The 72089-nt window shown below is 44.7% G+C and overlaps 1 long non-coding RNA gene across 1 annotated transcript; it reads left to right on the forward strand.

The window, feature by feature from the left end:
- Nucleotides 1–14914: 14914 nt before the first annotated feature.
- On the forward strand, nt 14915–55332 carry LOC128348101 (uncharacterized). The gene is made up of 4 exons (XR_008317923.1): nt 14915–14968; nt 16359–16591; nt 52186–52249; nt 55189–55332. It is a non-coding gene; the product is annotated as an uncharacterized LOC128348101 (long non-coding RNA).
- Nucleotides 55333–72089: the final 16757 nt, after the last annotated feature.

The raw sequence follows: 72089 nt of genomic DNA on the forward strand, positions 1-72089 counted from the left end.
CCAGCCCATAACCGCCTCCAGGCAGGTATTTAGGGAGGTTATGCCTTCTCCTGGTGATGCTGACATGGAGAAAAAGATTTGGGTGTCATCAGCATACTGATAACACCCTGCACCAAATCTCCTGATGATCTCTCCCAGTTATTTCATGTAGATGTTAAACAACATCGGAGACAATATGGAGCTCTGAGGGACACCATACTGAAGTTCAGATTTTGAAGAACAATAGTCCCCGAGAGACACCATAAGGAATCTACCCAAGAGGTAAGAGTGGAACCACAGCAAAGCAGTGCCTCCCACCCCCAATCCCCTCAGACGCTCCAGAAGGATACTATGGTCAATAGTATTGAAAGCTGCCGAGAGGTCCAAAAGGGCCAACAGAGTCACAATTCCTCTATCAATTCCCAAATGGGGATCATCCATCAGGCTGACCAAGGCAGTCTCCACCCTATAGCCTGCCTGAAAGCGAGTCTGAAATGGGTCTAGATCAGGCTTCCGCAACCTGCGGCCCTCCAGATGTTGTTGAACTACAACAACTTCCAGCATAAATTGTGGCTAGGGATGCTGGAAGTTGTAGTTCAGCAACATCTGGAGGGCCACAGGTTGAGGAAGCCTGGTCTAGATAATCAGTTTCCTCCAAGACTGCCTGGAGTTGGGAGGCCACCACCATCTCAATTACCTTGCTCAACCACGGAAGGTTGGAGACAGGCCTGTAGTTGCTCAACTCTGAGGGATCCAAGACAGGCTTTTTCAGAAGTGGTCTAATAATTGCCTCCTTAAGTCAGGGAGGCATCCCGCCCTCCCTCAGAGAAGCATTTGTGATCTCTACTACGCCTTCTACAACAATTTCCCTGCCAAATAATATAAGCCATGTCAGGCAAGGGTCAAGAGAACCAGTGGTAGGTCGCACCACTCCAAGCAGGTTGTCCACATCCTCATGAGTCACAAACTGGAACTGATCGAGCCTGACCACATAAGAGGAGTCACTGGACACCTCCGATTCAGATACTGCAGTAATTGTGGGGTCTAAGTCAGCCCAAATATGAGATATTTTATCTTCAAAAACTCATTAAACACATCACAGCAGATAATAGATGGTTACACATTCTGATTCAAGGGAGGTGGGGCACTCACTAGCCCTCTCACAACCCTGGACAACTCCACTAGACGTGAACTTGCAGCCTCAATATGGGCTAGTCCACATTGCCCAGTATTATTTCCTTTTGCCACAGCTCTCCAAAGGCCTCTCACTAAGACCAGATGTCCATCAGCAGATATTGAGCAGCAGACATCAGCTTGAAATCACATGGTACCCCTGCACAGATGAAAGATAGTGAGGGAGGGTGTATTTTGCAGGGGAGAAATAGAATAGTGCTTAAACTTTTCCCCACCTGTGCTTTCCCCCTGAAGCTGCTGCATCCTCCAATTGCTTTTACTCCAGCCGGAGTTCCCAGATGTGTTTGCCATGCTACAGGAGTCCCATTCACATGTTATGTTCAACACCCATACAAGTGTACAGTGTACGCAGGTACAGATCTGTACATAAGTACAATCATTCACACTAGCCAACCTCGCACAGAGCATCTGTGCACTCTTTGGGGCCAGAGGTTACCTCCCCCCACCCCACCTTCTGCCCCAGTCTCTACTTCTGGGCCCAGCCACCTCTCCTCCCCACTGCCACTTCTGCCCCCGGAATTTCTCCCCCCCCCCCCTCCTGGGCCTTGCCTCCATGGGCGGGTCAGGCCCGCCACCAGCTCTGGCCTCCGCGACCAGGCCCGCTGCTGCAAAGACCAATCCTCCTGGGTGCACCGTGCACCTCAGCCAATCAGGCACGTCCGCTGCCTAGCCAATCAGCTGGGCACCGGGACGCACATTCTAAGGCTCACCCAGGATAATTAAATATATAGATGTTATGCTGAGTGCACGTATAGAAGTACCGTTCCTATCTGTATCATGCATTTGAAAGGCCTGTATCCAGGTTCACTTTTAAAATGAACACAAGTACAGTCATTCACACAAACACGTGTACGAGTATACAGACATCTGTACACTCATACAGCATAATGTCTGAAGCAGGCTAAGATCTCTGCTGTGACTGGAGAGGTGTTGGGAATTCTCTCTGGTAAGAGATATCCTTCTATTACAGCAGAGTGCACAGAGGCAAAAAACAGCGGAGTCTGCCCAGGCATGCATGTCTGCTAAGAGCCAAAAGAAACTTGGAGCCAGTTCAAAGTTTCAAGTTAATATGAGGAGTCTTTATTGGAGAACTCCATTCTAGATATGAAAGTGGAGAGATAGTATCTCTAATCTAGATAGCTAGCTGGATGCAGAGAGATGCTGTCTGCATCTCTGCACACATTTTATTTATTTGTTTGTTTATTAAATTTATACCCCGCCCAAACTTATGTCTCTGGGCGGCTAATACAGTGCAGAGAGAGAGGTGAGCGTGTGTGTTTGGGAGAAGAGAAGGAAGAAAGGGAGGGAGGCAGGCAGGAAGGAAGTCTCTAAGAATAGCAATCTACATATCAAAGTTATAGTGTCAGAGCAGTAGAGAGGAGGAATGACCAATGTCTTGACCCCTCTAGCCCTCTGACTCACTCGTCTGTCCCCCTCTGTCATTGAGGCATGAGATAGCGCAGAATCCTTCACTTCCAACAAGAGGGAGTTAGTGGAAAGTTTAGACACACACATACATACTTTATACTGCTTCTATTGTACAAATTCCATGCACACTCACTGCTCTGCAGCTATCTGGCAGTAAGGACTTAAAATTGCCAGAGCCACCAAATGTCTAGTTGACCCTTGAGCAGAGGTCTTTCTCAGCTGTGCATCCTGAGATGATAGGAGGATTGAACCTGGAACTTTCTACATGCCATGCAAGTGTTCTTCCTCTGAGCTAAAGCCCCTCCCCATAGGTCATTGTTTGGCAGAGCATCCCACTGTACAGCTGTGTAAGTGAAGCATTCTGCTGGTGCATCAATGCAGCCACACCAGCATAGTGGCAACAGCAGAGGTGTTCTGAACAGAAGAGATGCTTCTGTCAAAGGGGGGGGGGCTTCTGTCAAATCCTGTGCCCTGGAGATGGGCACAGCTGGAGACTAGACTTGCACGCTCAGTGCGTTGATGGCATTACATGGGGAAAGTGGACTTGGGTTATTTTCCTATCATACCTGTTTTGAATTTCATGTTCTCAACCCCCTCTCCTTATGGGGTTGTATCTACCTACAGACGTGTATCCATCCCAGCTGGGATTTCCTTTACAAAATGGGAAGATGAGGGGCTTGCTGCTGCAAGTGTGTTGGCAGCAGAACTAAATAGGGGAGGTGACTCCACCCATTGGGGGCTAGCTGGGATGAAAGAATTGGGATGGAGGTGCGATAAGGGCAAAAAAGTGCAGGATCTGACTAGAAGCAGGTGCTTCAGGATGAGCTTGAGACAGCTTGGCAGAGCTGTGGAGTTTGGAGTGGGCGGGGGGAGCTAAAAGAGCAGGCAGGGCTGCAGGGCAACACTGATGAACCCTGGCAGATTTGGGCTATGCAAGTGGAATTTGAATAACAAGGGGTACTGCAAGCCAGGCTCAGAGTGCGTTAGGGAAGCAGAGTGAGGGGGTTTCACATGAGAGCTGTCTCACACACTGCCTGCCTCTCTGTGTGATCTTTGGGAACCGGTACAGTCACCACCTACTTCTCATGAGCCGTCTGTTTTCTATCCCCTTCCCAAACGTCAATGTGCTTTTTCTCCAAAAACAGTCCCCAGAGAGAATGGGAGAGGGAGATGTTGCTCCATTACTTTGCATGCAAAACAATTCTGCAAAAAGGAGGGAGGGGAGCCCTGGCACTTCCAGCTGCTAGCATCAGGAGCTTAGAAGCATAGAGGAATTCAGCAAGAACATTTTTCTTTGGCTTAATTACTGAAATAGACAAATTGGAAATTGGCCCATCATGAAGACAAATAGCAATAAAAATGCAGTTGAGAAAACTGTTTCTTCTAAATTATAATTAACCACCCATCAAGAGCTACCTGACAGAGGTGAAATGGGGTTCCATTAGCAATCCTACTGATTGGCTGGCAGCATGTCCCATGATGCTCCTTGTTACAACAACCTCCAGTGCTCCTAATGCCCCAGTTTGCTTTTCAGAGAAATTATAAAAGGCCACTTATCGTGCCAACCCCCTCTTCTTTGCTTGGCCACCCCAAGATACGTAATAGTCCAAATTATCAGCAAATTGCCTATTTGATAAGGGCAAGCCATTTTGCATTGAGAGCTGAACTATTTCCCACTTCTGGGGGATAATATTAGGCAAATAACAAGCATCTTTCTTTTGACATGTACAATTATTTGCCAAGTGTATGTTTGAATAGCCTGTTTCTTTGTGTGACAGGGTCCGTTCTCCATTAGCATACTTGACAGATGAATATGCTGGGCCATTGCAGGAAAACCTGGCAGTAACCATGGTGATTGGGAGACAATGTTTTGAGTGAGAGATATATTATCAGTTTCAACTATAGGTCCCCCCCGCACTCTGTTAAACGTATATCACTAACAAGCCATTCTGCAACAAGGGAATATATATGGTACCTGGATAATTAAACTATTATAGTTGTTAGCTTTTAAAACTGTATAAATTAGGGATGTGGGCATATGTATTCAATGTTTACTTATTTCCCTTCCTTAAAAAAAAAAAAAAGGCTCTCTTTGATGGATTGGATGAAGGCCCTGTTTGAATTTTTCCCTCTGAAAATTCAGGGTCTTGTATTGTCCTTAGTGCTTTGTTCTCAAGGCTTAGATAGGCCTGTCTGTAGCAGCCAACTCACGTTGCAAGGGGAAAATGAAGAGGGAGGAGTAATTGCATGATGTAGCCATAGAGAAAGAGAGAGACCTAGAACTTAACGTTTAAAACAACAGCTGTGGTGAGGGGAACAACAATAGGAGAATAAAATGGTCTGGAGAGATCCCCCTTATTAAAGCCCCCCAAGTAAAGCTGCACATCCAGAAAGTCACTTACGACTCATTTTAATGGTCTTGGAAAACCTAGTAAGTATTATAATTATAACACAATTATAATAATTACAAAAACCTACTCACTATTATCTTTTTGTTGTTGTTCTTGAGCACCACCTCCTGACATATTGACCATTAAGCTGTCCCTTAAGTTACTACATTCATTTTGTCAGGGACTCCAGGACTTGCCCCAAATATATCCAGATCAGAGGCTGTAACCTAGCCAAGGGGAGATGATTATACAGAGTCCTCAGAACCCTTATTAACAGGGCCTTTTTGAGACTGCAAGAGGCCTGGGATGAAGAACGTTCATTTGAACTTATCCCTTAAGACTTTCTTCTCTCTGGCTGACATACTGCACAATGTTATGCATGTGGTGGGATGTAACGGGTCCAAGAGCCCTGTTGGGCAAGTGCAAAAACTGTGCAGAGTTGCATGACATGACAGTGTGGCCATTATATAATAGCTGCACTGTTATGCAACTCCATTTGTGCAATATTTGCACTTGTGCAACAGTGCTTGTGCACAAGTTGGCAAACATGATGTTCCATGGCCTGCATAATATTGTGCAGTATGTTAGCCACTGCATCCTGTATCAATGTAATAATCCAAAATACTGAAATAACTCTTGATTCGGGGTTTTTATTCTCATGGTTTAGTTTTACTGCCTTGAATGAAAAAGATCAGTCTGATCATCTCAAATGCAAAACCATGCTCTGGATGGAGGCCTCCATGTTCAGGGCCCTGGGCAACTGTCCCCTTGGATCTCTACTTATAAGCAGTAGGGATGTGCACAAAACAAAAAAACCCGGTTTGGCTCAAATCGAACTGGATGAGCCAAACCGGGTCCAGTTCTGTTTTGTGCCCAGTCGAGCCAGGCCCGGTTCACTTCTAATCCGAGCCAGTTCGGGCCCAGCTTGAAGGGGGCGGGGGGCTATATATATATATATATATATATATATATAGAGAGAGAGAGAGAGAGAGAGAGAGAGAGAGAGAGAGAGACTTACCACCACCGAGGGCTTTGGCAGCGCATGTGCACCCGGGTCATAAAAATGGCCATTGTGCACGGAGAGCTGAAACGGCCCCAGAAAAGGCCAAACCAGCCTGGTGAGACTCATGGGGAGGCCAGCAGCTCTCTCTCTCTCTCTCTCTCTCTCTCTCTCTCTCTCTCTCTCTCTCACTCACACACACACACACACACAGCAGTCACCACAGCACCCTCCATCTGTAAGGCTGATGGCTGTAAGTCTATCATATTTTACAATTAATTTACTGCCCCCTGCCCTCCTCAAGCCAGGCCCAAACTGGCATAGCTGGTCTCTCTGAAAGGTCGAGCCTTTCAGCCAAGCTGGTTTGAGGTCAAACCAGCTCAACTGTGAACCAGCTTGAACACCCCTAATAAGCATGAGAGCTGCTGATACCGAGTCCCTCAAAGGGATAGCTACAGGTTATAGGAAAGCCACATGGCTTTGGTGGGCCCTATCCTTCTCCTCACCCCAGGCAGCCCAGTCCTTCCTATCATGCTGCCGAAGCATGATAGAAAGGACCATGTCCCAGTGAATAAGTGGGCAGGGAGGATGTGTAAATGGGCAGACCTAGCATCATGTGCACACTCTCACTGGGTGACATGATGGGGAGAACAGTTCATAGCACTGCCTTGAGAGGGAGAATGCAAGCTGCTTCTTCAAACGCTTGCTTACTTCCTCCCACAGGGCAGAGCAGCAGGGAGAATTGGGCCCACTAAGCCCAAGCCCCTCCCCTGCACAGAGGGAGCACACAGATGAGTAAGTTGGTTGTGCAAGAAGCAGCCCCCTCATCCTTTCACTCGGTCGCCTGTGTTCTCTATCTAGGTGGCATAATAGTGGGGATTCTGCCACACCACCCAGAGGGAATGCGTCAGAGAACAAAGAAGGAGGGAGCCTCTGCTCTCTTCATATGATTGTTCTGCTCCCTCTTTCTTCCTGCAGCTTGGTAGGGAGGATTGGGAAAGTGAAAGGTTCAAGGAGCAGCCACTGTAGCTTCGAGTAATGGGGCAGCCCTCTCCCTCTCCACAGTTCTACCTGATCACTTGCAGACTGAGCAAGTGACTGCGTGATCAGAAGCCATGGCTGGGCACCCCATGAGGGTGGAGACTGCACCCAGCAGACCCAATCCTCCCTGCTGCATTGTCCAGAGAAAGAGGAGGCAAGCGAGTAGTCAGACTCTCAGTTTCTCGGGGCAGTGCAATGGTGCCAAATCCTCCCTGCTGCACCACGCAAGAGAAGGTGAGCAATCAAGAGTGGGCAGCGGCTTTTCTTTCAAAGATCAGCTGCTCCTTCCTCTGGTTCACATAAGGCAGCCTCAGAGGCATATCTAGGGAAAATAGCGCCTAGGGCAAGCACTGAAATTGCGCCCCCTGTCCAAACATCTGACACCCATCTTTCAGATAACTTTACCATAATATCAGCTCGAAAATACAAGTCAAGCTCATTAATCTTTTAATATTTCAAAAACTATTTAGCAGTGGATGTAGCCAGACCAAAAAATGCTGGAAAACTACAAATTTCAGTATGCTGGGGCTCATGAAATACCCAAATACTATGTGGAGATGTACTTGGAAAACAAAACAGAAGTGCCTGTCTAATTCCCTACTATGCATTGTAGCATCACCATTACATAAGTTTTAAAAATAAATGGAGAATTTGACTTTTCCCAGATACTCTGAAAATAATTAAAGAATATGCAGAGTAAACTGTGTCACTGCTTGGAATATATTCTAGTATTTCAGAAAGATAGTTAAAATGAGAGAAAGAGAGCAAGAAACTCCCAGTGGGCCTTAATACTAAGGATTTCACACTGATTCAAAGACAAACTCACCATAATAGCCATATTATTAAGACATCACATTTAATTCACTTATCACAAGAAGCAAAGTTAGAGCAAATGAATACAATCCTAGCTCATAAACTTCAGCTCAGTATTCACAAGCCCTGATTCTCTGTACATAGTGCCAGACTGACTATGTGTACAGTGACTTATATTAATTTTTTTTAAAAAAAATTACCTGTAGCCCCTTCGGGGGGCTTCCTAAAGGCCATGGGGGGGTCTGCAAAGGTTCCCCCTCCCCCTGCTGGCCTCTTAATTCACCGCTACAGCCCGTCCCGGCCTAAGGGCCTCACAGGGATCATTTGAGCATGTGCGGTGGTGCGGCAAAAATGTTGTTTTTTTTTAATGGCCGCCAGAAACAAAATGGCCACTGCTCATGCTCAATTGGCCTCTGTGAGGCCTGGCATGACCTAGGGCCTCACAGAGGCCATCTGAGCATGCACAGTGGCCATTTTGTTTTTGGTGGCCGTTTTTTTCATTTTAAAAAATGGCGCCCCCTTCAAGTGGCACCCGGGGCACGTGCCCTGCCTGCCCTACCCTAGATACACCCCTGGGCAGCCTACTCCTGCTAGGCCAATTCTCCTTACCATGACAGGGAGAACAGAAAGAGGTGGAAGCAGCCGCTGCCTCTTCTTGTTCACTTGTTCACCTCTACTCTCCCTCCAGGAGGTGCTCAGCAGGCCATTGCTGCTGAGTGATGGCCATTCCTTGCAACCCTCACTCACTTGTCTGCTTTTGTGACCAAGTGAGCAGCACCTGCCATTTGAATAGAGGTGTGCAGCAACACCTCCTGCAATTGGTAGGTGATGTGAAGATTGGCCGTGCCTGTCATAAATATTAGGATCCTGGCCTTCGGCTTTGCTTGGTCAATGGAACCCCTGCTAACTGGGCAAAGAGGCACCTTTTACCATGGTGATTCTCTTTATTTAGCAGGGGGAGAGTAACTGGCCCTTTCTGCCCCAAGCACAGTACTTCCAGTGACTGTTGCTGGTGTCTATCTTATGTTTTGTTTTAGAATGTGAGCCCTTTGGGGACAGGGATCCATCTTATTTATTTGTTGTTTCTCTTTGTAAACCACCCTGAGCTATTTTTGGAAGGGCAGTGTAGAAATCGAAATGATGATGATGATGATGATGATGATGATGATGATGATGATGGTGATGATGGAGCTGTGCTTTCTTCCCTGTTGCATTTCCAACTCCAACAACTGAACTCAGGAGACCTAGCCTAGAAGACATGCTTTCCAGGTCTAGGTGCCGTTTGCACAGTCCTGGCCTTGCCTGGAACATTTTAGTGCCAGAAATTCCACTCCAATTTTCATCAGTACCTCAACATTTTGAAGGTGCAGGGGGTCACAGGTGGGGGCTTACTAAATGATGCATCCTTGCTTCACAAAGTCATGGGTTGGCTGGAGTGCTTCAAGAGCTGCTGCTCTATGCAGTGACTGGTTCCTGCCAGCCATTATTAAAAATGCATTGACTGGTAAGCCCATCACACCCACTCACACCTCAAACATTTCAAGGTACTTTTGTAGATTCCCCATGAGAGTAATTAGTTTTCAGCCATTTTTATTTTCCCCCCTAAACTTTTAATTTATCTTTTCTTACTTCTTACATGAGTAATAGATGCACATATCTGATAACTTTTTACAAAATACAACCTACAAACCCCACAACTTCCCTCTCCCTCCCTTCTGCCCAACAACTGTCAAACAACTGTTTCCAAATATATGTATATGCACTTCACAGAGTATTCATTACAAAATAAACATGCATTTGAATCTTTCTGGCTTGTCAACACATTTTTTTCTTCAGATCTACATAATTCAGAAAGGGCAACCATCTTCCAAAGAAATAATTTTTGCATGACTTGCATAACTCCGATTTAATTTGTGAAGAGATTTTGTCTTGAACCAAAATTTTCCATATTTTATTGAACCATAATGCAAGGCTAGGGGCTTTTAAAAACCTTTCCTGTGCTTCACTATAACACTTTTTTGATTGCTATCAAGAGCAATACTATAAATTCTTTAGTTTTCAGCCACTTTTAATTCCCTCAAACACCTCACACGATTTGAGCATTCACCAAATATTTTATTTGTTGAATATTCATGGCCATTACTTGCCAGATTTTCCTCCAACAAAGCCGGGCACTTCACACTAAAGGAAACATAGCACCTATTCAGACCTCTCTAACTCTCCCTTTTCTGGCTTTGAAAATTTCCTGGATGCAGAGTATACTACAGTACTTCTGTAACAAGAGCTTGCGCTTGTCCTCCATTTGATTTTTGGAAGCTTGTGCATCCACCAACCATACAGAGAGAGAGAGAGAGAGAGAGAGAGAGAATCAGGAAACACGACTTAGTCTTACTTTCTCTCCTCACATGTAAAAATGCTTTCAACTTTGCCATATAGCAGCTTTTATTTTAGGGCTGTCAACTGATTAAATAATTTTAGTTGATTAATCATATGCCTTTAACCAATTAATTGGTTAATTAACTGATTAAATTTAAATATATTTCCATATTACTAAAGCCTTAATATAGATGTGTTTTTGAGATATTGAAGGAAGTGTGAGATAACTTACAGTTTAATAAACAAAAGCTTACCACTCAGTGTGTGGAGGAATGGAGATCCTTTTCTTCTCCACTTCTTATTAGAAGGGCACATCAGAACCAAAACAACCTCAGAAATAAACACGTTTCAATGCACTTTTAACTCACAACCTCACCAATTAACATTTTCCCTAGCAGATTAAAATTGTGAGGAAAGCTACCTATTAATCAACTAAAGTTTTTTTCATTCATTAGTCTACCAATTAAACCGATTAACACTTATAGCCCTTATATAGTTATTTTGCTTTGAACACCTGCATCTAAAGAAGAGTTCAGGGTATCTTCAGTGCTCAGTTTTAGCAGTTCAGTAAAGATCAGGATGGAGACAGTTGTATATTGTATGTCTGGTGGAAGTTTGAGCATATATCCCCAGCTCTGAAAACAAATGCCTTAGAATGCAGCAAGTGTGTGTGTGTCAGAACCATTTCCAACACACTTTAGAATGTCTGATTTCATGTTATGGGCCAAACCAGATGTTTTTTTAGTCACTCAATTGATCTTTGTTAACTTGTTTGGGGTTTTTGTTTTTTGTGTTTGTTAAATATCAGCTTCAGACAGTATATGAAGCTACCTTATACTGAGGCCATTCATTTGACCAGACCTACGGGGGTAGGACAGGGCTACCCCAGGTAGGGCTGGTCATGTGAAGCACTGAGATTGCTCCCAATCCTACTGTTCTTCTCTTGGGTAGCCCTACTGCTAAACCCAGGCATACAGTGAAGCAGGAGGACAAGCATGTTAGGGATATGCACAAAATGTGATTCAGATGCCAAACTGAAGAACATCCCTTTAATTATATATCCCCTTTAACATGGAAGAGAGCAGGTCCATACCTGCTCCTCTGCTGCTTGCCACCACTTCCTTAATCGCGGTGCCCCAACAAGCTATCATTGTGTGCCAGCACTGCTCTCCTTCAGCTGCCCCTGCACAATACCAACATACATAAGGCCTCTGAATCACATTTTGTGCACATCCCTAAGGCATGAATCTCCTATCTCACTTGCCAGTCATGTGGGCACTCACATGACTGGCTGCCAGCAGCCATCTTGGCCATAGAAGCTGGGTGGTATCCCAATACTCGCACGGTGCATTGTGGGATATCTGGTAGCTTGGCTTCCTTCCCCCCAGCCTCTTGATCACCATGCTGCTTGTCTGGGCATGCAAGTGACAGAGCTCTGTTCAGGCTTGGATCGTGTGGCGGGAGGAAGGTAGGTTCCCACTCCCACCCCAGCCCTCCCCAAGCCCAGCCACTTTGGTCATGTGAATGACCTTACCGAATCAGATCATTGGTCCATCTATGTTGATATGGTCTATACTGATAGGCAAAAGCTCTCCCGCATTTCAGACTGGTCTTTCCTGACCCTACCTGAAGATACCAGTGCTTGAACCTGCGACATGCTGCGTGCAAATCATGTGCTCTACCACTGAATTATGACCTATCCAGATTCAGACTGTGACAGGGACAAAGGGTTAAAACCCCTTCCTCCCAATCTTGTTGAAAGAAAGAAAGAAAGAAAGAAAGAAAGAAAGAAAGAAAGAAAGAAAGAAAGAAAGAAAGAAACACTCAAGGGGCAAATGTATGGATATCTCATTTGGCCCTAAGATTCCAGTCCTTATGGATTGCAAGAAGTTTGCTAGTGAGTTTACAGGTGGTATAAGCAATGATATGAAACTATTGCCAATAGCTGTTATTATATGTGTCACACTGAGTTAAGGTTGCTAAAGGTAAAGTGTGCCGCTGAATCGGTGTCGACTCCTGGTGACCACAGAGCCCTGTGGTTGTTTTTAGTAGACTACAGGAGGGGTTTCCCATTGCCATCTCCTGCACAGAATGAGATGATGCCTTTCAGCATCTTCCTATATCACTGCTGCAAAATGTAGGTGTTTCCCATAGTCTGGAAAGCATACCAGCAGGGATTTGAACCAGCAACCTCTGGCTTGCTAGTCAAGTCATTTCCCCACTGCACCATTAGGTGGCACTAAGGTTGCTAAGTGTGACAATATGTTCAGTTGCTGCACAGTAAGCACCCAGAAACTTAGCATGGGCTCTTCTCAACTCCTGTTCAAAAAGATTATATGGTTACTCAGGACCGATGGTACACAAACATGTGCTATATGAAGCCAACACAAGTTGTGGTGTTTTGAATGTTAAATCAGTTTCCGTGAATGTTTACAGATGTGTCCATATTCTGATCCACTATTTCCTGGTGCAGCCCACCAGCAAGATGCAATGGGCATGGCCAGTCAAAATCCAGGCACATGTGTTACCTAGAAAATAAACTGAGCACATCAAAATCAGTGGGAGGAAATCAACTCATGTTGTCTGCACTACCTAAAAATGGTTACAAAATCCTCTTCAAAGTTAACCTCTTCATTCTTCTGTCACAATTCTGCGATGACTGCTGCTGTCACAAAATGAATGCAATAACTGGAACTTCTCTCCTTGAACTAACTTTTCCTCTCCTCTTGTCATCAGCACATGAAGGCGGGAGCTCATCCTAAAGACCATGGGTTCTCAGACTTTGGATCCCCAGATGTTGTTGGGCCACAACTTCCATAATCCCAGCCACAATGGACAACTTCTGGAAACTCAAGTTTGAGAACCCCTGCTATGGACCAGTCAGTATCAGTAGCACAGCAAAGAACAAGCCTAGCATCTTGACTGATGCTGGTGTTTCTTCTTCCATCATCCTTCATCTGCTCCCAAACTCTGGCTTGCCTATTCCTACCCATTCCAGCAGTCTCCATCCATTTTTCATGTCATACCCTCTCCCTTTTGGATGGATTCCCAGATTTGATCCCAAGCAGAGCAATATTCAGACAACATTGCCTCGTCATCAGAAAAATGCATGTGGGGGGTGGAGTGTGTGTGCATGCCCTAGCCATCCCCTCCCAATGCTGATGCATCTGCTGGCTACTGGCAGGCACAGAAGGTTCACTGCAGTCCCCCGTACTCTCCCATCTGCCCCCCCTTGCACATGCACACAAACAGTCCTCCGACAGAGAGCTGCACATGTAGCAGGGCTACATATATTCAATAGCATTTCCAAGGGACCAATTGGATCAGCCCCCTAATACCTGCACTGAATAGCCTGGACCACTGCCCTTTACCTTGCCTCATCATGCAATTATTGAATCCATCGTTGGTGGGAAAATAAAGGGGGGAATTGGCTCTCTTTCCCCTGCTCCCTCCCACCACCACATCCAGCAGTGTTTTCCACTTGTACAAAACAGCACAAGAAAGAACAGGATAAAAGCTACATTTCCCCCTCTCTCTTGGCTACTGAAACCAGCCATGTTTTAAGCAATTGCTTATTCCTCTACAAAAGAAAGACACCTTGAAACATATCATTTTAATTCTTTTAATACATCCCTGTTTTGCTGTAGTAGGGATTATAGGGGGAAATGGAAGTCTTATTAAGGGCTTGCTTAGAAACATGTTCGCAATAGTTCCTCATTATCTGGGATGTCCCTGCTTTTCTGAACACAAATTTGCCCTCATTTCACACACACCTGGTGTTCTCTCGCTTTTATCATTGTAAAAGATTGATGCAGAAAATGCTGACACAGGACTTCAGGGGGCAGAGAGGAGGTTAATTTTCCCCCTACTGAAGTAATGAATCCCACTGTGAGCATGGAGCTACAACACAGCTATTTTTCTTGCTTCAGACCTTTACTGCACCTTCTGACTGGTTTGAACCTTGCCAGGTTGAGCAGTATAGTTAGAAAGCATCTTTATGGGGAAGGCCATATGGCTCACAATCCAAAAGAACAGCTGCATGCAAATTTAGCAACTGCCCCTGCTCCAAGTCACTGCCGATGGGAGAATGAGACCACCCAGGTGGTAAACAGGAACGTGGACTTTGTCAGTCTCTAATGGAACATCACATACAAAGTGCCTCCTATGTGAACTCACATCAGGACAACTGTGAAATACATCACTAGACAACAGCTTAGTCAAGTAGTTAAACCTTTGGCTGACTGGAATCTGTTGAAATATTGGAGGCCTTTCTTGGACCCTCTTTCCATTCATGGTCAGTTACTGCTCTAGAAATAAGAAAACTCATTCAGGTTATTTTAAAAAAATTCTTAACAATCTTGTCGGTGGTGGGGGTGTGTGGTTTAAATGAAATTAAAAGAACATTCTAAAGGTTATGGTCCACATATCTATTGTGGTACTGTGGAGCAACATAAGCATGAAGAAATAACTGAGCAATTCCACTGGGAGAAACCAGAAGGCCACAGGCCCTGAAATACTGTTAAAACTGATGAGGGTCACCATTTCAGATTAGCTTGAGCAGTAGTCCCAGATGTAGAAGCTAGAAGCAATAGTAGGAATGCTAGTGTCTCTAGCATTCTAGAACTAGTGTCTCTAGAACTCTAGTACAGGGGGAAGGGCCACAAGAACTAGATGAAGGCAACATAGAAGAGGAGGAAGAGGAGGAGTGGGGCTGCCTCCTTACAAACAAGAGTTCTCAAGAGCATGAGTGAGAGTGCTACATATCTTTCCTTGTCCCTGCCCTACCCTGCCCTGTGCTCTCTCCCACTCTCTCTGAATCGTGTTACTCTTTCCTGATTGTCCCATTGTCCTGGAGGTGAGCCGCTGAATATCCAAAGACCATGAGGAGGGAAAAGGTTTCACCAGCTATTGCTTCCTTATTCCAACTAGATTGTTCCATGCAGCTCAGTTTCTGTTTTGCTGATTCCTGAACATGACAACAGGAACAAAAAACATGGAAGCATCTCACATTTGTGTATTCCTGAAAGAAGTGGTGATAGTGTTTGGGCCCTAGCTGAGGACTCATGGCTGGCCCCCAAGGCCCCAGGGCCCATATGAAGATGCTGGGAGGAGGCAGTGATGCAGGAACTCTCGTACTGCCCCGGCTTTGTCCCACCTGCCTCCCCAAATGGGAGCATCTTTGGAGAGGCAGATAGGAAGATGGTGGGGAGAAGGCAGCAGCAGCAGCAGCCTGAGAAGTTCACAATACTCTTACCTCCTCTTGCCCTCTCCTTCGGCAAAGGGACTTCCTCCCCCTTGTGAATCTGCAGGGATTTCTGGGCATGAATACTCATTGCAACATAGCTCACTAAAGGTGCAGGATTGTAACTGTTATGAGAATTCACAGCCTCAGGATAGAATTCAGAAGATGTATAACCATTCATGTTCAGAAAGAATTTTTGCCATGTGAAGAAACGGGCAGGGTGGTATATATGCCGGAATTCCACAGTAAACCTACAGAATCTTTATTGGGTGCAGAAAAGGTGATGCTGTCATGGGGAGTGCATTTATGTCACTATCTTAATTTGCAGCTGGGTGGACAATACAGGGTGGTCTCTATAACTGGGTGGTCTATATTTTTCTCACCCTAGGAAAAACTGGAATTGGACTTGACCTCTTGCTAATCTTGTATTCCTTCTGAACGTATTGGTGGAGGGCAGGGGGAGGTTGTTGAGCATTACCTTGTTTTGTAAAAATGAAAAATATTTCCCATAAAATGTCAGTAACAACAAAGAGAGAAAGAGAAATCCTTGCCTTTTTAGTTGCAAAGATAGCCCTGGAAGTGTGCAGGCAAATGTCAGAAGCCAAAGAGCTGGCTGAACATGACTTCCAGTGGAACGGTGAAGACCTGAAGAGCTCCTTGATTACCAGTACTGGAATACTGAAAACAAAAACAATTTGATACAATTGCAGAATTACTGAATGATTGTGGAAGATAACAGAAATTCTGTGTGTTTACCCAATTTATTCTATTTGCAAAACTGAGCTTTTCTTGGCAGAGCATTTAATTAGCTTGATGCAGAACATTATTTATTTTTACCACACAGTACACAGCACTGGCTATAAGTGATTTCTTCAATCCAATCTTCGTTCTGCAGGCATGCTCCTGCTGTGCCTTGCCCCTCGGAGGTCTGCTTCAGTGCACCGACAAACCCAGGGGTTTGACCTGTCAGACTGCCAAAGTGCAAGGTTGGAACACGCTAGCATCACTCTGGACTAATCCCCAAACTGCATTCTCCAGTATAGCTGCAGAAAAGCTTTCCCTGTATATGGACATGCACAAATGCTTCTGCTGTGCCAGAGCGCCCCTCTACAGTATAGAGCATTCTCTGTAAGTAATTCATTGTCAAGCTGTTTTGGGGAGGGAGAGTGGAAAGGGTTGTTACTACGAGACACAGGCCTAAAGACACATTAAAGCATAATGAAATGTCTTAATCATCCTTACAAGTTGCATTTATCACTGGGAACCACATTAAAGGGAAAGGGAAGCAGCAGTTCTATGAGCAACATTTACCCAAGAAAGAAATTATTTGTTTTTAATGAATGGCAAATTCACTATTGTCCTTGTCTCTATAAATGAAATATATGAAGCTACAGAAGAGGAGCTCTGGGCTACATGAGAGCTCGTTTACAATCGGTCCACCACAGCACTGGGTTTGGAACAGCTAGGAAACTGTACTGTACTACTGTTGCCCAAGCAAAAAGACAGTCTCTTACTAATTTAAAGTTTTACAACTTTCCCCTCCCCATTTCCAATTGCCTTAGTAGGCAGCATTCTCCTTTGCAGAAACCATAGGGATATTGTGGCACTTTCTTCATCTGCTTTATGCTGAAGTTGTGTATCTCTTGGGCAATGCAACCATTCAGCTTGTATCATTAAATATTTGACAGCTGCTAAATGGCCCTGGAATGGAACAGGTGGCAGCTGCAGCCTTGCTGGCATGGACCAGGTGTATTTCAGCAGCAAAAAGGTGTCTGAATGTACCAAGAGCATCATGCAAGTGACATACTTGCTGTGACCCTCTGCGCATACTAGATAATATGTCCAAGGGAAAACATCCGTTCTCTTCTGCCAAATGCATCAGAAACATTCCAATTATTTAAGGGTGCAGACATTTTTTTGGGCAGACGGCTAGATCATGTTTGTTCAACAGGTAGGCACATTTTACTTGTTTGACAGAGTGTATGCCAAGCCTCTTTGCAGGGCTGAACAGACATGGAACAAGCCTTGGTCACCAGCACTCCCATTTCAGCACTGTAGTAGCACATCATCAGGAGCCCGACATGTTACTTCCCCACCCCTGCCCCACAGACATCTTCCCCCGCCCCACAGACAGCCTACCAAACTTACACAGAATCCACAATATCGCAATTTGTCTGGTGAATGACTAGCATCATCATCATCATCATCATCATCATCATCATTATTAATTCAATTTCTTCCAAAAGTGGCTCAGGGCGATTTACAGAGAGAGATAACATATACATAAGATGGAACCCTGTCCCCAAAGGGCTCACAGTCTAAAAAGAAACATAAGATAGACACCAGCAACAGTCACTGGAGGCACTGTCCTGGGGGTGGATAGGGCCAGTTACTCTCCCCCTGCTAAATAAAGAGAATCACCATGTTAAAAGGTGCCTCTTTGCCAAGTTAGCAGGGGTGCACCAAGTTAGCAGAAGCCCCTGAATGTGGGGTTGGGACAATATGAATGCACACAGCTGGTTCTCAAGGTTAATCCTTTCCAAACATGTGCTGTGCAATGATGGGGGTCTAGTTAGCAGTTGTTTTTGTTGGAGCTAGGACCCTGGCAGCATCAGCTTTCAGGTACAATGTCTCATAGTGACCACTGGCGGGGGTTAGGGTCATGGATAAAAGTGCTGGACTCCTCCCCTCTTTGTTCTTCCAGTCTTAGTCTCCATTTTGTCTCTCCAGAGATGGCTGTTTGTTTTGGTCTCTCTCTTCAGCCATGAGCTATGACTGGCTTTTTCCCATTTGTTTGTAACCTTTTTCTTTAAATAAATCCTTGTAGTTCTTCAGTACTAAAAAAAACCTGTCTCAAGACCTCTTGCTTTCAGAAGCGTATCTAGGGAAAATAGCACCTAGGGCAAGCATTGAAATTGCGCCCCCTGTCCAAACATCTGACACCCATCTTTCAGATAACTTTTTACCATAATATCAGCTGAAAAATACAAGTCTGAAGGTCACATACAAGTCATATATCTGAATATGTGTACAGCGACTTATATTAATTTTAAAAAAATTACCTGTAGCCCCTTCAGGGGGCTTCATAAAGGCCATGGGGGGGTCTGCAAAGGTTCCCCCTCCCCCCTGCTGGCCTCTAGGGCCACACAGGGACCATTTGAGCATGTGAAGTGGCCATTTTAAAAAAATAAATAAATGGCAGCTGAAAACAAAATGGCCACCACACAAGCTTAAATGGCCTCTGTGAGGCCTGGTATGGCCTAGGGCCTCACAGAGGCCATTTGAGCATGCAAGGTGGCCATTTTGTTTTCAGCAGCGTTTAAAAAAATTTTAAGAAATTTTTAAGAAATGGTGCCCCCCTTCAAGTGGCGCCCGGGGCACGTGCCCTGCCTGCCCCACCCTAGATACGCCCCTGCTTGCTTTGCTGCTTTCTTACCAAACTGGTTTTGCTCTGCTATTTGGGGACTGAACTGCTGTTCTTCCCCTACAATTTTTTAAAATTCTACAGATTGGTTTCCAAGATCCTTGGCTGGCATTCTCCACAGGGCTACAAGGATAGAATTAGCCCTGCAGAGATGCAAAAATACACAAGCTTAACTGCTTTATAGTCTTTCCCCGTAGCCTCAATGGGCCTGGAGTGTGGGAGGTCATGGTTTTTGCTGCTCTCTCCTCCTTCCAGGAATTTTTCACTCCAGGAATCTGTCTCTGAGAGGTTGCACAGCCCTCAGGGAGAGATTCATGGAGTTTAAAACTCCATGTGGAGGGAGGAAAGAGCAATGAAGACCACACCCTCCCCCTGCCCCAAGCCCACTAGAGCTGCAGGGAAAGATGGAAGCACAATTAAGCTTGCGTCTTTTTGCATCTCCACAGGGCTACTTCCATTTTCGTAGCCCTGCAGAGAATGTCTGCCAATGCTTTCAAGTGCCTTGCATATATTTCAAAATCTTTTGATTCCTAGACACTGTTGCTTTGCAGTTTCATGGCATGTTCTGACTCTTAATCATGCTTATAACCATTATGGCCTAACAGCCCATTTGAAGAGGGAGGAAACCAGAGTACAGCACCAATGAGTAGAAGTAGAGGCCCTCAACAGATGCTTGGAAACAGTTTATTACTTCCGATGAATTAGAAACCCTTCTTCAGGGACAGCTTAAATTATTCAATTTTGTCAGATACCATGTTACATATGCATTGCAGCAGCATATCATCTGTTGAGGCCCTTTCTTTCCTTGTTTCTTCTGGGGGTCTATGTGCCACAATGAACTCCTGTTTTTCCACCACTCTGGGTTCTAAATTCTACTGTATATCCAGGAACATCCCTGCTAAATGAGCAAAGAGGCATCTTTCGTAGTGGTGGTGGCTGTCCTATATTAGCAGAGGGAGTACAGTCCCTGTCCAATCCCAGAACTGCATTTCTCCACAAAATACAATATGTACTGTACAGTATGTACACAACCTAATGGTCCAGCGGGGAAGCAACCTGCCTAGAAAGCAGGAGGTTGTTGGTTCAAATCCCCACTGGTGTGTTTCCCAGAAAATGGGGAACATGTTACTTCCCCACCCCCAGAATATGGGAAACACCTATATCGGACAGCAGGGTTATAGGAAGGTACTGAAAGACAGCATCTCAAACTGCATGGGAGGAGGCAGTGGTCAACCCCTCCTGTATTCTGCCAAGAAAACCACATGGCTCTGTGGTCGCCAGGAATCAACACTGATCCAACGGCACAACCTTTCCTTTCCACACAAGGTACTGACTGCGAGATGTTTTGGAGTAGGGAATCATCTTATTCCTTTTTCAAGGATGTGGTCATAGTTCAGTGGCAGAGCATCTGCCTTGCATGGAGAAGGTGCCAAGTTCAAATCCTGAAATCTCCAGTTGAAACCCTGGAGAGCCATTGCCAGTCAGTATAGGCAATACAGAGCTAGATGGACCAATAGTCTGACTCTGAATAAGGCAGTTTCCTAAAATCCTATGTTCACTCTGAGAAATCTTCTGTTGAAAAGTAGCTTATAAGTATTATTAATTATTAAGTTGTACTGAGAATAAGAATGGCCAACATGATGCCCAGCCTCTCAGTGACGCTGCAGTTACTCGCATTGTGGCAAAGGGGAGTAAATACAGCATCCAAAACACCGTCAGGGCTGACTTACATGTCCACAGCAGCCCCAACACAGTTTGCAGTGTCACCGAGATGCTACACATCATGTCAGCCAATAATAAAATTATTTGCTCTGTGAGAAGGCTAGAAAAGGACAGTGGTTGCCTTTTTTCAGTTTAAGTAAATATTGCCAGGATGCTGGTGTTTCGTTGTCACTGCTTCATGATGACTGGATTTTATTTGTTTGTTTATTGAAACATTTGCTTGTGGGCTTCCCAGAGGCCTCTGGTGGGCCACTGTGTGAAACAGGATGCTGAATTAGATAGTCCTTGGGCCTGACCAGCTGGGCTGTACTTATGTTCTTATTTATATCCCACCTTTCCCCTCCTAAAAAAGAAGGCACTTGAGGCATCTAACAATCATTTAAAAACTACAGTAAAAGCGAAAACACTCCACACAATTATTAATAGAGCAGCCAGTGTTGTTAATAATATACCCCAAGAAGACCAAACCAAAAAATCACACAAAGACAAAACAACAACAAGAAGAAGTTATGGTAAGAGATAATCTGCCTACATTCCTTTTCACTATAATCTTAACTGATAAATTACTATCTTCACAAGTTAGCCCACTTCTGCCTCAAACATTCACGCATCTGCCATCTTGAAATGGGGTTGATGACATCACAAACTATGCCGTTGAGGTGTCCATATGTGTCCCTGCAATTGTATCAAATGTGCAATCGGTCCATGCATTGCAAAGCTGATAGGGACACATGGAGAGAGAGAGAGAGAGAGAGAGAGAGAGAGAGAGAGAGAGAGAGCTGGGTGATACCATAAGCTTGCCTTCCTTAAGCAAAGAAGGTTTAAAAAGAGAGAGAAAAGAGAAACAGAAAATCTGGTTTATTGTGGCCATTTATTTGGTCCCTGGTTTTGTTTTGTTTTTTGCTGATTGGGTTCAGTCTCCTTGACAGCAACTGAAAACAGAAGTGGGGTGGGTGGTAGTGCCCAATGGGTGGAAGCTACCACCCAAATTTCAAAGAAATTGGGCAAAGGGGTGATTTTTAAAGACTTTCTGAAGTTGGCATGTCTTTGGGGAATATTCAGGGCAGAAAAGGGGTTTGGGGAGCAGAAGAGTGGGTCAGGTGGCATTCCTCTTCCTTCCTCTTTCCCAAGTGGCATTCGCAGAGCTCATGGCATGCTTCATATCACCATCACTGTGCCTTCACTGCTTACCATGATCAACGGCATGAGAAACCATGTGCAGCCTGCTGTTTTGCTCACTTGCAATGCAGCGTGTGCCCCAGCTGATTCTGGTAAATTAATTAACAAGAATCAGACAACATGCTGCTTGCAGATAGCTTTAAGCCACTTAGAGAAAAGAAAATGCTGATTGGATTCCAGAGCAGGTTCTTGAGGGATGGATGGTTGAAGTCCCACAGGGCTCAATAACAGGCCCTTTGCTCCTTTCAGTACATGCAGCCAGTGATCTCTGTTCCAGGAACATGCCCTGAATTGACTGTTTTCTTGTGGTCTTCAGTGTGATGATGCCATGCTTCGTGAATGCAAATCAATGCTTAATCAAGGCCCAAAAGGCACTTAGTTCAGACCTACTCAAAGTGCCTCTGGGGAACAATACACTCTAAACGTGAAAACAACCAAACACAAGAAGTTCCCAACCAAAGGCAAGGCATCCCCAAACTGTCAGCTTATCTCTGTCTTTTTCTGCTCAGCCATCACCCCACACATTCATTCATTCATTCATTCATTCATCCGATTGATTGATTGATTGATTGATTGATTGATTGATTGATTGATTGATATATTGCCCTTCCAAAAATAGCACAGGGCAGTTTACACAGAGAAATAATAAATAAATAAGATGGATGGATCTCTGTCTTCTTCTGCTCAGCCATCATCCCACACATGCCATTTTATAGGCAGAAAGTTATCAGGTTGTCCAAGTGTGACATCACAGGGAACTCTACCTTATTTATCTCTAAAGGGCCTTTGAGTGCTCACCCAGACTGACCTCCATAGAATGTGATTCTTATGACAATAAAGAATATGTATATACCACTTTTCAACAAAAGTCCCCAAAGTAGTTTACATAGAGAAACAAAAATAAATAAAGATGGATCCCTGTCCCCAAATGGCTCACAATCTAAAAAGAAACATAAGATAGACATCAGCAACAGCCAATGGAGGGATGCTGTGCTCCGGCTGGATAGGGCCAGTTTCTCTCCCCCGGCTAAATATAAGAGAATGGCCACTTTAAAAAAAGGGCCTGTTTGCTCAGTCATCTCACCCCATCTTCTATCTGCCTCCAGGCTATAAACATTCTACAGTGGTCCCTCGACTTACAAAGTTAATCTGTTCCGAACGCACGTCCATAGGTCGAAATTTTTGTAAGTCGAAAAGCGCACCCACGGAGGTCTGGAAACATTCGTAAGTCGAGGAAACCGCATCTAAAAATTCGTAAGTCGAGGAAGCCGCATCTAAACCGGCAACGACTTCCGGTCATTTTTGTCGTTCGTAAGTCGAAAACTACGGATGTCGAGTAGTTCGTAAGTCGAGGGACCACTGTAGATGTGTTTCATGATGGGCCTGCCACAAAACTGCCAGGAGAAATTCAAGCCTCAACTGTATTCAAACAGGAGTCAGATTGTATTTCATGGGAGCAGAAAACTGACTGAGTCTTGTCTAGAAATGGCAGGGCCCAAAAGCCATGGCAAAAGTCCTTTGGGTCGGTTAAAAAAATGTCTAGTGATATGATGATCTCTTTAAACTCTATGGCTGACATACTTGAGGGTCAGGGACATGGTTCCAGTTTAACAGAAAGCTTCCAAAGTGTGGGGAGAGCTCCAGAAGTATTTGTGCTCTTGCATAAGAGCACCTGAGCTTCAGAAGCACGGGGACTTGCATGTGGGGCCCTGTTTGCAAGCTCACTGTGTGAGAAGCACACATGCAACATTACAATGTCATCCTATGCTCTTGGCTCTTTTCTTTTCATTTTCATAAAGCCCATTCAGGTGATCCATCAACGACTTACTTGCTGCTGCAAACAATGGCTCTCACAAGTGGTCCACTCTGGAATTGCCACCATTTATTTATTTATTGGACTAAAGTCCAAAGTAGCTCCTTAGGGGAAACATGTATGGAACACCTGATGGAAGCCAAAAGAGTTTTGATCATAATTTCTCAAGCAGGTTTCACACATCCTTCATTCACCCCACTAAGCAGCATAGTGTTAGAGACAGGGACTCTGCAAAATTTTGTCTCTCAAAAAATTGCAGTATGTGATTTTTTCTTATCCTGAAATTGTACTACGATCAGTTTCTAACTACCCTTGAGCTTATCCATGTATCTGTATCCCACTTGCCTGCCTTCATGGGACTCAAGGTGACTTACCTGGGGTTTCCAAGCACTCCTCCATCCAGGCACTGATCAGACCTAGCTCCAGCAAAATGCCTGTATCGTGAGCTCCCAGACTATGCACAGGGATTCATGGGACTCCTTCCAGGCATTATGTGAAATGGTAGTACACTATCCCATCCCTATCATCCCACAATCACATTGCAAATGTGTATTCCTTTGTGCCAAGAGTTGGCCTTTTCTCTTTTATCACTCTTTCCCCCAGTGTGTGCCTGAGTGCAGCAATGCTGTTTGACATATAAGAGATGCACCATTGCCATTATATCCCTTCCCCACCCAGAGGCACTCCTACCCCTGGATGTCGGGGCTGAAGTCCAGGGCCTCCGCACCCCCTGGGGGGTCTCCAAATCCTTTCGTCTTTCCTGGGTGGTATGGTCACATTAAAAATGTGTTTAAAATACTGTGTGTGGGGGTGGGGTGGGCATCCAAAGGCCTTTAAGTCCAGGCCCTAAAATTACCTAGGTGTACCTCTGTCCAGGGCTGTCCCTAGGGGGTGGGGTGGGGCTGGGGGTGTATCAGCATGTGCAGGGCCTCCTTAACATTTAATATGATTACAGAATCATACTGACTGATGACATACTATGTAAATTGTGTGTGTGTGTGTGTGTGTGTGTGTGTGTGTGTGTGAGAATGAGGTTTTTGGATGTGTCCAACCAGCTTTGACACATAGTGCATTTGTAAGGAAAAAAGTCGAGAGTACAACACATGTGCCCCTTGCTTCACAATTCTCACTCAGACCTTCTAAATTGCAAACTTGACCTCCCCCCACTGCAAACTTGACCCCGCCCCCACTCTTTCTCTCATTCCCTATACCCTACAGTGTATGTGGAGTGTGGAGTGTGTCTATACACTACAGAAGGAAAAGCTACCAATTTGATTTCAAAGAGGACAGCAGAAAAAGACAATATGCAAGTTATTTATATGAGCTACTGTTACAAGCACAAAGCAAATAAAATTAAAAGTAGGAACATGCTGAGAAAGAACCATTTTCTCATATTTTTTTGCTATTTAAGCCATTTTGAGAACTTTGTTGCTAAAATATATACATATTTTAAAATGAGGAAAACAAACAAACAAACCACACACACGGACCAGATTAGAGCTATAAGCAACACACAACAACCAGCACATGGTAAACCAAGGCAGGAACAAGAACAAATCCATTTTGTTAGAGCATTTTTTTCTTCCCTCTTCTTCTTTTTGAAGTTTTTAATTATTTTGTAATGACTAATTTCCTCATAAGAAGGTTTATTGTTGGGATGGGGAGGGTTTTTCTTACAGGTTTGTACTTGAACAGTCTTGACTTATACTATGAAAATGATTTTTTTTTTTTAAATCTCTCTCTCACACACACACTCACAAACAGAATTACAAGTGGGGGGTGGGACTTCTGCTTCTCTCACAGGGGAAACAAATCACTCACACACAAAACAAACAGTCAGACGAAGGTTGGGGGGTTTGTGTTTGACTTTCCTGGAGGGAGACAAGCCCATAGCCAGCTTCTTTCCCCCTCCCATTGCCATTCAGCTCCTCCTGGCATCTTGCTTGCTCTAAAATTACAGTACTGTACTTTCAAAGGCTGGCCGAGCAGGGAAGGAAACTCCAGGAGAATGGATCAAGTAGCTGCCGCTGCTCCTTCTGGACAGGAGGACTAGCAGCAGGAAGGGAAATTAATCCCTTTTTTTGACTCTGCTACTGGGAACTGCCGATCCGGATATAAATCCAGAGCAGGGGATACAACTGAGCCCTTGCACACTCACCCCTGGTTCTGCCCCTGCTGCTTGCTTTGTATTTGCTGGGCTGCTGGGACTCTCAAGTGGGAATCAGGGACTGGGGAGAGCTTCAGGAAGGCCTGCAAGCCCACCTACCGCCAAACAGCTGAGAGTTGGGGCAATGAGGGAGCTGTAGCAGCCTGCAGGGAGCCTTTCAATAGCAGGCAAGACTTCACAGGGCTCCTGTAGCACTACAGGTCGGCCGGGCAGGGGGAGAAAGATAACTTTCTGCAGGGCAGGCTGCTCCAGTGCGGGGCCTGTCCCAGGTTGGGGCTTGGGGCGATCGCCTCGGTCACCCCGCCCTAAGGACAGCCCTGCCTCTGTCCACACCATTGCTGCTGTTGCAGTATAAAATTTAGATGGATAATAGAGGGACCACAGTTCTCCATTCCATTACAGCATTCTTCTTAGGCCTTACCATTTGGGAGCTCAAGGAGTATGGGAGCATCCCTGAGATTCCAGTCTCATTTCCCAACAAAGGGAGCTTGCTATGACTAAAGGTAGAATAATGAGCACATTATTTAAACATGAACAAATAAAAGATTTAGATAACAAATAAAGAAAGAATGTAAGCATACAAGTCATACACACAAAATAGATGAAAGACATTGTGCTGTCCCCATTGTGACATATTTTAAAAATACCAGGTAGATAAACACTGGCAGAAGGTTTACTCACAGAAGCGAAACCTTGAAAGATTATTTGGCACCGATTCAAACAAAAGCATCTTAAGCAAGATGCTCAAGATGCTTGATAGCTTGAGGCAACAGGAATGCAGGTAGCATGGGGGGGGGGCTGTCAGTTTCCCCATCCTGACAGTAGTGGGCCCTGCCCCTAATAGCTTGAGTGCACGCTCGGACAACTTGCTTCTTCTTGCTCTGTTTTCTCTTCCATGCCTCTTGGAAAGGCACCAAGGCAATGGGGATGAGGCTTTCCTTTCTTTATTGCATCCCTGCCATCTATCACCAGGCACACAAGTGGCCTATATTTGCCCCCTTTCGAAGAACCAGAGTGTGGAGCTGTGACCAGAGGACTCACTAGTGTTTGCTGGTTTCTACCTCCGTCACCTCTGCAATGAAGATTAGAAGAACAGCCATGTTGTCTAGATCTAGATCCTGCATCAAAGAACAAGGAATGTAGTAGAATGTAGCAGGGGGACTGTCCATTGGTTATGGAGCAGCTATTCTGGTGGTGGTGGCGGGGCGGGGGGAATAGAAGAAGTAATGTTGGCAAGTCAGCAGACTATTACAGGGAAAGGGAATGCAGACATTTAGTAGCTGTTTCTCCTTCTGGCTGTCCTGCAAGTCTTTGACCTTGGGAAACAGTGCCAACTACCCACAGAGCCTCAACTTGCTCCTTTGTAATGCCAGGTTGATCCAGAACAAATCAGAAATAATCCACAATCTGATTATGGATGAAGGGGCCAACCTGATATGTATAATGGCTGGGGGAGGCTGGTGGCCCAGTCTAGTCAGAGAGCCAGCATGGTGTAGTGGTTAGAGTGCCGGACTAGGACGAGGGAGACCCAAGTTCAAATCCCCATTCAGCCAAATACTTGCTGGGTGACTCTGGGCCAGTCACTTCTCTCTCAGCCTAACCTACTTCACAGGGTTGTTGTGCGGAGAAACTTAGGTATGTAGTACACCACTCTGGGCTCCTTGGAGGAAGAGCGGGGTATAATATATATATATATATATGTGTGTGTGTGTGTGTGTGTGTGTGTGTGTGTGTGTGTGTGTGTATCTTAGTCCCAGCTTCTCCCTCCAGTATACTCTGTTGAGAAGCAGGTGCTGGGATATGCGCAGGGAAGTGGAGTGGTTGTGGTCTACAGGAATAGCATCTCCCTTATCAGGATCCCTGTTGAAGTGTCTGACCATATTAAATGTGTTTGGGGACCAGGGATAGCCTAGGACTTACATTGGTTTGCCCATCATCCCGCTGCCCAGCAGAGCCCTCCTAACTGAGCTGACAGACTTGCTTTCGGGTTGGAGTCTCTCAGGCTTGCAATGTTAAAGTAGGACTGCCACTGGAATTTCAAAAAAGTGACATCCAAAGCAAAATTCAAGGTTCTTTCCAAGGAGAAACATCTGGGAATCGTCAAGGCAAACCAAATGAATTTTGTAGGGCAAGTCAAATTTCACAGGAGTTCCTACACATCCCTGAAGTCTTCTTCCACAGTCTGCTAGCATGTCACTGCTTATAAAGCCCAGCAGTTGCTGTTCACCTTTGCAAAGCCCATGGAGATCTCAAAGTAAAAAATTTCCGTACTTATTATTACTCTGTTTATCCTCAGTAGTCACCCGACTATTAAGTTAACCAGTACTGTCAATATTAGCAGGTGGTGGGAACAGAGAGTTCTCTCTTCTGTCCAGGGACCCAATTATCCTTTCAGTTGGGTACATCTTGTCTTATTTAATAAGAATCAAGTACACTCCATAATGCTCCAAATCACTAATAAAGCGAATCAATGCTCCTTTTGTTAAATCCTCTAAACTGTCATAGGCTGAAGAATGGGGAGGTATATTGGTCAAGGCATCCACCTAAGAAACCTGTCTGCTTTAGGCAGCAGATTGTGGGCCAGTTCTCAGGGGCAGCATAGAAGCCCATGCTACTTCCCCCCAAAGATGGCCTGCAGAGGGAGGGAGGCAAAATGGAACAATGGTGGGTTTTTTCATCTTCTTCATTCTTTTTCTATTAGAAACAGGGAGAGATTTGAAAGAAGGGGAAAACTAGGATGGGGGTGATTTATATTTAAAAAAAGAAAGAGGAGATAAGTGAAAGGATGCTGTTTGGTGCTATGCTTCACTCAGCAAAATGTAATGTGCCCACACTGTATGGCTCTACTGCTGAAGATAAGCAAGACTGTCCCCATAAGCTGCTCTGGATGGCAGACTGCCTAGAGACCATATCTGAGGTCCTTGGAGGAAGATTAGGGTATATGTGTAAGCTCTCTATATAAAAACTAGTTTCCCAAATTCTGCCCATTTTCCCAACATTCCATCACATTTTTGTGTGACCAAGAAACACAACTCAAGATGGGACCATTGGGTGAAGGGGTGGGGATATGTAGACAGAAGCAGGCTGTCATCCTAATGGTGTCTTTCAGAATATCCCTTCCCATATATCCATATACAGTATATATCCATATATAAGGGAAATGGTTGTCATTCATTTCTACAAGAAAAAGGAAAGTGCTGTACTTGGGGACATTTCAATGTGGGCAAAATGTAGCCATTGCTTCAACACAGGGGTGTCCTGGCTCTCACTGCAGGGTGCGCAGAGGCATATGCACATTGGAGAACCTGAAAATAAAGAAGCCCACCCAGTCCATGCACACTAAGGCTATACCAATTAAAGATGTGCACAAAACAAATTTTTTGTTTTGAATTTGAATCAATTTCTGAAAATTCATTTTGAATTTGAATCAAAGTCGAATCTGTTCCAAAAGTTTGATTCAAATTTGATTCAAATTCAAATAGATTCGATCCTGTTTTGTGCCTTTTTAACCAATCAGGGGGCCTGAATGCTTTTTAAAAGGTGCCAAATGGCTTTTGAATCGAATTCGAATCGATTTTTGAAAATTGGATTCAAATTTAAATTGAATTGCCCTTTTAAGGGGTGATTTGATTTAAATTCAGATCACTCGAATCACCCAGATTCAAGTTGAATCTATTCTAATTTGAATCGATTTGTACATCCCAAATACTAATAATGGGCATTTTGCTGTTTGAACCTATCGTAATCTATCTATCTATCTATCTATCTATCTATCTATCTATCTATCTATCTATCTATCTATCTAATATACCACCTGACTCCGAAGGCTCTAGGCGGTTCATGTGTCATCATGGATTATTGCTTTTTACCTACAGCAACTGCCGTGCCTATTAACAGAAGCTGAACATGTGAAACCACCCTAAATGCTTTAGTTTCCCACCTATAAAGCTTGTACATAAGAGTAAAGCTCCCTTACAGGGATGTTGTGAAAACGAATAGCCCAACTGTGAGGCATTCCAATATCAGAGGAGCCATGAAAGCTCCTAAGACAAATTAAAACCACACACTGCAGTTCTGTAAAGAGCTCTCCCTCTGTCTCTGGCTACACACAGTCATTCCAAAACTTTACAAAATGTGTGTCTTCCTTGCTATATGAGCCTGCGAGGGCTGTATACTTTGTCTGTTGTCATCTCATGCTGTCTCCCTTCTTTGAACCTGGCAAGGCAAGCAAATGTTTGTTAGCTTGTCTCCAGCATGAGTGCTGAAAGATTGTACAAATACAACATCATCTTATCTTTGAAGGGCTCCATAAATAAATGAGCTCTTACCTTGACCGCAAGCTAAAGTATTAGTCAATAGTCGGGCAGTTCCTTGGTAACTTAGTGCACAATAGCAACCAAGATACTTGAGGAAGGAGTAATTTTGTGCATGTGGATATGTGTGAGAGGGGATGAAAGAGACAGACAGAATGGATTTAGCCAGGGTGAAAGTGGCAGCACTGATAGCCCCAGGAGGGGAAAATGACTTTGTTGTGTGTCCACAGAATATGCTCCAGCACTAGATGTTCCCACATTGCTTAGCATTTCTTCATTTACCACACCACAGTGGTAATGTGTCTTGAACCTATTCTGGAAGACAGCCTTCTGTATGCTTTATCCCTGCCTTATTCATTAGCCACTCTGCTGAGATCCTTAGATGGGCCAATTTTTATTTCTTTGATTTCAAGAAGCGATTAGAAGGAATGAGAAAGGTGCTAGAATGGGCATATTTTTTTCAGCCAGCCTGACAGTTTTAAAGTTATTTCACAATAGCAATTTGCCACTGCTAGCACTGGCTGGAAAATGTGTGTGAAATCTATATATGACTCACTTTCTTCCACCAACATCCTACCTGGAAGTCTAAGAATTGATTGATTCAGACATTTGGGACTGTATCTATTCTATAATATAGTCCAGGTTTAACTTGGCCCTAGCTGTAAGAATCCTCAATAGCTCCCTTGCAAGGTTTATATTCAGGGTACATATTATTACAACTTAAAATCTGCACAGCCATGGCTTCTGTTACAGAATATGCTGCGATGGGATGCTAAGAACCTGAATGCCCATCTTTCCTTTTTGTTGTTGTTGCTGTTGTTGCTGTTCCTTAAAATTAAGTCTGTAGACCTAACAAGGCTGCTTATATAAAATTGAATTTGCGTGGCCAATTCCTGCTTAAATTCCTTTGGTGGCCAATTCCTATTCCAGGCTGTGGAATGCACTCTGGCAGAAATTCATTGTTTGAGCTCATTGTTGACCTTTAAGAGAACCCCGCAAACTTATTTGTTTGGCCTGGCCTTCTGAGGGTTTTAAATTGTTCTTATGTGTTTTTTAACTGGTTTTTAAATTTGTTTTTATATTGTTTTAAGTTGATTGTTTTAAATGGTTGCTTTTTTTGTTTTAGTTTTTGGTTGTTGTACAGATACTTTGGATGGATAGGGCACTATAGAAATGTAGTTAGTAAGTAAGTAGAGGCAGTTCCTTTGTCTCTACATACGTTGTCCTCCTCTCAGGTATATTTCTTTTCTGATGAAATCAGCTGCCTTTTGGGCAGCCACTGCAGCAGTGTTACAAAACACCACTTTTCCTTTCCTGGTCTTGCCCTAGAATGCACCAAGAAATGAAGCACCATCATGACATTGCATCCTTTTAGTGTAGCATTACTGAGGGGTGTCCTACAGTTACAAGGAGTGGACATCCTCCCCTCCATGATGCTGCAGGAAAAGGATACAACATCATGATATTGCTTTTTTTCCTGATACATTTTCAGGCAAGACCAGAGAAGGAAAAGTGGCGTTTTGAAATGCCACCACTGTAGCTGCCCAGAAGGCATCTAATTTATTCAGAAAAGCCAGATCTTCAATAAAGGAAATGCCCATGACCACCCTCCATTACTGTCTAATACAATACCGATACAATGTTGATTCCTTATATCAGATTTTATCAAATTCCTTTTATCAGAGACATTTTTCATCAGAATTGTTTCTGGTGAAAAATGCTCCAATGGGGCTTGCATCACCTGACCCAGTTACCGGACAAGATGCAATGCACAACCCTACAAATCAGAATTCACCCCCACTGAAATCCACTGCTCTGATTAGGGGATCAGATACGTTATATCAACACATCGTGGTGTAGTGGTTAGAGTGCTGGACTAGGACCAGGGAGACCCGAGTTCAAATCCCCATTCAGCCATGAAACTAGCTGGGTGACTCTGGGCCAGTCACTTCTCTCTCAGCCTAACCTACTTCACAGGGTTGTTGTGAAAGAGAAACTCAAGTATGTAGTATACCGCTCTGGGCTCCTTGGAGGAAGAGCGGGATATAAATGTAAAAATCATCATCATCATCATCTTGCATTCCCAATGTACAGATCACTTTTGCCCATGCATATTCCCAGGCACACTACAGAACCAGCAGGGACTAATATGTTATCATGATCAATGTTGGGATGCCTGAAAGAAAATAGATGTGTTCTTGTTCTACTTTTCACAATTTCTAGTTGGCGGCACGGGAAACCCCTGTCTGGATGGGGCCTTGTGAATATGGGCCCAAACCATTAGAATGATTGCCACCAACCCACATCTGTCCCATGTCTCATTGGTCACATGCCATCATTACATTCTGCCTTTTCCTAGTCCTGCAGTCAGTAGCCAACAATGAATTGGAATCAGGGCAGGAGAAAGCTGAATGTAATAACATCATGTTACATGTTTCTCCTACTAGATATTACTGAGGAAAGACAGTGTGGTATTTATGGATTGGTGGAGCCACAGGTTCTCGCTAGGCCTTACACTCAGGTCCCAGCAATTGTAAGGTCTATTTCCTGTCTGCTTAATCAATCCATTTATTTGTTTAGCTGTAGCCATAACAAAAATATTCTATTCAAAAACTGGAGAGCTAAAACAATATAAGAAAGTCAGAGGACAGTCAGAAATCCAAAGATTGACTCAGAATAATTCAGCACAAGATTATATCAGCTTGCCACATGATAGCTGAAACTCAAAAACTGACTGCTTTTCTTGTAAAATGGAGCCTGATGTCAGCTCATACAAAAATTAAACAGAATTCCAAAGACCTCCCAGGATAAACCATAAGCAATGTTCAAATAAATATGTCATGTAACTCATGATACAACAACAACAAAATACATGTTTTCACTTCCCCCAACCCACATGGACACAGGCATTCTATAGTAGGGATTCCAGCTATGTGGACTGTTATTTCCAGTCTATTGCTGTTTAGCAACATTTCCCTTCCACGTGTTGTTGTCTTCCAGCTCTCTTACACCGAACCTATTAGAAGTCACTGTGGGCTCTTATGCCGGCTTCCACTCCTGGATTACTTCCAGCATGAAACTTGCATTATCACTACCTTCAGTCACGTTGCATGGGGCCTCTTTTATGGAACAGCAAGGGCAGACTCTAGGCAAACACCTCCAACAGAAGAATTGAAAACCACTGCACGCTTAGTGAGGCTAAATGAGTATTCAAATTGGCTAATAAAAAAGTAATGAGAACAGCCTGCAGGTCTAAGCCACCTAAAGGAGATCAACACACTCCCAGCCACAATGCAAACACTTTCCATAGCAGGCATGCGGGTGGGGGGGGGGTTGAAACAAGGAACTGTGCCGGGCAGGGTGGGGGAGGGAATGCTAAAGTCACAACTGCAGCAAGAATGGCTGAGGGAAGCCTTGAGGGGATCTTCCAGAAACTTAAGATGGTCAATCCAGAGGCTGCAGCAACTGATGTAGTGTGTAGAATCACTCAACTCAACTTTCAAGCCTTTAAGGGGGGGGGCATGTGTCAAAGGTTCCCAGCCTATGGTCCTCCAGGTGTTTGCTGAACCACAACTGGAGAACCACAGGTTGGAAATACCTGGTCTAATCTGCACAAGGCTATGTTTCGCAGGATCTTATCTGGAGAATATACAATGGTCGCATTTGCATGTAATGTGGAACCATGGGTCCAATAGGCCCACGGTTCTGCTTCCCTCCCCCCTCCCATCCAAATCCGGACATATTAGAGAGTGTCCTCTCTGCAGTCAGCAAGACCTCAGGAAGGAGGAGGAGCTGGCTGTGCAGGCTTCTTTCTTGACTGAAGGACAGCCCGCACAGCCAATCAGGGAGGGAGAGAGGGAGGAGCTTCCTCCCTCAACTCCAGTCCGGCCGAGTGCAACCTCCAGTGCTGCATTCAGATGAAACAGAGGTTCTCTGGACCCTCAGTCCAGCAAACAGCTCGCTGGATCCTTAGTTTGGAGCAGCAAAGCACGCTACAAACTAAGGATACAAATTGGAGTCTCCCAAGTGCAACTTGGGGTCACGCTATGAACAGGACTGGAGTTGCACACGTTTGGTCGCGTCCCTGCAACTCTGGTCCCCTGTTACATGCAAATGCAGCCTATTTCTGATTCAGAGCAGGGACAGAACTGACCTAAGCCTCCCTCATCCACTCCCTAGTGCCTGAGGTGTTATTAGAAGCTCCTGCCTTCATGGCCTTCCAACACGCACCCACATCTCCCCAATGGCACACAATTGCCACTTTAGCCCAGCACTCTACTCCTCCACTCTTTCTTCTACTCCTTTCCCCTCTGGCTTTTGAAAATGGCAGAGCTGGGGTGGAGGAGGAGAAGGGTGTTAGTGCCTGGCACACTGCCACCAGGTACAATTGGGTAGGGCCGGTGAACAAGGTGGCCCACATGCAATCAACTACCTCTGCCAATCCACTGTCTGAAGTGTCTGCCTCAGAAGTGCAGCCTCAAATCCTGCCTCTCTTTACACCATTTTATTTCTTTTTTTAATGACCTGATGGCATGTACTGAATTTGAATTTTACATTTAGTTAATATAAATAATTCAGCAATGGATTAATTCAGCCACATTAAAGTGCATAAGATGGTTAGAGTTCATTACTGAGCCTTCTCTCTAAGCCTAGAAAATTGTTTGAATGGTGGGATATAAATCTATTAATAAATGAAAAAAATATATTCAGCTTTTATGTTGTAAACAACTAATGTGACTTGCAAAGGGATGAACAGTGCTGTCATAATCCAAGAAAGTAAAATTAAAAACAATACATAAAATTCTAAAACAGCAGCAGGAAAACATATCAATTTAAAAACAGCAGGTCATAAAAATCCATAAAACCAGCAGGTCATTAAAAACTTGTTGCAATTTACTTATTTAAGTCTTCAACAGATGGAGAAGTTGCTCAGCGGATATCCATAGGCTTAAAGATTACCTCCACTGTGCGTGTGCATGTGCATGTGTGCACGTGTGCGCACACATAGAGCACTATTCCAGTCCACTACTTGAAGTTACTTTTTCATATGAAAAGCAGCTGCCTGGCTTTTGTTACACATCTAAGTGTAAAATATGAAATATTTGCAAAACAGGTTTTGACGATAATATGCTAAAAACATTACAGTTTATGACAGCATTAAGACTGCAGTGTTTTGGCTGATATATGTTGATGCAGTGGTATTTTTAACTGGAGAATGAATTCTATGCACTGTTGCGCATTCTAAACTTTTGTTTTACATCCAAAGTATATTCAGCAAAAGCAATACTCTATTGCTATACATTAGTTGTTAGTAAATCAAGTGAAGCCTTTCCCAATCCCATCAGTGGGATCCTCTACCCAACTCCCCATCCTGAGGAGAATTCCCCTGATGGGTTTTCCCACCAGGTCTCCCAACAACAAACTCCATACCATCAAATCTATATACTAGGGATGTGCAAATTGATTAACCCGTGAATTGATTCGCAGTGATTTAGGGGTGTAAACAACCAGGCATCGAATTGCTTCTTAAATGAAGGGGCTGATTTGACCAAAATTGGATTCATTTATTTGTTTGTTTGTTTGTTTGTTTGTTTTTACATTTTTATACCGCCTTTCGTTAAAAGAAAACCCCAAGGCGGTTTACAAAAATTAAAACATACAATAAAAGCAGTAAAAACATCAAGCTAAAAACATACATAAAAACAAGACAGCAGATAAAAAACACACAAGAACAGTAGTAAAAAATGATTATGTAAAAGCCTGGGTAAAAAGCCAAGTCTTTAAAAGCTTTCTAAAAGCTGTGATGGAGTCCGAGGAATGAATGGCCACTGGGAGAGCATTCCAGAGTCTAGGAGCAGCAACAGAGAAGGCCCTGTCCCGAGTGCACGACAGCCGGGCCTCCCTCATTGTCGGCACCTGGAGCAGGGCCCCCTCAGATGTCCTTGTCAAGCAGGCAGCAACCCTTGGGATTGCCCCGTTTCATTGCAAATTGATATCTGCAATTCTCATCACGGATGCCATTTCCCTCCATATTTTTCAGTTGCTGATTGTTGTTTTTTGACACTGGCTTCCGATTAGAACTGTTTGCTTCTTGGTTGGCTTGTTGGCTTTCAAATCAAGTGTTGGCATGGCAACTGTGCCTTCATTGGCTGGAGGGAGAGTGCAGGGAGGGGGAGGCCAAAGGAGGGAGTTTCAAAATGTATTTAAGGCAGAGAGAGCCATTGCTCTTGTGCCTCAGGATAGGGGAGAAGGAGCAGAGACAGAAAGAGACTGCAGCAGTATTGAGAGAAGAGCAGAGACTGTGGTTTGGACCTGCCTGCCCTGCCGCCCCACAGTGAGTGGAAAGAGAGACAGAGAGTGCCTTCTCTCTCTCTCTCTCTCTCTCTCTCTCTCTCTCTCTCTCCCTCTTTTAAACTGCTTTCATTCAATTAGATAGATAGATAGATAGATAGATAGATAGATAGATAGGAACACATATATACTTTATTTGTTTGTTTGTTTGTTTGTTTGTTTGTTTATTTATGCTTATAGTCCGCACACACACACACACACACACACACACACACACACACACACACACAGTGACTTTAATAACTGGGGTGCTGTCTGTGCTGTCCCCACCCCAATTTTTTAAAAATAGTACCAGCAGCTCCAGTGGCTTAACTGGGTGCTGTTTGGATTTTTATTCTTCTGTGGTCCCCCCATCCTAGAAGCTTATTGCTTGTAGTAAGTAGCCCCCAGTGGCTATAACAACTGGGGTGCTGGGATTTTCTCTTTCTCCTTCTTGTGGACCCAAGCTGCACCTCTTCTTTGCTGCTGGACTGAATTTTTATTTTTTATTTTTTGCAGGCTGATGTGCTGTGACTTCTTTCTGGTGCCCAACCTGTGCCCAGGCTCTCTTTGACTGTCTCCCTTTTGGGGGGTTATTTTTTGCTTGGGAGGGTGCCTGGCTGGTGCCCACCTACCTCCCCCCCCCCCAGAGGTTGAGTCCCGGTTTTGGTCAAAGATGCCACTGGAAGCCCCCAGCCGAAGATGCCAGATAAGTTAACCTCCCCAACGTCAGTCACATAACAGGCCAGACGTCTTTAAATAGGGCCTGCTAGTTTGGGGAAGAGGGGGATTAGGTGGCAGGACTGTAGGACAGGAGGAGTGGGTTAGAGAGAGTCCAGAGTAATCTCCTAGACCTGCCCCATTGTTGCTTGGTCCTCTCCAACCCCCCCCCCCCAAGCCTGCTTCTTTATTGGGGGATTTATTTTTGGTAACTTCTGTATGTGCATCACAGTATTCTAGATAGAGCTGTGTGTGGCACACAGACTATAAATAGACCACCCCGGCCCCACATCTGAGGGGCTGAGGTAGGAGTAGGGGAGGAGTGCTTCCCCTGTCAGGTAAGAAGCTCTCCCTGTGGCAGCAGAGGAGGAGGTATTTTTGACAGCTAGCCCAGCCAGATCACTCTCTCCATCCTCCCAATCCCCATTGGCAGTGCAATGAAGAAGAGAAGGAGAAAGTCAATCCAGTTGTTCTGGTACCTTCACAGTCCTGGATGGAGGATGATTGTGGCCCTCAGAATGAACCAGCGGCCCCAGTACAACCACCACCAAAATGGTCTGTCATGGTGACCCACACCATGCTGTCTGCATCCACTGCAGGACATAGATCAACAGGGGTAAGGACCATAAGTGTCTTGGGAGGAAGGGGATGCTACAGCAACTGCAACGGCATCACCCAGAGGGGTGGGGTTCCTGCTTCTGCTGGCTCATCTCATCACGGGCCATTGCCGAGATGATCACTTTGGATAACCAGCTATTCCAGGTGGTAGAGAATGCCAGCTTCTGGCAGCTGCTCTGACTGCTTGCGCTTGACTACAACATCCCCTCGTGCACCAACCTCTGCAGGTGGGTGATGCCTCCCTGAACTGAGTGTGCAGAGAAACCATGTTGGGGCTGCTGCACAGAGCAGCACCTGTCACCAGCATGCACTTCACTGTGGATGTGTTGGACAGTCCCAGTGGGAGGCACACTGCTTTCCTGTCCCTTGTCGTGCACTGGTGGGGCAGGAGAGTGAGGGGACAGCTGCTGATGGTGGTGTGGCCAGCCCCTTCCATGCAGCCAAGCACAGGTGGGCTGTGCTGCAAATGGAGGTGCTGGACACTGACTACACAGCAGGTGAGCTGACAGCGAACATGAATTGCCAGGTGAGGGAATGACTGTCTGGGAAGCCAAACCTTCACCAAGGGTTCATGGTCACTGACAATGCTGACACCATCACTAAGGCAGCCGAGCAGCCAGTTTATGTCCATCCATTGTGTGGCACACACTCTGAACCTGGTAGTGAGGAATGTGCTTGGCCCTTCTGGGGCTGTGGCCATGTAAGACATTCCCGCTTCAGGCAGTGGGTGCCATCCTGCTGCTGCCACAGCTGCTCTTGTGGAGAAGTGCTGCAAAATAGAAGCTTACTTCCACAGGAGTGAAAAGGGTAGGCATATGCTCAGGGGGAGGCAGCTTGAGCTGGGCCTACCTGAACACCTGATCCCTCAGGATGTTCCAACCCAGTGAAATTCCAACTTTCTCTTGCTCTGGTGCTTGCAGGAGCAAGAGCTGGCCAACCATGCCCTAGCAAGGATGTGTGGCTTGTAAGTGGATGACCTGTCCAATCAAGACTGGGTGCTCCTTTCTGATGTTTTCTTGGCATTTGAGTCATTCTTTGTTGCCACGAAGAGCAACACGGAGCCAGGCTTTGCCTTCCGCTCTTCTCCTAAAGAGGATGATGGGTGAGCTCCAGACCATGCTGACCACTGAGGAAGGGCTCACCTTGGCAGGTCAGCTGAGGGCTGGAGTTGTGGATCAGCTCAGGGCACTCTTGGGTAAATTGGCAGAGCATGTTCTGTCCTACCTATATGACCCAAAGACAAAGGGCAAAGCGGCCAGCCCTGTTCAGCTGCCCAGGTGGAGAGACTTTCAGTTTGCAGCACTTAGGCAGAGCTTGTGCCCCAGTTTGCAGAACTTGTGCCCCAGAGGCTGGATGATGGTGCTGAAGCACCTACCAAAGTACCAGGATGAGGGTGCTGAAGTACCTACTAGTGTGTAGTCACACCCCTAGTAACAGTACTATCAGAGTGGTGTCCCTGGCAGGGCCAAGCGAGCTGGTGGTTCTGCCTCCACATTCCCCCCGGAGCCTCATGGAGGGGTTCCTGTTGCCTTGCCAGGGGTACTGGAGGAGTCCACCGAGCCCTGCAGCAGTTTGTTCTGCAACTTCTGCAGGAGCCGGTGGCAGGACGGGAGACAGAGCCAATCCAGTTTTGGGCAACACCTTGCCAAGTCTGGCCAGACTTGCTGATGGTTGCTGGATGCGTCATCTTGTGCCTGCCAACCAGTGTCCAGAGCAAGAGGGTTTTCTCCATGGTGGAGTGGTTCATCTTCCTTAAGGCCAACCTCCCCCTGCTGGGCTATCCTGAGCTAGCCATGGAGGGTGAGTGACTCATGGCCACCTCTGCCCACTGCAACACCACTGGCAGCTCGCTCACCCTGGCCAACCCCAAATCTAGATGTGTCAGTCTGCCCATTAGTGCTGCTAACACACACAGACACACACCACTGCCATGGCCAATGATGAGATGTGTGTGTCAGCCATGTGTCAGGCTGTCAAGATGGGGGCCCAACACCAATTTGAGACCATGGTGTGTTATTCAGACACAGGCAGACAGACAAGCAGGCAGGGACGTACACTTATGGTGGAGAAGAAGAGAAGAAAGAAGACTATTTCTTATGGTAAGAAATGAGCTCCATGTCCAGCCTTGAGACTAACTTGTGCTTCACTCACTGCTCTGGTCTGGTCTGCAATCTGCATTCTGTATTCTGCTTATTCGAGCCTTTTCGAGGCTCAGCCAAAATGTGGCTGACGACATTGTTCTAGTTGAGCTTTTGGCTATGCTTTCTGGCTGCTAAGGGTGCTGCTGTGGCAGCTGTTGTAAGCAGTAGTAGTTGTGTGTGAGAGAGCAACTTTTGCCTATGATGTTACTGCAGCACAGGCACTGTGGTTGGCAGTGGATTCTGGGAAAGTGATTATTTTTGGCCAATTTTGGACTATGTGTTTGGCAAAATGTGGTGTCCTGTTCTGTGTTGGGAGGGACTGTGTGTGCTTCTGTTCTGCAGTGCTGTTTGTTTGTTTGTTTGGGAGGGGGGTTGCAAGGCAGGGTTGCCAAATGTGTGCACTCTGCTTTTTTCACCCATAGGGGAAAATTGGGAACTCAAATTACCCTGTTCAAAGCAGACATGCAGACATGCCACCACCATGGCTGATGATGAGATAAGGACTGGTGCCCCTGACTCATGTGTCAAGCTGTCAGCTGGGACTCAGCACCAATCTGAGGCCATGGTGTTATCCAGACACAGGCAGGCACTGCTTGCATACTTGCCTTGAGTTATGGTTTGGTCTGTTTGTGAGATGGTGTTGTGGAGAGAAAGGGATAGTAGCATCTCAGCTCAGCCCTCTTTCTCTCTGTAATATTTTCTTGGTGGTTGCTGTGAGATGAACTCATGTCTGACCTTGGACTAATTTGTGTTTCACTCACTGCTTTAGTCTGCTCTGCAATCTGCATTCTGCATTACAAGATATACTCAGTTAAAATGTGACTGAAGACATTGCTGCAGTTGAGCTTATGGCTATGTTTATTGGTTGCTAAGGGTGCTGCTGTGGCAACTGTTCCAAGTAAAGATGGAGTCATAATTATGTGTGAGAGAGCAACTTGTGCCAATGATGTTACCGCAGACACTGTGGCTGGCAGTGGATTATGGGCCAGTGGTGGTGTTTTGAGGTTTTGGGGGTTTGGGGTTTTTTGCCATTTTTGGACTGTGTGTTTGGCAAAATGTGGTGTTCTGTTCGGTGTTGGGAGGGACTGGGTGTGCTTCTGTTCTGCAGTGTTGTTTTCTGCAAGGCAGGGTTTCAAAATATCTACAGTCTGCTTATTTCATTCATAGGGAACAATGGGTAACTCAAATCACCCCATAGTTCCCCATGTGTAGGTCCTAGGGACACCAGAGTGGGTTGGGTGTTAGGGCATGACCTAACCTACCTACCACCCAAGCAGTGTTCCCTCTAAGTGGGATTCCCAGATATTGTTGACTACAACTCCCATAATCCTCAAGCAAAGGCTATTGCAGTTGGGGGTGCTGGAAGCTGTAGTCAACAACAGCTGGGAACCCCTCTTAGAGGGAACACTGCACTTAACCCACAAAACAATCGGGCAATCAGGTGATTTTTAATATTTCTTTAAAAAATTATCTGGGTTATTAGGTCAATGATCTACTGACCCAGATAATGATAATAATTCAAAAATGTATTTAAAATTGCTTGATTGCTCAATTGTTTTCTGGTTTGGGTGGGAGGTAGGTAGGGACATGCCATAACACACAACCAACTTTGGTGTCCCTAGGACCAACCCTTGGGGTAGAATGGGTTAATTTGAGTTCCCCATTGTTTCCTATGGGCAATTCACATATTCAATTTTTGAATTTCACAATTCTATTTTTTGTGGTTCAATTCAAGATCGAATCAAATCACGAAAATCAATTTGTGCACACATCTACTATATACATCATGCCAACCATTCAAAAAGAGACACAAGTTTTGGGTGGTATAGATATATTTTAAATTTTTTTAAAAAAAAATCTCTCTCCCTCCCCCACTCCACAACCTTAGAATGGGATAATGGTGGCAAGTATCAAGTGCTTGAGTAACAGTTTGGTAAAGATTGGTGTACTATATTAATATAGTAGGGGAACTTTGGACCAAGGGAATAAGAGAAAGGATGCATGAACTAGAGGCAATGGGAAAAGATGTATTCAGACTACAAAAATTCTCCCACACAACCTTGACTTCTAAGGCTTTCATTGACAAAGTCTGCATATTTTCAACCATTTCCCAAGAACCATGGGAACTAATGGCTTTTGAAAAAGAAAAGCTGGGATTCCTGGGAACTAACTTTCACATCAAATTGTTCAATCATCATTGCGTACCCTGTCATTAAAGCCTCAGGAAACACCAGTCAGGATAGGCAACTATGTTCTTTATTACCTTAAAGGAGCAGGAATAACAGAGCAATGGGGAAATCTCAGCTCAGGCTGGTTTGCAGCAACTTGAGCGGATGACATCCAGAGCAAGGAACCAACTGTGAGAGGGCTACTAGCATGGCTAGTGCAAAACTGTTGTGTTAGCTAGTAGCAATAAGTCTGAAGCTTGCATCCAGACTAGTGTTGCACTACTGATTATGAAACAGTTGTGCAACTGCAGCATACCTCATTTATTTCAATGGGAACTTTTGCGCAAGAGCACTATAATGCAATAGCAATCACTATTTTTAGTGCTATTAAGCCGTCCTCTTGCACTAGCACTACACTGTTTATTCTGCATGTGATTCCTTGTTCTGGATATCGGCCAGTGCCACCTACTGAGTAAACCGTACAACAATCATTGCTGTAAACATCCACAAGCAATGAATAACCCACAGAATATGGATAGGATTAAATCTGTAGAATTTCTTCAAGAGAGAAAACAGCTAAATCAGGTCCAATACAAACGTGTTTCCTTTCATATTTGCTCATTCCTGTACTTCTTGCTGACAATCTTGATGGAAATTCTCTACAAATCAGCTCATTCTAACCGTGCTGTTTGTAGCTGAAGGGTAGACACATAAACACATTTAATTTTTTTAAGAACACCAAAATAATGGGAAAGAAAAGATAAGCTGAAGTTTACATTTCTCAAAATAGCTTTAATTCAACGTTGAGCCAGGATTTTGGTGGCCATTTATTTCAGTGTTACCTCATTCTTAGCTATCTTTGGGGCTGGTTTACATATTCATCTAATGATAACACATCTGGAGGTAATGAAGGAGAAACAAACAGCAGCAACTTTTTGTGCTGTGACTATAAAAGGAAGAAAGAAACTATGCTTAAAAAATCCTGGATGAATGCCAGAATGTGTTTTCCGGAAACATATAATCTGTAATTGGGCTAATTCTGATGTATTTGTGTCTCCAAGTCTTTGTTTCACTGTTGCCTGTATAACTCTTGATTGGAACATTTGATGTTCCTTTTGTGAGTTCCTAAATCCAATCCCCTCCAACGATGTACATGAATGTGCCTCTGATGGATGTTTTCCAGCACCTTTTTGTTGCCTCAATTAAGGGATAATTAACAAGGATTGTTTCTATTTGTAAAACAGCTCCAGCTAGTTCCTTCTTCCCAATTGGCTGGACAATGTATCTTAATTAGACACAAAGCCTTGTAATAGACAGTACAGGAGGGAGTGATAGAAAAGGAACTAGAAAGAAAGGTGAAGTTGTTTCAGCAACTGGCTTGTGGTGGCAACTTTAGGTTGGAAAGCTCAGATGGAGCATATGACACCGAAGCTAATATTGCAGATGGCAACTCCATCCTGGCTCAACTCGCTAAGGAATGAAGAGCACAGAGATACAAATGAATCTGCTTTCTTACACAAAAGACCCACAGCAAATATCACAATGGTAAGGGTACCAACGATATTTCTTCTCATTGGCCATGTCAAAGTTCAGAGTAGTCATTTCTAATTTTCTGATTAAAAAAACTACTGTAAATTTACTGAGCTAGATGTTCACTTACTTAAATTAGTGTAGAATTACAGGTAAATTAAGACTGTAGTACAGTTTTGTATCCCAAATCAGTAGGATAGAGTTTTTGATTCAGCCATGCAAGCTCACTAAGTTACCATGGGTTATTTGCTAGGACTGTACAATGTTGGGTTAGGAACTTTGGAAATGGAATGATATGGGCCATTTTGGAGAAGGTTGGAGAAGTTCCCAATCTGAACTTGAGAAGCCAATTTTGGTTATGACTTCTTGACCCCATTTGGGGGAGATTGGAACATTTTGAAGCTCCAAATGGCGGTGGAAGTCTGATATCTTTTCTTCATGATTGTGGCTGGCAAAAAAACCATCTCCTACACTCTATCTGCCTGCCAGCCCTTCATTTATCTTCTTTTTAAAAAAAAATTTTTTTTAGTTTTTAGCTCATTTTTAAATTCACATTTTAAAAGTGGCTGATTTCCGGTTTTCTCTCTGAGATTCCCTGATGTTACATCACTTCCTTTGCAATTCTCTGGTGTAACATTACTTTTCTTCCCACTTACACAGTGAATATTTCCCGGTTACTTTTAAAAAATTAATTGGAAGGTTGGGGAAAACTCAACCCCAACCTTGATCCTGATCCTGACATTCTGAAGGGTCCAAAGGATCTCAAACCAACATTTGTGGGATCAGATCCCAACATTTGCAAATGTGCTCAGCCTTACCATTCACTATCTCCCAGCCTACCTCATAGGATTGTTGTGAGGATAAAACAAGGAAGGGAGAACCATGATGCTGATCTGTTGCTTTAATTGTGTTTTTTAACTGTAGAATTAATTGTGTTTTTTCTGTTGTATACCACCTTGGGGTTTTTTTTTTTAACAAAAGGCAATTACATAAACATGAAAACAAATAAATAAGAATGAGTATAAATAAATGTATGCCACCCTTGGAGGAAGGGTGGGATAAAAAATGTCATAAATAAATAAGTGAGAAAAATGGAAAGGAGCAAAACCTAAAATTATACTGAAAATGTTTACTGCATGAGGAATTAAAACTCCAGCATGTTCTGGAAAAGTTCAGCATCAGGGGAATAAGGACCTATATAAAAGTTCTGCTTTACTTCAGTTTAATTTGGTAAACCATCTCACTTTGTTATGCCTATTTTATAACCTGGTGGTAACAAAACCCGGTTACATGTGAAAATTCTTACCACTGGTCGCTTGTCAGTGTCAGTAGTTGGAGAATTGTTCACACAATGTATTCCAGTAAATATTACTGATGCTGTTGAACACAGTAGCCTCATTCAGATGTTATCCACGGAGGTGGAAGTTCCACTCGGTGCACCGTCAATCACTCTCTCCTACTGGGTGGTTCTGTCACATTTACAGCCTTCATCTGAAGAGGTGAAGGCTATAAGAGTGATTATGTGCCTTCCAGTGTTCAGGAGACTGGGGCGCCACAGTCTCCTGATCACTGGAAGGCAGTAGTTTCCCGATCATGGGAAGGCACACGATCATGCTTACAGCCTTCCCCTCTTCAGACGAAGGCTGTAAGAGTGACAGACCCACCCGGCAGGAGAGAGTGATTGATGCACCAGGCAGGACTTGGGCCTCATTTCTCCTTGGATAACGTCTGAATGAGGCTAGTGGCATTTGGGAATATAAACACGAGGTTATCACCACTGGAGATGTACTTATTAAATGGAAACCCATCTCCAAGAAGAGTTCCTGTGGACTGAAGTACATATGCTAGCGCAGTCGTTTTCTGACTAGGGAATCCCACTCTTCTTTGGAAACTTATTAGGGGCTCCTCCTTGAGAAGATCAAGAATGACAGGCAAGCTTTCCTGAAAGACTATTTGCGCACCACTGTGGATCTTCCCAAGAAATGTGCAACTACAATATATATGTTAGAGCTGAGCCAAAGGTTCTTGCAAACAAACTTTCTACTTGAAATCTGGGGGCCTTGGAGAGGAGACAAAAAAAATCCTGAACCCCCCACCCCCCACCCCCGCTCACCTTTTTTTTTTTTTTTTTTTGCTGCTACCCTAACCCCCAACAGTCATTAAAATGAGGCCTGAAAGTCTTGCCCTCACTCTGACGGACTTCCTAAGATACCATATGATAACACAGACAAGTCACTGTGAAAAAAGTAGTCTGAAGGTAGAAAGTTTGAAAGCTACAGCATTAGTGAAATGTGGAGCAAAAGCAGAAGCCTCATGCTTAGGAAGATTCACAGAATTATTCAGGTAGTTGAATGTATACAGTGGGCCCTTTTCTTTTTCCAGGATCTCGGTGGGCTGTGGGCTGTCACCCTGATCTTTCAGTCTGTTCAGGGAGTAAGAGCGCCTCCTCCTCCTCTTCCTTCTTCCTCCTCCTCTTCCACCACAACCACCACCATTACAACAAATATTTATATACCACTTTTCAACCAAAGTGCTCAAAGCGGTTTACATGGAAAATAATAAACAAACAAATAAATAAGATGGCCCCCTGTCCCAAAAGGGCTCACAATATAAAAGGAAACATAAGGTAGATACCAGCAACAGCCACTGGAGGGATGCTGTGCTGGGGTTGAAGAGGGCCAGTTGCTCTCCCCCTGCAAAATATAAGAGAATCAGCACTCTAAAAGCTGCCTCTTTGCTCAGTTAGCATACATTTCCAGAGTGTGTGTTGCTTCAATTTCCTCACTCATTCTTTGTGTGCATTCCATTTATATTAATGAGCATGTAGGATTATACACATGGTTGGAGTGTGTGCAATTTGTATGTTGTTCATATTTATATGTTTACCCAACAAGAGGCCTTCAGTGCAACAGATACCAAGAGCCATCTTTTTCTCAAAAGCCAATTCACCTTACTTTTAATTATGTGCAATAATAATAAAAAGCTTTTAGGGATTCCTGGAAAGGTTTAAGTGGTAGTCTTTAAAGTTTAGTCTCAGTAGTATTTTGTTATGTAAATTATTGATTTTCATTTTCATAAAATTATATGACTGTAGAACTGGAAAGATTCCATAAGGGTCAATGAATGCAACATCCTGCAATAGCTGAATTCCTCAGAATTAAATCCTTCCAGTCAGATCTTTCTCCAGTTTCTCTTTTATAGCCTCTGGGGACTCCCCCACTTTCTTGAGCAACATTTTTCATGGCTAAATTGTTTTTACAGTTAAGGGTTTCCTGTTACCCAGCCTAAATCTGTTTTGCTGCAACATGAATCTATTGTTTCCTGTCCTTCCATTAGAGTCTCTGGTAAACAATTATTTCTCATCTTGTTTAGGACAGTCTTTTAGGTATTTTAAAGCTTCTGTCATAAGCCTACCATCTTTTTGCCTCTAAATTAAACCATCCGCCTCAGGTGGTTCAAACAAGACATGATGGTAAATGTGCATCTGCAACCAAGAAAGGAAGCTATGCATCAGGTTCTCCTTTCCCCCTCAGTAACATCTAGAAGAACTTACTTTTTTGTTATCACATCACAACATTTTGAGCGGGTTCATAGGCCTAGCCAGCCCCACTATGGCCAACCAGCTCCATCTACCACATGATGTCGGGCATGAATACACATATCCCACCACCCCTTCCCAATGTGCCACCCAGCAGTCTCATAATTGCATGTGGGGCAGTTCTTCCAAGTCTCCTCTCCGACACAATTTAAATACTACACACAATTATGAAGATACAGGGTGTCTCACATGGGCCACATTCACACATAACACAGGACTGCAGTTGAATGGGCCAGCCGTTCCATGGATGTTATATCCAGATATGGGAAATTCTGGTTTGTCGAGGTGACGGAACTGAGGGTTCAGATTTGAAACTCCAATCGGAACCCTCAGGTTGCAGTGAGTTTCATTGCCGCAATCCATGGTTGGACGCAGCCTGTGGTAAGTCTGAATGTGGAACTGCTGTCTGTGCCCCCTGGAACTGGAGCTGAGGGAGGAAACTCTGGCATGATTGGATGTGTGGGCTGTCCTTCAGTGAAGAAGGAAGCCCACACAGCCATCTCCCCCTCCTTTTTGCAGTCTCACTGACTGCAGAGAGGATGCTCTCCATTACATCCGAATTCGGACAGAAGATCACTGGGAGGGGCGCAGAACCATGGGTCCATAGGACCTGAAGCTCCACATTACTTGCAAATGCACCCATTGCTTGTGAGCAGGGCCAGTCAGGCATCATCCACCCAGCTCTTTCTCCATCTCTGTCTCCATTCCAAGTTATTGGATGCCATTGACAGGGGAATGGAATATGTGGGCCATCCTGACACAAGATATGGTTGTAGAAATTACAGATGGGAAGAAAGAAACTAGACCCATGGCTGCATTTTAAGTGGCTTTTGTACATTTACCATGGTGTCTAGTTAGACATCTGTTTTGCTTCCATCTGACTCCTCCTGCATTTGTGGGTATTATTCCAAAATCATGGAGACCAGAACTGGATGCTGTGCATTAGGTGGAGCCTAATCAGTTTCAAACAGAATCATGCCATGTTCTCGCATATCTTTAAGGGAAAGCATTTATTAATGCAATCCAAAATGGCACTTATTTTTATTCCAGCTGAATAACATTGTAGATTCATATTTGAATTGTGATTCACTCCAACTGCTGTGCCTTTCCCTGCAGTTCTCAAAACTAGATATTTTTCCATCACTTTCATAAGAATAAAATGTAAATATTAATATTTGTTTCTTCTCATCGTGTAGAATTTTAAAGTTATGTTTGTTACATTCTAGTTTCACGGTGTTTTCCTTTATGACATTAACTTTTTATTCTCTTTAGTCTGAGACACAGAGCAGTGGGAAGGGAACTATAGCAGCCAGTTACTTATTTAGATTTCCTGCTCCTTTGCTCTTTTGATCTGCTTTGAGTCATACAGATATATAATATACCGTGTGTATTCTTAAGTTGGTAAAAGGCAGAAGAGCCCCTGCCCTCTAGAGTTCCTGACTGACATAATCATCCATCATTTCACCCCTTTTGTATTGCACAGCAGTGGAAAGCTAGCTCAAAAGCTGGCTAAAGAATGCAATGTGCTAACACTGCTGTGTTTATGAACCTCAATACAACAAAGTAGATATTACACGTAAACATCAAAATATGAACCACTGAGAGAACTAGAGGAAGGAGTCCTACAGGCGGCTGAAATTTTCCTAGGAAATGTCACAGCCACACAGGGGAGCTGTTCTCACAGCCAGAGATTCCTGGGTAGGAGTGTGTTAACCCAGGAATCTCTAGTCATCTGGGGCAGCAGGAGCTCCCCCCCCACCCCCACACACACACAACCCAGCTGTGACGAACCTGGGTAGTTCCGATTCACAACCCAGGTTAAAAGTGATGTAGGAGAACAACTAAGCTTGTCTCACCTTCTTTTATGGTCTTCTGTGCAACCATGTCATTTAAAGCTGCTCCTGGGTTGTCAGCAGCCATTTTAACCATAGAGCAGGGTAGAAAGAGGATCCAGGCAAAGCGGAGCTGCTGCATAGTGCTGGCTGCACACTGCATTGTGGTATTGCTGGAGGCTCCAGCTCTTGATCACAACTCTGGAGAATGCCACTGCTCTTGGCAGAGCCAAGAGCAGGCACTGGTTGTCTGGGAGCAGGAAGGTACCGTGTTTCCCTGAAAATAAGACAGTGTCTTATATTAATTTTAGCCCCCAAAAATGCACTAGGGCAATTAGCGGTACATCAGAAATTACTGCTAGGTCTTACTTTCGGGGAAACAGGGATCCAGCCTTCCCTCCTGCCAAAGACAAATAATAAATGTCATTGCATGTTATCTATCAAATGCTGTCAGCCAGTATATATCATTGCATGATATCTATCAAAAAATGCTCTCAGTTTAAAAAAAACACAGAGTAGGCTCATTCACATGACCACCAGCATGGAAGGTGGTTGTGTGACCACCAGCATGGTCGTGTGACCACCAGCACGACCACCAGCATGGTAAGTAGCACCCGGCCACAGTAGGAAAGCAAGGCATGCTCCTGATCAGTGTTCATCACGTGTTTGCAAACAAAGTGCTTACTGGCTGGGAGAGGTTGTCCATACCCCAGGGGCGTAACTACAATTAGGCAAGGGGAAGCAGTCATCTCGGGGCCCCACGGCCTCGAGGGGCCCCCCAGAGGCACATCACATGACTCCCCACCCGCCTGTGTTGCACCACCTATGAATTATGTTGAGTCTCTTGGAGATCGGCAGTAGCAGGGAGTAAAAAAACTAGATTCAGTGTGAACTAGATATTCACCATATTCATAATGGGGATGTGAGTGTGAGTGCACTATATATTGTGAAGTGTGTTTCTGTGTGTATATCAGCAAGGGGCCCATTTTAAAATCTTCTCTTTGGGCCCACTCCAACCTTGCTATGCCCCTGCCACACCCAATGTCGGCAACGCCTCCTAATGCCAGCATGTCTGCATGCTTCTGATGCCATTTCAAGGAGTGTGGTCAGCAATGGACATGGATACATGACTCACTGGCCTTTCTCAGCCTGCAAGTACTTTGTTCACTGGCTGTGTGTTTCTTTTCTCTCCCTTGAGGGAGAGAAAGGAAGTACCCAGGTGTCAAACAAAATGCTCACGGGCTGAAAGAGGCTGATGGTCTGTGTATTCACACCCAATGCTGGCCACACCCCTGTTCCAAGGCAGTGTTGGGATGAATGGCCAGGATCAGGAAGCATGGCTGGCGGGAGGTCCATTTGGAGGTGGTCCCAGGGTCTCCCCCAACCTTGCAATGCCAGTGCAAAATACATACGTTGTTCCTGCGCTGTGATCACAGTGTATAAAACGTTATATATTTTATACAAAACATATAATGCAAGAAGCTAGCCTTATATTGTTTCCCTTCCTTTAAGCCCTACGCACGATCTCATTTCATTCCACATGTCTTCATTAAGAGTACACCAATATACATATTTGCATGGTAGCAGTATGATTGCTTTTTCTGCCTTGCTATTTAGAAATGCAATTTCTGATGGTCACTCAATAATTAATGTTGATGAGCACCAATTTGATGCACTAGAAAGAGTAGTTTGTACTCCTATTGTAGTCTTTTGTAATTGAATCTTATGTTGTTATATTAGTATGGCCCCAGGTGGTTATGCAATGGCTGAGTGGGGGGAAAGGTAAGATAAAGGAATTACAATAGAGCCATGGTAATGTAAGAACACGGCAATGTCTTCTATGCCTCAAGGTGTTACGTTAATCTCTGATAAGTTATTAACTTATTAAGGAGCTGAGAAAGGAGTGAACTACTTTTCACACAAAGTGCTCCAGTTGTCTTCAGTGCAGTCTCCCAACAAGTAATTCCCCTTCATTTTTCCCCTCTTCCTTATTTCCTCAGCATTGTTCACATTCAAGATAGTAAAAGCAATACACAAGAGAACTCAGATTATAGCTGAAAGTCTAGTATGCTGGGAATTCAGGAAAGAATTTGAAGAAAAGGCATGTGAGGAAAGATGTTTTAGAGTCCTTCTTCAAAACTGGTGCTAATTAATTCCCATTGGTGTTCAGCTGATCATTGGTGTGTAAATGGAAAGAGATAAATATGTTTTCCTTGGTGGGAGCAGGGGGCGGGGGGGGGGATCCAAGCCAGGAACTCTGGTGTGTCCCTGGAGCAAATTTATCCAAAAGAAGCCATAGAAACCAAAGCCAAGCTTGGCTAACCAGATCAAACAGTGTTCTGTAAATAGAATATGGGGTTAAAAAAAAAAGATGGGATATTAACTAAGTAGTCAAAAGAAAAGCTCTACAATGGATTGCAAACTGACCATAAGAACAGCCCTGTTGGATCAGGCCCAAGTCCCATCCAGTCCAGCTTCCTGTTTCACACGGTGGCCCACCAGATACCTCTTAGAAGCCCACAGGCAAGAGTTGAGGGCATGCCCTCTCTCCTGCTGTTACTCGCCTGCAACTGGTATTTAGAGGCATCTTGTGTCTGAGCCTAGAGATGGCCTATAGCCACCAGACTAGTAGCCATTGATAGACCTGCCATCCGGGAAGTTGTCTAAGCCCCTTTTAAAGCCATCCAAGCTAGTGGCCATCACCACATCTCATGGCAGAGGATTCCATAGATTAATTACATGCTGTGTGAAAAAGAACTTCCTTTTGTTGGTCCTAAATTTCCAACATTCAGTTTCATAGGATGACCCCTGGTTCTAGTGTTGTGAGAGAGGGAGAAAAAATTCTCTCTGTCCACTCTCTCTACTGTTCCATGCATAATTTTATATACCTCTATCATGTCTCCCCGTAGTTGCCTCTTTTCCAAACTAAAAAGCCCCAGATGCTGTAGCCTTGCCCTATGAGGAAGGTGCTCCAGGCATCTTGGTTGCCCTCTTCTGCATCTTTTCCAGTTCTACAGTGTCCTTCTTAAGATACGGTGACCAGAACTGCACGCAGTACTACATATATGGCCACACCATAGATTTGTATAAGGACAGTATAATATTGTCATTTTTATTTTCAGTTCCCTTCTTAATGATCCCTAGCATTCAATTTGTCTTTTTCACAGCTGCTGCACACTGAGTCAACACTTTCAACGAGCTATCCACCACAACCCAAAGATCTCTCTCCAGGTTAGTCACTGACGGCTCAGACCCCATCAGTGTATATGTGAAGTTGGTGGGGGGGGTGCCCCAATATGCATCGCTTTACACTTGCTCACATTGAACCACATTTGCCATTTTATTGCCCACTCACCCAGTTTGGAGGGTCCTTTTGGAGCTCTTCGCAATCTGCTTTGGATTTCACTACCCTAAATAGTTTGGTGCCATCTGCAGATTTGACCACTTCGCTGCTTACCCCAACTTCTAGATCATTTATGAACAAGTCAAAGAGCACTGGTCCCAGTACAAATCCTTGGGGGACTTCTTACTTCCCTCCATGGTAAAAACTGTCAATTTATCCTACCCTCTGTTTCCTGTCCTTCAACCAATTACCAGAAAAGTAGGGTTGTCGACCAACCAATATTTTAAAACTGTGTTATTTCAGGTAAGCAGCATGGAGGCTAAAAATCTAGTAAACATCAGATTCTGCCAGTCTGTCCCAGGGGCATTGACATCCCTGGGCCACCTGGGCATGAGCACCAGATCAATTCTTTAGGGCCCCAATCTTTCACACTGCCTAACATTGGCAGATACATTCGTGATTACTAGCTTCAAAAACTAGAAGAAAGTATTGGATTCCTTTAGAGAGCGTGAAATATTTTAATTATCAAAATGGGGATGGGGCTGTGGACCTGAGCCAAGCTCCAGATCTCAGATCTTTTAAGTACTTAGCAACACCCTTTCTCTGCCCCAAATAATCGACCTGCCCAGTTCCACCTGGCTTTACCCCACCTGGCTTTACCCATTACCTGCCAGGCCTTTCCCAAGCTTACGTTGCCCAGTGCGGCTCCCTAGCCTTCAACCAAGCTCTAAGTTCTTTTTTTATATTGCTCTTGAGTGTCCTTTAATGAGTGAGCAATGAGAATGGAGGGTGGCTCTTGAGATGCCTGTGGACCCATGTGTTCATTCCAAGGACCTCCTTGACCATTAATCTAGTCCTGCATAGGGGGATGTGCCTAATGGAATCGTTTCCTTTCATCTCAGCCCAGGCAGTATATTGACCCCCCTTTCGAAAGGTCAGATCAATCCCAGATTATTTTCTTCATGTCATTTAGAATGCCTCCTGAGTCTTGTCTCCAGTGTCAATTGTTTGCCAGGGCCCACTGCTGCTATCATAACTTTTTTTTTCTCCTTCTCAAAAGCAAGTTATTGGTTTTTGAAAAGTTTCCTTCCAGTTCTGGTTTTTGGGAGCTGAAATTTGCAAGGATGAGCTGAGAGAATAGAGCTCTTTCCAGACCACAACAGATGATAAAGCTGATAAATCTATCCACACACATTGAAAAAACAGTCATGACCTTTCAGCTTCCAAAAGGCATGGTTGTTGGACGTCTCCGCACAGACAGGACAAGTAGGGGGAAATAACCCAAGTGCTACTGAAAGAAAAACAGCAGCAGCCTCCTGCTTCCTTCTCCGACAGCATGGCACCTCAGGCTGGATTGCTTTTGCTTCACAAGGGAAGAAAGCCCAGTGAAGCATGAAAAGAGAGTGTGATAAAGATACACTGGCTGCCATTCTCCTTCCAGAAGAAACTGACTAAGCTTTCAGACAGAGATTGTTTTCTCAAAAAGCAGTACTAGGAAAAGAACTAGAAGAGGAGCCAGCCCATTCTCGTCCTCACCCTCTCTTTTTAAAAGTTCTTATTTTTATTCACTTTTCACACAAGAGCTGCTCTCTGGAAACACATTTGGTTTGGGGCCACCTGTCAGCACTGGCCCGTAGGAAGCTAAGCACACATCGTATTGAAAATACAAGTCCCAGCAGGATTGGGATCAGAACTGGATGGAACTCTGGGGCAGATCTCACAGGCAGACCAAAGCAGAACTTTAGAAAGGCAACCCACACTTCTTCCTGATACCTAGTCCAGACAACACAGAGATGCTTCTGGTCACTAGGGCTACCTGTTCTGGGGTATATAGCCTGTATGAGACATTGTTTCACTCCCCTAAAGAATCAGGAACAAGATCCAAGGTGTGCTCCTGGGTGGTCAGGAAGAAGCTGTAGCCAAGAGGGCTTTTGCCTAGCTTTGGCTGGTGTGCCAGCTTCTGGAAAGGAAGGTCCTGGCCATGAGCACCTGTGCCTTAGGTTGGATTATTGTAATACTATCTAAGTAGGACTGCTTTTGGAAAATATTCAGAAACTTCAGTTAATCCACAAAGTAGCAGTTGGAGTTTTAAACAGAGGCAGTTTCCTAAAACATGTGTCTCCATTGCTATTTCCTTTGCACTGGCTTCCTGTTCATCCCTCTGGACTGACTTCCTAGAGTTTTCACTAAAATCCGTTTTCTAGCACATGTAACTCCGTTGCTGTTTCATCTGCACTGACTTCTTAGTTAAGCCCAGTTCAAAGAGCTGGTTATTTCCTTTAAAGTCCTAAATGACTTAGGAGCAGTAGCCACCAGTGAGGGGGCCGGTGTAGGGACGGCGAGTGGCAGAGGTGATCCCCCGCTGCAGGAAGTGCTGGGCGGCACTCTGCTTCTCCAAGCAGCATTCAAGTGCCATGAGAGCAGAGGTAAGCACCAATTCATTTACTCTTAAAGATGCCTATCGACGCCCCTCCACCGGCGCTCTCACCGGCTGCTACTGCTTAGGAGGGCTAGGCAACTTGTACCATCTCTACCGGCACATGCTTGCCCACCCAATCAGGTCCTTGAAGAAGGTTCTGTTCCATATCCTGCCACCATCAGAGATACCGCTATCTGGGCTATATGGTTGGGCATGGGGTGGATAGTATTCCTAATTCATACCTCTATTCATACCTCTATTGCAGTAATCAGGCCGTATTAAATAGTCATCTGTATCTCCCTTATGAATCAAGAGATCCTGAATTCTGTTCCCAGTTCTGACACTGGTTTGTTGTGTGATCTTGCCCAGGAATATTCTCTACCATTCCTTCTTATCATCTGTCTGTAGGAAAAGAGCAGCATATTTTGATGATTACATACTGAAATCCCCTAAAGCTCTTTGTGTACTATTGGCCGTAATCACTGTGATCCTTGGTTCTTCAGTGTATCCCTGACTGAATTTGCAGAGCCATCTGTGACCCTATTGCCATGCCTGCTTCCCCGCCAATGCAAGGTAATAATATAAAACTACCATATACTGCTTCATATTGTCTTTACTACCAGCGAGTCTCCAAGGTTTCCAGAAGTCTTTTGCAGCCCTATCTGGAGACACCAGGAATTGAGCCTGGGGCAATCTACAACATGGAGACAGGGAGAGGGAGTGCCCAGAAGTTGTGTGTATAGGGCTGCCTGATGCCACCTACCCTACTTCCCCTGCACCCCTACTCTCCGACATCACCAAGCCAACATGGCAAAGCTGTCTCATCCCAGGAATAACAGGCAGACCCTTTAAGGTAGCCTCCTGGCATTGGAACAGCACTCCATCAGCAAGCCAGTGAGGCCCAGCTTGATGACATCATCAGTTTTTGCCGCCTCAGCCTCTCTCCAGCTCTGTAGAGGAGGTAGGGGGTGGTGGTGGCTGGCAGCAGGGGCCATGAAGACAGTCAGCAATGGTGGTGGCAGTGGCAAAGGTGAAGACAGGCAGTGGTGGCAGTGGAGGGAGACATGAAGGTAGGTGGTGGGTGGCAGTGGATATTGATGTCCATCCTCACATCTTGCACCAGGGCCACCTCCAGTCTTGTTATGCTCCATTCTACATGGAAATCATGTGCTCAACCACTGAGGTACAGCCCTTCCCCGTTGCCTTGGTCATAATGTAGTCACAACACCCTAGGAATAAAATGTTTTAGGGTGAATGCTATGAGAGATCTCCATACTGCTATTAGCAACAGTAATAATAGATTACTGATTACTCTTATGAATAAACAAGGTATAGATTTTCATAAATATCCTGTTCCCAGGGTATGAATTTGTGCAGACTTATACTTAGTTTGTACTTCGTTGAGAAGCAGAGTTTCAAAGTAGAAGAAATTTTCAGTAGAGCAGAATGCTTAGATACTTTTCTGAAATTCTGAGGTTCCATCTGCACTGGTTTGGTGCTATTTTTCATACCTCTCTGTCACTTGTATGGCCGCTGCCAACACCATTGCTGTTGACTTTCCCACCACCGCCAACTCGCTGTCAGTTGAAATTAGACAGATCAGGCAATCACATTCATCACAATATAGTGTTGTCACTAGATGTGCTATTGGCCAATGATGCTCTTCACAGTGAAATGACATCATCATGCAGTGGCAACATGGCATGTCTTCTGAAATCTGCCAGCAAAATTTTGGACCAGTGGACCCAAAGACTTGAAGAAACAACAATCAAGAGCAGTTGTGTTAAATGCCCCAAAACATGTTTTGAAATACCTAGAAAACTTTAAATAGGGCTTTAATTACCCATAAAATTCACTTCCTAAGAAGGAAGAGCAAATAAATATTATGTTCAACAACTCTAAATGCATTGGTACCAACTATGCTTTTCTAGTTAAGACACAGAAAGATTATGGACATGATCACACAGACAGGCGGTCAGGGGAAGGCTGCACAGAATTCACATTCCCGCCCCACCAACAATCCTCCCTTGGTGGTGGGAGCAGATTGAAAGAAAGCTTTAACATTTGCAAAATGCATTGCAAATTGCACTGCAAAACTTGTGCATGTACTCTGTGAGTGCAGCTTGTTCCAGCTATAGGGAACAATGGGATAATTAAAAAACCACAAACCATTGTTCCCCATGGGTAGCGCCTAGGGATGTGCACGGAACCATGGAGGCCTGGTCCAGCACTGGGGGGAGTGTGGCTTTAAGGGTGGGGGGTAGTACTCCCCCCCCGCTGCTCTTCCCCCTCCGGCACTGGACTTTTCTAAAACGTTTTTGGTGCGGCAGAGTTCCTCCCTGCCGCCCCTGCCCCCATCGTTGTCTCCCAATTTTTCAAGTAGTAAAAGCTGGTGCCACGCATGCGCCCATCACAACGCGCATGCGCCCATCATCGCCGCTGTTGCTCGAGCTACATACGTAACAATGACGTATGCGGCGTGCATGTGGCCTTGATGGGCGTGCATGCACCGCAACGGGCACATGCCTGGCGCCAGCTTTTACTACTTGTAAAATCAGGAGACAACGACAGGGGCAGGGGCGGCAGGGAGGAACTCTGCTGCCCCAAAAACATTTTGGAAAAGTCCAGCACCAGAGGGGGAAGAGCAGTGGGGGAGGTAAGTACTACCCCTCCACCCTTAAAGCCACACTCCCCCCCCCGCTGGACCTGCCGAATTCCGGACCGGTCCGGAGGCCTCTTGCATGGCCCCAGACCAGTCCACGCACACCCCTAGTAGTGCCTAGGGACACCAAAGTGGGTTGGGTGATAGGGCATGATGAATGCTACCTACCACCCAACCCACAAAATGGGCAAGCAAGAGATTTTAAACAAATTTTAACCTTTCCCCCCAAACCCCCATAGGCTCCTATGGTTTTGGGGAAAGGTTAAAAAGTTGTTTAAAATTACCTGCTTGCCCATTTCTTTGGGGGGTTGGGTGGCAGGTGGCACCCATCATGCCTTACCACACAACCCATTTTGATGCCCCATAGCTACCAATGGGGAACAATGGGTTATTTTGAGTTTCCTCATTGTTCCCTATGGCCGAGACAAGCTGCACTCACAGAGTAGACTGCACACAAGTTTTGCACTGCAATTTGCAATTCAATTTGCAATCCTCCCTTGAAAAACACTGCAGAAGCACACTGTAAAAGGGAATCTGGCCCTCCCAATACAGAACACACATTTCAAACACAATCCAAAAATGGACAAAAAAGAATCACTGAGCCAGTATCCACTGCCAACCACAGTGCCTGCGCTTTTGTAACATCACTGGCAGAAGTTGTTCTCTCACACACAATTATGACTCCTTCCTTCCTAGTATTGCAACAGCTGCCACAGCAGCACCCTTAATAGCAAGCATAGCGATAAGCTCAACTAGAGTAACTTCAGCCACATTTTGAATGAGTACACCTTGCAATGCAAATTGCAGAGCAGTGAGTGAAGCACAAGTTAGTCTCATGATATGGAGCTCATCACAGCAATCACCAAGAAATATTACACTGAGAGAAAGAGAGAGCTGCCCGTCCATTTCTTGCCACAACACTATCTCACAAACAAAACAAACCACTACTCAAGGCAGGCAGGCACCTATGTTCTGCCTTTGTCAATCTTAGATCCAGCAAAACCAGATAATTCTAGCAGCAATAACACAGCATATTGTACTGAATGCTGAGAAAACCACAAAACCTTCCTTGATTCCTTCCTCATCTCCTGATGTGTCCTATTCTTCAAGAGAGTCACACTATAAGGGCTCTTTCTGCCACACAGTCCTTTTGAAATCATTTTGAAATTCCCTCCTTTAGTGTTCCCCTTCCCTCCTCCCTCCCCCCAGACAATGGGGGCATAGTTGCCCATGACAACACTTGATTTGTATGATAACAAGCTAACCTCAAAGCAATGAGATTGCAAGCCAATTGGAGGTCACCACCAGAAAACAAATCAGCAATGGACTCCAAAATGGTGAAACGTTTCGATCAAAATGTGGTGGTTTTGTTCCAAGCTTGCAATAATCCCTTTATACAAAGGGAATTTTGTTTTGAACTTGAAACACTTGAAATGACCTGTTTCGAGTCAAAACATTTTGACATCAAAATGTTTTGCACACCCCTAGACTGATGCCTTCTTGAGAATATCAGTTTAATTCAATATGCGTCTTAACACCTGTTAACCTTGATCTCAGCTAAGCCTGGTATGTTTTGTAGTTTCAAAAAAGTTGGTAATATTTGGTTTGTAAACTGCCTGGAGATTTTTTTTAGGTGATATGTAGAAGAAGAAGAAGAAGAAGAAGAAGAAGAAGAAGAAGAAGAAGAAGAAGAAGAAGAAGAAGAAGAAGAAGAAGAAGAAGAAGAAGAAGAAGAAGAAGAAACTTGCTCTTTTTTCTCACAGCTGCCTTTGCATGGCTGTTTCTAGTAGGGGTGTGCAATTCGGATTTTCGGGTGATTCAGCTCGGACCCGAGCCGAATCACCCCCGTTCTGTTTTGTGCCCGAATCTGGGTCACCCGAATCACCCTTGATTCGGTTCGGATTCGGATTTAATCCGAATCCGAATTGATTTGGGGGGTAAAAAGGGGCCCAGGGGCAAAATTTTGGGGTGGGGTGGTAGTGCCCAATGGGTAGAGTCTACCACCCCAATTTCAGGGGGATTGGGCAAAGTCCTGATTTTTTGTGAATTTTTAAAGTTTTAGTGACTTTGGGGCAGTTTGGGGGCATAGCATGGGATTTGGGCAAAAGGAGTGGGGTGGGGTGGTAGTGCCTAATGGGTGCAGGCTACCACCCCAATTTCAGGGGGATTGGGCAAAGGGCTGATTTTTGGTAAATTTCTGAAAATTTCATGTCTTTGGGGCATATTGGGGCATATTGGGGCAGAAAGTGGGGGCTGGGGCAGAATAGTGGGGTGGGGTGGTAGTGCCTAATGGGTGCAGGCTACCACCCCAATTTCAGGGGGTTTGGACAAAGGGCTGATTTTTTGAGAATTTTTGAAGTTTTGGTGACTTGGGGGCAGAAAGTGGATCTGCCCCAAAATAGTGGGGTGGGGTGGTAGTGCCTCATGGGTGGAGGCTACCACACCAATTTCAGGGGGATTGGGCAGAGGGCTGATTTTTTGAGAATTTTTGAAGTTTGGGTGTCTTTGGGGCAGATTGGGGGCAGAAAGTGGATCTGCCCCAAAGGAGTGGGGTGGGCTGGTAGATAGTGCCTGATGGCTGGAGGCTACCACCCATCCCCAATTTAAGAGTGATTGGGTAGAGGGGTGAATTATGGTGAATTTATTTGTATGAGGTTTGTCTTCATAAGGTGAAGTGTGCTAAATTGATTACTTCCTCATATTATTCACAGTAAAGGAAAGTGTGAAAAAGTGAAAGTGGGGTCATGAGAGTTGTTTAATTGAAAAAAATCTCATTTGCTATGATAGAATGAGAATTCACACCTCAGAAGTTTTTTCTGAGGTGTGAATTCTCATTCTATCATAGCAAATGAGATATTTTTCAATTAAACAACTCTCATGACCCCACTTTCACTTTTTCACACTTTCCTTTACTATGAATAATATGAGGAAGTAATCAATTTAGCACACTTCACCTTATGAAGACAAACCTCATACAAATAAATTCACCATAATTCACCCCTCTGCCCAATCACTCTTAAATTGGGGATGGGTGGTAGCTTCCAGCCATCAGGCACTATCTACCAGCCCACCCCACTCCTTTGGGGCAGATCCACTTTCTGCCCCCAATCTGCCCCAAAGACACCCAAACTTCAAAAATTCTCAAAAAATCAGCCCTCTGCCCAATCCCCCTGAAATTGGTGTGGTAGCCTCCACCCATGAGGCACTACCACCCCACCCCACTATTTTGGAGCAGATCCACTTTCTGCCCCCAAACTGCCCCAAAGTCACCAAAACTTCAAAAATTCTCAAAAAATCACCCCTTTGTCCAAACCCCCTGAAATTGGGGTGGTAGCCTGCACCCATGAGGCACTACCACCCCACCCCACTATTCTGCCCCAGGCCCCACTTTCTGCCCCAATATGCCCCAATCTGCCCCAAAGACATGAAATTTTCAGAAATTTACCAAAAATCAGCCCTATGCCCAATCCCCCTGAAATTGGGGTGGTAGCCTGCACCCATTAGGCACTACCACCCCACCCCACTCCTTTTGCCCAAATCCCATGCTATGCCCCCGAACTGCCCCAAAGTCACTAAAACTTTAAAAAATCGCCAAAAATCAACCATGAACCAAATCACCCGAATTTTTTGTGCCCGAAATTCGGGTGATTCGGCTCGTGCCCGAAAAAATTCGGGGGGCATCGGGGGTGATTCAGTTCGGCCCCGAATCACCCGAAATTGTTTGTTTCGGGCACAGATCATTCTGTGCCCGAAATTTTTTGCACATCCCTAGTTTGTAGTCCCAAGAAGAAGCAAAAAGGAGAATAAATTAGATTGTCACTATTTCTCATAGATTTGAGGCACAGCTTGGGCTGGTTTGGACAATGGCACCCCTGCCTATGCAATGCACCCATCAATACGTCCTCTGTGGACATCTCAACATGCTCTTGGCACATCCCTTGGAGCAGGCTGAACATCCAAATGGCCTCTATAGACATGCTCCAAATACTTCTTTATTTAAGTATTTAGAGAGCATGTAGAGGATTCATTCAAAAAGCACAGCCCCTCCATGCAATAAAGCGAACTACAGGGAGGGCATCAGGGTGTCCACAGAGGACGTCTCAATGGGCATGTTCTCACCATATTCCCTTAATAATGTGGACATGGACAGTATCACCCCAACTAGCCCATTCAGGATTTCATTTGTAATATGAACTAGATGATTGAAGCCCAGACCACCAAAAAAGTTGTTAAGTATCCCAGGTGCCCCTGAATGTTGTTTTTCTGTTGCCCCAGAGTATAGCTGCTATTCAGAAATTCCCATGAGGCCTCTCTGTGGAGTTCTATTGATAGTTTAGGTTGTCATCAGTGATGGCTGCTTAAATTAGGATCCAGTGTGATAATCATTTGTCCACTGCAAGCATGGAATTACAAATTGAAAGTAAAGGGAAGTGCAATCCCTTCCGCACAGGCTTGTGCTTTCTGCATTCTGCATCTTATTAGGATTTGGTTGGTCCCTCTTGATGACCGTAAAACAGACAGGCCAGCACTGAAGTAGCACCATGAAGAAGAAACAGGCCACAAATACAAGATAAGCATTTCAAACTGTATATTTTTCATCAGAAGTAAAATGTATACATCCATATCTACAGATGAATAAAAAGATAATGCAGCACAGTCCTATTCATGATTGCTCAGAAGTAGAATCCATTGAGTAGCATGGGACTTACCCTCAAGTGTTCTTTTTAGACTATGAGCCCTTGAGGACAGGGATCCATCTTATTAATTTATTGGTTTTTCTCTTTGTAAACCACTTTGGGAACTTTTATCAAAAAGTGGTATATAAACATTTGTTGTTTGTAGGACTGCAGCCTTAATGTGTTTTTGAGGTTCACTGGAATGGAACCCAAAACTTAAATCTCTTGGTTGCTTTGAATCTGAACTGGAACCAAACCCCAAAACACAAAAAATCACAACTGGTTCAAAATAAATGAGTCAATAATCAAGTACTCAGGTTTCAAGGAGCGGAGAGCTGGTCTTCTGGCAGCAGGCATGACTTATCCCCTTAGCTAAGCAGGGTCCACCCTGGGTGCATATGAAAGGGAGACTAGAAGTGTGAGCACTGTAAGATATTCCCCTCAGAGGATGGAGCCGCTCTGGGAAGAGCAGAAGGTTCCAAGTTCCCTCTCTGGCATCTCCAAGATAGGGCTGAGAGAGATTCCTGTCTGCAACCTTGGATAAGCCGCTGCCAGTCTGTGAAGACAATCCTGAGCTAGATAGACCAGTAGTCTGACTCAGTATATGGCAGCTTCCTATGTTCCTATTGGTACGATTACTGTTTAATTTTCATGTTTTCATCATGTTGTATGCATTTTGTTTGTTTAAACCCTCTAGAAGTTGAAACAGTTTTTTTAAAAAAATACTATTATACTATTCTTATATACTATTACTCTTCTTTTACTTGGCAAACATAATGAGGCTGTTCTCATGAACAGCCAAGACGAGGCTTAGTGAGCTAAGCCTGGGCTTGGCTGCCCCTGAGAACCACCGGCATCTGCACGGATCCTGGCAGTGCTGCAGCACTAAATGCAACGCCCAAGACCGGCTCTTAGCCAAGGTTAAGGGTACAAATGTGGGATCACGTGTCAGCTCTTACAGTGACACTGAAATGGGCGCCTAGAGCTCCTGTCCCCTGGGAGAATCCTCCAGAATACTCTGCTTGGCACATGGTGCACCATGGGATTCGTGGAGGCCAGTACGCGTTCCGGCTTCTGTTTACCCTATGGCAGTGCTTGGTTGTGTGGGTGTGCAGCTTGTGTGGTGTTGGGAGTCAGAATGGTCATCTGGAGGAAGGTAGGCCAAACCCTGCGTTCCCCACCCACTCACCCACCCACCCAACCACGTGCGTGCGGCCATGTGAATAGCCCCAATGAGTATTTCCCTCCACCTCTCAACTTAAGAAGTTATCATGGTATTCATTTTATAGAATTACATGGCAAGCAAAAAAGTTTGATATTATTCATAAGGGAACCACTTTTTAAATCCTGACTAATGAAGGCTGCCCTTTGGTAGGGTCTGTGGGGATACAGTGGGAGTCCTCCTCACGCAACTCACAATGAAACTCACGCAAATAAAACCACCCTGAGCCTTTCTAGAAGGGCAGTATAAAAATTGAATATATAAATAAATAATCTCCCCCAGCCCTTTTGTGCATGTGTCGCTGTGCAAGAGCACTACTACTTCCACGTGCTGCTTGCACTCTGGAAGGACTCTGTAAAAGCAGAAACGTATTGCTGCCCTCAGTAATTTGTTTCTACTCTTACAGAGGGCTTCAGAATGTGAACAGTGTGACTGCAGTAAGACTGGGGGAGTTGTGCAAGGGCTCCTGCTATTCCCCTGCATTCACTATTAACGCACTTGCTTCATTAGTGAAGATGTCAGCCACTGTCTGAATCAGAACTGAACTACAATTTTAAAAGGACTGATGAACCTGCCTCAGAACCCACATTGGTAATTATTCCGTTCCTTGAAATAAATATTTATTGTTGGGACTGTGGCTCCCCCACCCCACTTCTTTCCACCTTCACAACTCCTTCCCCCAACTGATGGCAATATATATTTTAATTCTAGAGTTATAAAATAAAAGCAGAGAACCCATCACAGATCACTCCACCTAGAGTTATGGAAGACTATTAGGTCCCAACAGAATTGTATTTGTTCTTGTTTCCAGGGAACCAGATTCACTTGTGAATTCCTTCTGACCTAGTCTGAATAGGTAGATGTTATTTTCTATGAACAGACCAGAATTTCACTTTCAATACCATAATAGCAAATTGGCTGTTGCCAAGGAAACGTGCTGGTGGAAGGTCAGGGTTTTCTGGTCATTCTTTATGCTTTAGCTTGTTCACAGACTTCTCAAGGAAAATAAAATGGTGGCATTCCACCTCAAAAGAAGAAAATTAGTAGCAGCTTGTAAGGACAATGACTGAGAGGCAAGAGAAACACTCCTGTGTGAGAAAGAGGAGATTGAACAGGGATAGAAGTGTGCATTATAAATACATCAAAGAAGAGGAGAAAGGGAGACAGCTATTTGCTTAAAGAAGACAATGAGAACAAGTAATAACGGTTCTAAAATTGGTCATAAAGTTAGGATGGAATTGAAATTAATATTTCAACCTGCAAGGTGTAAAAATCCAGAAAAAATCTCACAGAGCAACTGCGAGAGCAATAAGGGCAGGTGGGGGGCACTTTAAATATATGCTGAGAATGCATAGCGTGGGGAGCAGGATTGTGCACCCACACTGCCCTTGTCCTGTACACACATTTAGTGGAAGATCTGGAAAAGCTTACAGGCATAAACACTCTACATGCATAGGCTTTGTCTGGACAATTGCAGCCCATACCTATTCAAGATTACATACAGTTTGTATGTACATAAAAACTAAACATACAGACAAAACGGTCTGTTTCAGAACTTTTGTGGAACTCACAAATGAGACGGGCAGAAAGGTGGGTGCGATCTTGATCTCATTATAAACACATTCAATATGGTGTGTGTGTATGTGTGTGTGTGTGTGTGTGTGTGTGTGTGTGTAAGAGAGCGGGGCGAGAGGGTGAGAGAGAGAGACTCTAACTGCTGCCACCAAGGTTGAGCTGTAATGGAAATGTAGCAACTGGGGTGTAGCTATAATTGAGCAGATGGGTTCAAAGAACTTGGGGGCCCCAGCTCCTGAAGGCCCCCCCCCTGCTCTACCCCTCCCTATTTTCTTCATTATCTCCCTCACTCTGATGGGCTACCGGGGAGAGGTTTGAACACAGGCCCCCTCTCCCTTGGCTATGCCCCAGGAGGCTTTACACAAAGAGCTTTTACTTCGAATCTTCTCCAGAATGGAGTGTGCCAGTCCACATATTAGCTGCATTTACCCTGAAGTAGCTGAGGGCTATCAGGGACCAATACATATAGGACTCTGTTTTCCCCTGAATTGAGGCTGTGCATTCTGGCTTAGCCTGAAGTATGTCCGGCTTTAAAAAATCCTCTTGTTTCAGCGGCTTTTGGGGGGGGAAATCTGAGACTTCTGTTTTGCCCCGCCATTTCTCCCTTGATGTGTGGAATGGCCATGCCAGTAATTCAGCATTTCAAAACTCAATAAAGGGGAGTTTACATAGGCTTTAGATATGCAGAATGGATGTAACCTGAGCCTTTTTGTCTGAGCTGATTCCATTCACCTGCACTTTTCTTCACGACAGAGAGAAAGCTCTGATTTCTGCTTTAAACTTCCCTGCCTCTTAAATTGTCTGGGTGTGTGTGTGTGTGTGTGTGTGTGTGTGTGTGTGTGTGTGTGTATAGGGGGAGTCATGAGGTGATGAAGGCAGTCACTCACAAAGGCAAGAGTTAAGCATCCTGCTGTTTGATCCAGCTTCTGGCAACTTGTCATGCCAGTGTTCCCTTCCTCTGTAGCTCAAACTAACAACAATGCATTTATTTGCCTAATTTAGTTTATTTCTGCTTGCCATAGAGAATGCCAAAAATCTCTCCTATGTTAGGCACCAGTGTCCTACCCTTGGAAGGAGAGATGGTGTTGTGGTAGCAAGCATGAATTGTCCCCTTTGATAAGCAGTGTCTGCCCTGGTTTGCATTTGAATGAGAGAATACATGTGTGAGCACTGTAAGATATTCCTCTTATAGGGTGGGAAGCATCTGTATGCTTGCAGGCAGAAGATTCCAAGTTCCCTCCCTGGCATCTCTAAGACAGGGCTGAGAGAGACTCCTGCCTGCAATCTTGGAGAAGCTGCTGCCAGTCTGTGTAGTAGACAATAGTGAGCTAGATGGACCAATGGTCTGACTTGATATATGGCAGCTTCCTACATTCCTATGATCCTCTCATTAGAAATCCTGCTCAGATCTTCCTCCCAGCAGGTTTTTTAAAAAAACATTTATATTCTGCTCTTCCTCCAAGGAGCCCAGAGTGGCATACATAGTTAGGTTTTCTCCTCACAACAACCCTGTGAAGTAGGTTAGGCTGAGAGAGAAGTGACTGGCCCAGAGTCACCCAGCAAGTATCATGACTGAGTGGGGATTTGAACTCGTGTCTCTCCAGTCCTAGTCCAGCACTCTAACCACCACACCATGCTGGCTCTTAGTTAATGAGATGTCACCAGACATTGGTCAAACACCTTCAAGCCTAACTACGTTTTAAAGCCTATTTTTTTAAAAAAAGATTGTGAGCCCTTTTGGGAAAGGATTATTAATTCTAAAGAATCATGTAATCCACTCTGTCCCTATGGATATATAAATGTATATAAATGTATCAGATAAATAAATAGCTATGTAGCCTTATGGGCTAGAAACTTACTTTTATAAAAGGAAAGCTGAGACTCCCAAGATGTTGTATTTTGTTCCTCCTGTTAATACCAATTTCTGTGTTTGTGTGAGATTACTGGAAAATCATGGGAAACAGATACTCATGGCTGGGGGATTTAGAAAATGGTTAATGGAAATGAGATGCAGACCACTGTTGGCCTAAAATGTCAGCATTTCAAAATCAGAAAGAGTTGGCAAACAGCCTCCTAGCCCGTGCCTACCTGGATAGCCCAAGAGAACAGCCAGCTTGATGAACCTAACCAGCTATTAGACGTCACTTGGCTACACACTAATGCAAAGGGAACCATTTTATCAGGCAATCAGGCAGCCAACCCTTCAGCAGCAGAAAGTTTAATTACTGGAGGTCTGGACAGATCTTGCTCTCTCTGTCTCTGATGAGCTGCTGTGTAGCAAAAGACCTTCGTGCCCTGTCCAAAAGTTTGTGCTGTTCTTGCAAGTTATCCTCTAAAGTTTAAAATGAATCTCAGTCCCGGAACTTCTGTTGCTGCAGGAAAGGACACGAAGATGAAACAGTGGTATATAAGAAGCCATATTTGCAAGCAATGGAGATCTCAGAGTCCATTTCTGTGAATGGTGGGCAGATACTAGCTATCACTCAATATTATATAGTGGTGAGTGTTTGTATGGGAAACAACTGCACTTGATTCCATTTGAGAGATGTGATTAGGGATGCTCACATATCTCCCAGAGCTATTGTTGCTTTGATGTTTGCACTCCATTCATTTTAATGCCCACAAATTGCAGAAAGCATGAGGATTTATTTCTCTTTTTCCCATTTAAAGGGAAAACTTATATCAGTGATCTTCACTACCGTAGTTTTTCAAATGGAGGCGACTTTGGTGAAGACAAAGAAACAAAAGCCAGAGAACTTCATTTTGAGAGCTATTTCCCATCACACTGACCTCCTCACAGTGCTGCACTTTTCTAAGAGCTATGGAGCCCCTTTAAAAGACAGGGAGCCCTGTCAAGACTCGGCACCATCTTGGAAGACATGCATAGAATCCTGAAAAATGTAGTTCTTCCCAGAGCTCTGTGGGGAAAGCACTGAGAAGAACTACACTTTCCAGTACTCCTTGTGTGCCTTCCAAGATGGTGCTGGGATCTGAGAGGGCTTCACTTCTCTTAAAGGGGCTTCCCACTGGCATTTGGCAAAACACATCCGGTGTAGTGGAAACAGTCATCTCCGCAAAGTGTCAGGAGCACCATGTACAGGTCTGAAGGCCTGAAGCTTTTCAGAGACCTAGTAAACAATTATTCAGGGAGCCACACTTAAGCTCAGTATGAACTACCACGGGCTCCTGGGCCTTGTAGTGAAGAACACTGGCTAATATTCTCAAGAAAGATGTAATGGGAAAGCATAGAGCTTCTTGGTCTTCTCACACACATCCCTGGAAGCTGGATGTTTAATAGTATATCCATGTCAGGATGTAAAGCACAAGGAGATTAACATATCTCCCTCCCTTAAAAATAAATTCTCCTTTCTCGTGTCCTGAGTGGAAACTCTCAACAAAAATGGTGCACATCTAGGGGATTTCAGACATTTATGTGGTCTGACCAAGCAATAGTCTCAAATCACTCCAGGCAATAATTCAATGTTTTGTTCCTTGTGGAATGGAGAGTTGAATATTGTCCAGCCACAAAATAGATGACTCATTGTAGGAGCAGATAACTGTGGATGTCCTAAGCTTGGGACCCATTTTACACTTTACCTCATCTACCTCCCTGAAGCTAGTACTTGGAAGTTGCTCTTTTTTTGAACAGTGTGGAGAAATGTTGACTGCCACTCTGAAGCATGCCCCACTTTAAAACAAGTAGTTCTAAGTAAATCTAATGGAGCCTACTTTCCACTTCTTTCAATACCTAAAGCATTTTAAAGATTTGGGATTAAATCCATTTGATAGTATTTGATTATCATTCAGCTGTAGTCCATTCTTAGAAAGTGACTTGTTTATCTACTTTTTCTTGTTACTGTTTTAAAGGTGATTTTCTTATAATGCCTGTGACCACCAAATGTTTTCAAGATGGGGGATTGTAACAAGAAGATCCCCCATCAGGATCCTCTAGGACCTACACCTAGGACTACATGTGAGCACTGTAAGATATTCCTCTTAGGGGATGGAGACTAGGGAGGTGCATGGAACAATTTTGTCCAGTTCAGTTCAAGTCCGGACCAGACCCAAACCGGACCGGGCCAGTTCGGTCTGGTATCCCCTCAAACACCCCCAGTTCGGTTCGGTCCGGGGGGGTTCGCAAACAATTTTTTTAATTGGCAGCGGCCAATTGCTCAGGCGTGGTAGCCTCCAAAATGGCCACTGCGCTGGAGGGAGAAGGACTGAATGGGCTGAAGAGCCAGCCAAACGGCTGATGGCATAAAGGGAGGCCGGCAGGGGGAGGGGGAACCTCCATGGACACACACACACCACCGCCTCCAACAACTCCCCCAAGGAGGTAAGTTTTTTTTTAAATATATTTATATTTTTTAAAAAACCCACACATACCCTGAACAGTCGGGGGGGGGGTGTCAGTCCGGGGTTGGACTGAACAGGGGATGCTTCGGTTCAACCCTGAGCGGTCGAACCTGTTTGCACATCCCTAATGGAGACACTCTGAGAAGAGATCTAGGTTCCAAGTTCCCTCCCTGGCAGCTCCAAGATAAGGCTGAGAGAGACTCCGGCCTGCAACCTTGAAGAAGCAGCTGCCAGTCTGTGTAGACAACACTGAGCAAGATGGAACAATGGTCTGACAGTAGAAGGCCACTTTCTATGTTCCCATGTTTTTCCTATGTAGGATCCCCTTCTATGTGCTGTGAATTTGGTTTATTTCAGACTGTCAACATATGATTTCTAAAAGGATGGTGCTTATACTCTTAGTAGCCACCATCTTGAAACAAAGTGCACTGAAATAAAAATACTCCCATCAGGTCCCTTAGGATCCCTTTCCATGTGCTATACAATTGGTTTGTTTTGGATTGCAAAGACAAATATTATTAAGGACAGACAAACACACAAATGGGCATGGTGGTCACAAAAGCCTCCTTATCTTCAGAAAATTGGCTAAAATGCAGCTAACTGCTCCTGCAGTCCAATCCTACAGGAAATTTACTTGTAATTATGATGTAGTAATTGCAACGATCACCACACGACTGCATGGCTGTACCAAACTGGGTCTCCTGATTCCACCTCCCAAACCAGGATGGGTACCAGGCTAGGATCAAAGTCAGGGTTTAAATGGAGCAAAGACTTCACCTTCGGCAGAATGTCTGACCTGCCTTTTTAGGCATGTGATCCTAGCTTCAAAAGGAAAAAGTTAGGAAGTGCTTATTCCACATCATCTCTTTTAGGTTCCCTCAACTCCCTGGAATCTCCCAGACCTGTCAATTTAGTTACAGTATTTCCAACCACCACATACTGATTAGGCCAGTTCCCCCTCTCCTGTCCCCTATGGCTATCCATTTCATTAACAGCGAGGAGATGATAATGGGGAAGGATGATCAAAGCTGATGATATTAATGTGAGGGATTAAAAGTATTTATATTCCTGAGCAGTGCACTCAGTGTGGAGAGCAGGCTGCTGCAAATCAGCCTTCTCCAGCAGAGAGTGACTGCAGTGCTGATTGCCTCTGCCATTGCCTGAAGAGCTTCTTGCTAATCAAACATAACCTCTAATCCAAGAGGACTATGGGACAGCCCAACAGAAATGGTGCATATATCTATGTGGAAGACAGAGACCACAGCTGTGACTAAGGTTACCTTACTTGGATGTAACCATTCTTCGTCCAGGACTCTGCAACGTCCAAAGCAAGTGTCAGCTTCCCAAAGGAATCTGTTTCTTTCAAGCCCTATCCATATACAGTAGTAGTATCAAGGTGAATTTGCTTTTGCAAATTAAGATTAATAAATTATAATTCAGAGAATGGCCAAACTAGGTCTTGGAGCCAGATGTTACTGTAGCTCATAGTATCATCCTAAGGCAGAAATTATGTGTGCATTGTAAAGAGCTACATAATTCTCACTTGAGATCACTTCAACTTTGGTTTTGTGTTATGTGTGAATGGGCTCCAGATTTGTGAAGATGGGCTCAATGATTTATTTATTACATTTTTACTCAAGGCAGCATACACAGGTTTTCCAAGCAGTTACCCATCCAGGTACTGACCAGGCTTAAGCTTGCTTAGGTACATTAAAGTAGCTCCATTGTGTGCTGGGACCTCACGTCCTTTGTCATTTCAAATCTCTCTCCCTTCCTCCCTTTTCTATTAGGAAAGGAAGCAGAGAAGCAGCATAGTACAATTTAATCTTCCTTATAGCAATCTATGGGGGAGATGTTGGGGGCTGCCCCTGAAAACTGGGCCACAACCCTCTGTCTAAAGCAGAGCAGGGCCAGCCCTGAGTGCAAAGTATTTGTTTGTTTGTTTGTTGGTGACTATCACCACATCTTGTGGCACACCTCTTGAGACACTGGGGAAAGCCAGCCACTATAATAGTGCTTTCAAATTCTCTTTAAAAGTCACAAGGGAAAGTGCCACTCAGAGATCAGGGAGTTCCAGAGAGAAGGGGCTTATCACTAAGAAGGCTCACTCATGCATTCCCATCAATCAAGGTTCAGAGGACAACAGGGCATGCAAGGGAGCATCTCTAGCAGATTTTAGGGTTGGCAGATTCAAGTGGACGGTGGTCCTTCAGGCAACCTGGCCCTAAGCCCTTTGGGGCTTTAAAGGTCAAACCCAAAATTTTGCCAGAAACACCCTGGTAAATTGCAAGCAGGACAGTGGCAGTATGATGTGATCAGTTTGTTAAGGCTCTTGCAGTGCCTTCTGTACCTGCTTACATTTCCAAAGGGTCTTCAAGGACAGCCCTACATGAAATGTATTACTATAGTTAAGATGAGAGGTGACAAGGATATGAAGGAATAGCCATAGCCAAGTTTAACTGGCCCAGTCATGCATGCAGCTGGCACATTAGCCAAAGCTGGGCCTCTGGCCACAGGCTCAGTGGGACAAGGAGCCCATAGATGGCCCATGTTTGGGGCACATGCCCCCCCCCATCCTGGTGCGCTTGTGGTGGCAGCCTCCCTAACAAAGCAGCCCGGGGTAGGATGCCCTGTCCTCGCAGGTCAGCTGGCCACCATGGGGCCGGGAGCCCAGGGAGGCCATCGCTGCTGCTGTGCACAGTGGGAGAGAATGGGTGCCATGCTTGCTGCGACAGGCACCCGGCAGCACCCCGTCCCCCATATGGCACCCCTTCTCTCCCCTCACATGCAGCAGTGGTGGCCACCTTGATGAAGCAGC

Source organism: Hemicordylus capensis, chromosome 2 (assembly GCF_027244095.1).
Source record: "Hemicordylus capensis ecotype Gifberg chromosome 2, rHemCap1.1.pri, whole genome shotgun sequence".
Taxonomy (NCBI): domain Eukaryota; kingdom Metazoa; phylum Chordata; class Lepidosauria; order Squamata; family Cordylidae; genus Hemicordylus; species Hemicordylus capensis.